General features: G+C 38.9%; 2 protein-coding genes across 2 annotated transcripts; one reads left to right on the top strand and one right to left on the bottom strand.

Moving 5' to 3' along the window:
• Positions 1 to 38,853: 38,853 nt before the first annotated feature.
• On the bottom strand, positions 38,854 to 39,453 carry LOC142167328 (uncharacterized). The gene has a single exon (XM_075227490.1). The coding sequence runs from the start codon at positions 39,451 to 39,453 to the stop codon at positions 38,854 to 38,856; it is 600 nt and encodes a 199-aa protein (XP_075083591.1).
• Positions 39,454 to 56,399: 16,946 nt separating this feature from the next.
• On the top strand, positions 56,400 to 58,755 carry LOC107823506 (WAT1-related protein At3g30340-like). Its single transcript, XM_016650160.2, has 6 exons — positions 56,400 to 56,958; positions 57,051 to 57,113; positions 57,369 to 57,485; positions 57,574 to 57,958; positions 58,153 to 58,304; positions 58,393 to 58,755. The coding sequence occupies exons 1-6, from the start codon at positions 56,777 to 56,779 to the stop codon at positions 58,538 to 58,540; spliced, it is 1,047 nt and encodes a 348-aa protein (XP_016505646.1). The 5' UTR covers positions 56,400 to 56,776; the 3' UTR covers positions 58,541 to 58,755.
• Positions 58,756 to 72,089: the final 13,334 nt, after the last annotated feature.

The following is a 72,089-nucleotide window of genomic DNA, read 5'->3' as shown; positions in this document are numbered from 1 at the left end:
ATTGGTTATTGGTGTTGGACCCGACCTATGTTCCAGCTCGTCACTGCTTTCAACCTAAGATTAGGTTTGTTACTTAGTTAGTACATGGGGTCGGTGGAATAAGGCTTGAAATAGTGAAAGTTAAATTTTTGGGAAGTTTGACCGGGGAGTTGACTTTTTGATATCGGGATCGGAATTCGACTCTGGAAATTGGAATAGGCCCGTAATGTGAAATGTGACTTGTGTACAAAATTTGAAGTCAATCGGACGTGATTTGATAGGTTCTGGCGTCGTTTGAGGAAACTTAAAATTTCAATGTTCATTAGGCTTGAATTGGGGTATGATTCGTGGTTTTAGCGTTGTTTGAGGTGATTTGAAGGTTCGACTAAGTTTGTATGATGTTTTAGGACTTGTTGGTGTGTTCGGTTGAGTCCCGGGGGCCTCGGGTGAGTTTCAAATAGTTAACAGATCAAAATCGGACTTAAACCACTACTGGAATTTTTGCTTCTGGTATTTTCGCACCTGCGGAGGTCTGATCACAGGTGCGAAGCCGCATGTGCGCGTAATCAGTCGCAGAAGCGGCCAGGAGGGAAACTGGGCAGTGCTCGCTGGTGCGCAAGTTTATCCGCAGATGCGGAGTCGCATCTGCGCTTGGCTTTCCGCAGAAGCGTCCTGGTCGCAAATGCGCCCATTTTGCCGCAGACGCGGGGGTCGCAGGTGCGACCTCTTGTCCTTAGGTGCAGATTGACTGGGTAGAACCCTTTAGGTTCGAGGGTTCATGATTTTTCACCATTTTTGGATTTTGGAGCTCAGTTTGGGCAATTTTGGAGAGGAAGTTTTCCACACAACTTGGGGTAAGTGTTCTTGACCCCCTTGTGATTATATTCCATGAATCTATCTTCATTTTTTAGCAATTGGTTGATGAATTTAAAGAGGAAATTGGGGGGTATTGTCCTAAAGTTCATAATACGAATTTTTGAGTTTTGAATATCGAGTTGGAGTTGGAATTGAGTGAAATTAGTATGGTTGAACTTGAGATTGGATGGGTTGTCGGATTTTGTGAGTTTCGTTGGATTCCGAGATGTGGACCCCACATAGAATTTTTGGAGTGTAATTTCGGATTTTATTGGAAAATATTAGAATTTTGATACGGAATTAATTCCTATAAATTGTTTGGACTGAATCAAATTTATTGTGGCTAGACTCGAGCCGTTCAGGAGTTGATACGTGCAGAATGGGATTTCTGGAGCTTTATTTAGCTTGCTCGGCATTGGATTCGTCTTGTTCGAGGTAAGTAACTCTTCTAATCTTGGAGCTCAGGGTATGAACCCTGATTATACGTGTTATGTATTTGGTGTTGAGGTGACACACATGCTAGGTGACAGGTGTGTGGGCGTGCACCGTGTGAACTCTGTAGTTATTTGAACTTGTCTGAAATCATGAAATCTTTACGTACTAGAGTTATCAAAATGTGATTCATGCTATAAACTATGTTTAGACTATATGTCTATCCTGTTGGGACCCACCGAGGTCATTTCTACTATTAAGTTATCTGTTTTCATTGCATTACATACTTAGTCATATGCATTCATATGCATATCATATCTCAGTCCCTGCTGTTATTTAATGACACATTATATCATCATTTTCGAGCTATTTTCATGACATTGTGATCCCATGAAAGAGAGACTAGAAAGATTGATGACTGAGTGAGGCCGATGGCCTGATTGATTCTGATATTGATACTGATTTATGATAGCGCTTAGGCTGAAGGAGCCTCTCCGGAGTCTGTACACACCCCTAGTGAGCGCGGATAATATTATTGAGGGATGGATTTCCCCGGACATGGATTTGTCCGAAGTACTTGATACCTGGAGATGGATTTCTCCACGGGGTTGGATTGCCCTTTTTCCTCGGTACTGGGTTACTATTAGTCAGTGTTGTATATGTTTTGGGATGGATTTCCCTGGGCTGTATGGGCCATATACAGTACCGGGTGGTTGAGCATGATGAGTGAAAAGTGCGAAGCAGTGAGACTGAGTATTCTGAGAGTATGAGTACATGATTCATCTCTGAGATACATGGCATTGGCATGCACACATGACATACATGCATAGAGATGCATTTTCCTCATGTTGTACGGTATCACGTCATTCATGAATTTTTACACACATTGATATGTGGGCATAGAGAGGTATTTCACACTTTCTATGTGTAAAGAAAACGAAACATGTAATTTATTGTGGAAAGGTTTTTTGGAAAAATTTACGATTTTCAAATTATCTCATATTTTACGACAATTTCGGTAAAGGATTTAAGTTTTCACTGGTATTCTTGAAAAGTGGAACTATGTTCGGAAAACTGTGAAAAGGTTGGGCATTTTTATCACTGAGTTACTTTCTTATTTATATGCTCTATGTTGTTATGAACTGCTATTGGTTATTGGTGTTGGACCCGACCTATGTTCCAGCTCGTCACTGCTTTCAACCTAAGGTTAGGTTTGTTACTTACTCAGTACATGGGGTCGGTTGTACTGATACTACACTTCTGCATATTACGTGCAGATGTTGGCTACTGTTGTTGCTGTGTTCAATGGTTGCCGGATTTGAAGATGTACCTGCTTCCTATTGTAGCCGCCTCTTGTTCATGGTAGACTTAGATTTATAAAAACTCTATTTAAAGAAAACATATTTTTCGAAATAGCATCCCTTGTTTTAGCCACCATTATCACACCGCATGACTTCTAGTAGTTTCCCTACTAGCCACGCGTATCAATCCACCCTTATCTCACTATATGCGTTTCAACACCCTGACCTTATACCACCGCATACGTATCAATATCACAATTTGCACCTCAAGTGCCCAAATATTTCAACTTGCCAAAAATAAATCAACAACAAGAGTGGCTTGATAAGTGTGGCTAGTAGGGAAAATACTATAAGGAGCTCACGGCTCAATCACAATGAGTACAAAGTCTCACAAAATATTCATCAAAATAATATCCATTATTTTCATAATACGGAGCTTACGACTCAATCACAATGAATACAAAATCTTCACAAAATATTCAGCAAAAATAATATTTCACAAATTTAACATCTTGACTTAATATCAAAATTTTAAATGTAAGATACTTCATTTTTAATAATATTTAAATTATGAAATCCAACCTTCAAATAATGCACGGAAAAAAAAGGAATAAAGTTTCAACTAAAAAGGTAAAACACTTAGCAAGAACAAGTCAGGCAAATTTAAAATACGAAAATATATTAATAATAATGAATATAACAAAATAAAATAATTTAATTAATATGCAACAGTGCCTTACACAATTTAAAGACATAATCTTTCACATTTGGCCCGTGTACACACTCTGTACCTCATGTACACAACTTTCTACACATCAACATTTTCATATCAATACCAATCCTAAGGGAAATTTGCCCCACACAAGGTTAGACAAGTCACTTACCTCAAACCACGCCCAATCAATCAAGTCGTATGCCTTTTCCATGATTTTCCGACTCTGATCGGCTCGAATCTAATCATAATTAATTCGATTCAATCAATACAAATTATAGGAATAAATTCCATAAGAAAATATAATCTTTCTAACAAAATCCGAAATTTAACCCAAAAATCGGTCATGGGGCCCACATCTCGAAATTCAACGAAACTCATAAAGTCCGATAACTCATTCAATTACGAGTCCAACCATCCTAGTTTCACTCAAATCCGACTCCGAATCGACATCGAAATCTCAAAAGAAAAAAATATGAAATTTCTACAATCTTCCCCAAATTTCCATCTCAAAACATTAATTAAATGATGAAAACAATGATATATCCGTGCATATTGACCAAATCCGAGTTAGAATAACTTACTGTTACAACCCGAAATTCTCACCTTCGGGACCGTGATGACGCCTAACATTTCACTTGCTAGGCAAGCCAACGTTAGATTTTAATTAGCCATTTTAACAAAATTTTAAATTAATTAATAACAAGAAAACAAATGCAGAAATGAAGTCTGAAATAAAGTGAATAATCTATAATAATAATCGCGATATCTAAATACCATTCCAGAACTAGAGTCATAAGTGCACGACCTTCTAGAATAATACAAATAAAGGTCTGAATAAAATTTGAGTTGTTTGAAATATAATACATAGTTGAGATAAGATAGAAGGGAACTTCAGAACTGTGAACGCTGTGCAGTTATACCTCAAGTCTCCACTGGTAGCTGTATCTGGGCAAATCTACAGTACGTTGCTGGGACCAACTCCGAAATCTGCAAAAGAAGTGCAGAGTATAGTATCAGTACAACCGACCCTCTGTACTGGTAAATGCCGAACCTAACCGCAACGAAGTAGTGACGAGGCTAAGGCAGGTCGATTATATTAACATGTACGCAATAATAATAATAATAATAATAATAATAATATTAACCTGTACGCAATAATAATAATAGTAATGGGAATAGTAGTAAGACCAGTAAATAATATTAATAATTGAAGTCAATTCAGCAGTCACAATCCCTCAACTTGTTTCCATTGCAGCGTGCAACCCGTTTTCCCAATATAAACTTTAAACAAATCTGTTGCGGCGTGCAACCCGATCCCCCATATAAACTTTAAATAAATCTGTTGCGGCGTGCAACCCGATCCCCCATACATACCTTAAATAAATATGTTGCGGCGTGCATCCCGATCCCCCATATATATTTATACAACTCTTAAATGTAATAGAAATACTCCAATAAATACCACGTTCAATGAGAAACTATTAAGCAACAAGACATACAATAATTATAATTTAATTATGAAACAAACAATGACAAGTAAAAATTAATTATGAAAATCAGGAAAAAAATAGGAAGTTTAATATTTAATATGCTAAATGTCAAGTAGCAATTAAGACACATAAATTAAATACACATGTAACAATTATTGCAGGAATTCAAGAATTAATATTTGACAAGAAATAGGAGAGAAACAATTACTATAATAATAAATTTGTGTCGTAAAACAATTTAAGGTGTTTAAATAATTAAGCACACAATTAATTTGACAAAGTATAGGCACTCATCACCTTGCCTATACATCGTTACACATGAAATTCACATAGCAAATAATTCAAGGATTCTATTCCCTCAAGTCAAGGTTAACCACGACACTTATCTTGCTTTGCAACCAAATTCAAGAATCCAATAAACCTTTACCTCGCGAATTTGTGTCCGAAATCCTCAAATCTAATCATAAATAATTCAATATACTCAATACAAATCGTAGAATTAATTTTATATGAATTTACTAATTTTCCGAATTAAAATCCGAAATTTATTTTAAAATATCAACAGTGGGACCCACGTCTCGAATCCCGGAAAAAATTCACAAAATCTGAACACCCGTTCCGATACGAGTTCAACCATATAAAATTTATCGAATTCCGACGTCAAATGGACCTACAAATCTTAAATTTTCGTTTTTGGAAAGTTTATAAAAATTCTAATTTCTTCCATCTAAATCCGAGTTAAATGATGAATATAGACATGGATTCATGAAATATAATCACTTTTGGTTATAGAACACTTACCCAATTCATAGTCATGAAAATCTCCCGTGAAATCGCCAAAATTCGAGACTTAAAGCTAAAAAATGAGTAAAAATGGCGACTTCCGAATTTATGGGCTCTGCCTAGTCTTTTTCGCATCTGCGGATACAAGTTCCGCATTTGCGGACTCGTATTTGCGAAACAAAGCTTGCATTTGTGATGCCAGGCTGCCAGGTGAAGTTTCGCAACTGCGAACATTCCTGTCGCATTTACGACTGCGCATAAGCGCTGATGAAGCCGCAGAAGCGAGAGGTTTCGCATTTGCGGTCCTCCGTTCGCAGAAGCGGTCGCGCACCTGCGCGATTCATCTTCATATAAGCGAAGTCACAGGACAAGGCCAAAGTCGCAGAAGCGACCAGCTTTCCGCGGGAGCGGCTGCGCACCTGCGGTCACCATTTCGCAGGTGCGATTACACCAGGTTCTGCTAAGAAACTGCTGCTTTCAACATTCTCTAAACGATCCGAATTTCGTTCGATCACCCGAGCCCCACGGGACCATATCCAAATATCCCAACAAGACCCGTAACATAATACATACTTACTCGGGGTCTCAAATCATATCAAATAATATCGAAAGTACAATTCACACCTCAATTCACACTTAAGAGTTTTAACTTTTCCAATTTCAAAACTTGTGCCGAAACATGTTTAATGAATCCGGAATGAATTCAAATTTTGTACACAAGTCATAAATGACATAACGGACTTATGAAAATTTGCAGGACTCGAATCCGACCCCGATATCAATAAAAGTCAAATTCGTGGCCAAACTTTGGAAATCTTTAGCTTTTAAATTACTAGTTTCCGTTAAATGGCCATAACTTGATCTAGGGACCTCCAAATTGAATTACGGGCATAAGCCCAAATACCAAATACCAAATCATGATACAGACCTATTGAAACTGTAAAACACTGATCCGGATCCGTTTTCTAAAAATGTTGACCAAAGTCAACTTAGTTGAGTTTTAAGGCTCTATTTCCCATTTTAATCTATTTTTCACATAAAAACTTTTCGGAAAATTATACGGACTGTGCATGCAAGTCGAAAAATGATAAATAGTACTTTTCAAGGTCTTAGAACATAGAATTAATTATTAATTTAAAGATGACCTTTTGGGTCATTACATTCTCCACCTCTAAAACAAACGTTCGTCCTCTCCATTGCACCGCATGTCCGACTCGGACTCCCAGGTAGATGCTCTACCGGCTGACCTCTCCATTGCACCCGAACTGAAGGATAACTCTCAGACCTCAACTGTCGGACCTGCCGGACTAGAATAACTACCGGCTCCTCCTCATAAGTCAAATCCTTGTCCAATTGGACTGAGCTGAAATCTAACATATGGGACGGATCACCATGATATTTCCGGAGCATAGACACATGGAACACCAGATGAACTGCTGAGAAACTAGGTGGTAATGCAAGCGCGTAGGCTACTTCCCCCCACCCTTTCAAGAATTTTGAAGGGTCCTATATACCTAGGGCTCAACTTGCCCTTCTTTTCGAACCTCATTACACCTTTCTTAGGTGAAACTCGAAGCAATACTCTTTCTCCAACTATGAATGAAATATCTTGAACTTTACGGTCGGCGTAACCCTTTTGCCTAGACTAAGCTGTGCGAAGTCGATCCCGAATAAGCTTGACCTTATCCAAGGCATCCTGTACCAAATCGATACCCAAAAACCGAGCCTCTCCCGGTTCAAACCATCCAACTGGCAAACGACATTGTCTTCCATATAATGCCTCATATGGAGCCATCTTAATGCTCGACTGGTAGCTATTATTATAAGCAAACTCTGCAAATGGCAAGAAATTATCCCAAGAAACTCCAAAGTCTATAACACAAGCACGAAGCATATCTTCCAATATCTGAATGGTGCGCTCTGACTGTCCGTCTGTTTGTGGATGAAATACTGTACTGAACTCAACCCGCGTGCCTAACTCATGTTGTACAGCCATCCAGAAGTGTGAGGTAAACTACATACCTCGATCTGAAATAATAGACATGGGTACACCGTGAATGCGGACAATCTCACGAATGTAAATTTCAGCTAACCTCTCTGAAGAATAGGTAACTGCCACTGGAATAAAATGTGCTGACTTAGTCAACCTGTCCACAATGACCCAAACTGCGTCAAATGTACTCTGAGTCCAACAGGAATATCTAACTTCCACTCAGGAATTTCTAACTTCTGAAGCAAACCACCAGGTCTCTGATGCTCGTACTTGACTTGCTGACAATTTAGACACCGAGCTACATATGCAACTATATCCTTCTTCATTCTCCTCCACCAATAATGTTGCCACAAATCTTGATACATTTTGGCGGCACCTGGATGAATAGAATACCTGGAACTATGGTCCTCTTCTAGAATTAATTCACGAAGCCCATCCATATTAGGCACAAAAATACGACCCCGCATTTGCAGAACTCCATCTTCCCCCCACAACAACCTGTTTGGCATCACCATGTCGCACCGTGTCTTTAAGGACAAGTAAATGAGGATCATTATATTGTCGCTCTCTGATGCGCTCATATAAAGAAGACCGAGCGACTTTGCAAGCTAGAACCCGACTGGGTTTTGAAATATCTAACCTTATGATCTGATTAGCCAAAGTTTGAACATCTGCAGCTAACGAACTCTCACCAACCGGAATATACGCAAGACTGCCCATACTCACAGCCTTTCTACTCAAAGCATCGGCCACCACATTGGCCTTTCCGGGGTGATACAAAATAATGATATCATAGTCCTTCAATAGCTCCAACCATATTCTCTGCCTCAAATTGAGATCCTTTTGTTTGAACAGATATTGTAAGTTACGATGATCAGTAAATACCTCACACGAGACACCGTAAAGGTAATGCCTCCAAATCTTCAGCGCATGAACAATGGCTGCTAATTCTAAGTCATGAACAGGACAATTCTTCTCGTGAACTATCAATTTCCGCGACGCATATGAAATCACCCTACCATCTTACATTAACGATGCACCAAGCCTAATATGAGATGCATCATAATATACCATATAAGATCCTGAACCTGTGGGTAATACCAACACTGGCGCCGTAGTCAAAGCAGTCTTAAGCTTCTGAAAGCTCAACTCACACTCGTCTGACCATCTAAATGGGGCACCTTTCTGGGTCAGTCTGGTCAATGGGCTTGTTATAGATGAAAACCCTTCCATGAACCGACGATAATAACCTACCATACCCAGGAAACTACGGATCTCTATAACTGAAGTAGGTTTAGGCCAATTATGAACAACCTCAATCTTCTTAGGATCCACTTTTATGCCTTCTGCCGATACAATATGCCCCAAAAAGGCAACTGAGTTTAACCAAAACTCGTATTTTGAAAATTTACCATATAACTGATTATTCTTCAAAGTCTGAAGCACACTCCGAATATGCTGCTCATACTCCTCTCGACTGCTGGAGTAAATCAAGATATCATCAATGAATACAACCACAAAAGAATCCAAATAGGGCTTGAACACCCGATACATCATATCCATAAATGTTGCTGGGGCATTTGTCAACCTAAGTGACATCACTAGGAATCCGTAATGCCCATACCGAGTCCAAAAAGCTATCTTAGGGATATCATGTCACGACCCTGAATTCTCTCCGTAGGATGTCGTGATGGCACCTAGTCTCTAAGACTAGGTAAGCCTATCAATGCGGAATAATAATAAATATCTGAAATAAATAAAATACAATTCAAACAATTTCAACTCCCAAAACTCGATAAAAATAAGTCACAAGCTTCTAAGAATTTTATCGCCAATGTCTCTATATCAAGATCTAAAGAAAATTAAGGAAGCAACATAATAATGATAGAAGGGGACTCCGGAGTCTGCGGACGCTGGCAGATATACCTCGAAGTCTCCTTGTACCACTAGTTTACTGATGCATGGTCTGATAAGAAGTACCTGGATCTGCACAAAAAGATGTGCAAAAGTGTAGTATGAGTATACCACATCGGTACCCAGTAAGTGCCAAGTCTAACCACGGTAAAGTAGTGACGAGGTCAGGACAGGTCCTACTGGAAAATAATAAATGGCATGGTAAAATGTTTCACAATATAATAAAAATAAAATGACAATGGAATTGAATCAAGTAACATATCACCATTTATTTATATAAAATAATGGCAAATAATATCTCGTGGAAACAAAACAAAATTTTCTTTCAACTTCAAGAAAAATCACAACAAATAATCAAAGGCAACCGCGGCCATAAATCAATATCAACAAGGGCACTCCCGAGGTACCGCCTCGTATTCCCAAATCATAAATAAATCCACAATATCTCATTTTCTTATCTCACCGCGGGAGCGTTCACAATTTATTTTAAAGAAAATATTTTTTCTGAAATAGGATCCCGCGTTTTAGCCATCTTATCACACCGCATGACTTCTAGTAGATTCCCCTACTAGCCACGCGTATCAAGCCACCCTTATCTCACCGCATGTGTTTCAATACCCAGACCTTATACTGCCACATGCGTATCAATATCACAATATATCACAATTTGCACCTCAAGTGCTCAAATAATATATCTTGCCAAAATAATTCAACAACAATATTTTTCCACAATAAAGAGCTCACGACTCATGCCAAAATAAATCATCAATAATATTTTTCACAATAAAGAGCTCGCGGCTCCATCACATTGAGTACAAAAATCTTACAAAAATATTCAAGAATAAATAATTCAGGAAAATAATATTTCAAAATCTTTAATACGTTGCTTCAATATCAAATTTACAAATGTCAAATATTTCATATTAATAATGTTTAATTTAAAGAAAATCACCCTTCAAATAATACACAGAATAAAAGAAACCAAGTTTCAACTAAACAGGTGTAATAATTAGCAGGAAAAGGTCAGACAAATTTAAAGTATATATCTCAGATCAATGATGAAGAATATAACAAGATAAAATAATTTAATAAATGCGCAACAGTTATCTACACAATTTAAAAATATAATCTTTCATATTTAGCCCGTGTACACACTCGTCACCTCGTGTACACGACTTTCAACATATTTTAATAATCACATCAATATCAATTCTAGTGGAAATTTCCTCCACACAAGGTTAGACAAGTCACTTAACTCGACTTGCTCCAATTTAACCAAGTATTATGCTTTTTCCTCGATTTTTCGACTCCGATCGACTCGTATCTAGTCATAATTAATTCGATACAGTCAACAAAAATTATAGGAATCAATTTCTTAAGAAAATATTACCCTTTTCAATAAAATCCGAAATTAGCTCAAAAATGCACGTGGGACCCACATCTCGGAATCCGGAGAAGATTACTAAATCCGATAACCCATTCAATTACGAGTCCAACCATACCAGTTTCACTCAAATCCGACTCCGGATCGACACCAAAATCTCAAAAATTCGTTTCTATGAGATTTCTAAAATTTTCCCAAATTTCTATCTCAAAACACTAATTAAATGGTGAAAATAATGATATATTCGCGTATATTGACCAAATCCGAGTTAGAATCACTTACACCAATGTTTTTTCTTGAAAAATATATCAAAATTGCCTCTCCTTAAGCTCCAATTCGTCATAAATGGCAAATGGGACGAAGTCCCTTGTTTTTATAACTTACAGATCTGTCAGGGAGCCCAATTTGCCAGGGAGCAAGATTTGTCAAGGAGTCCGATTTTGTCAAGGAGCCCGATTGTCAGGGAGCCCGATTTGTCAGGGAGCTCAATTTGTCAGGGAGCTCGATTTGTCAGGGAGCCCGATTTGTCAGGGAGCCCGATTTGTCAGTGAGCTCGATTTGTCAGGGAGCCCGATTTGTCAGGGAGCTCGATTTGTCAGGGAGTCGATTTGTTAGTGAGCCCGATTTGTCAGGGAGCTCGATTTGTCAGCATTTCCAGCAGAAAAATTACAGCAGCTTTTGCAGCAGTTAAGTCCCATTTTTTATCCATTAACCATCTGAAACTCATCCGAGGCCCTCGGGACCTCAACCCAATACACCAATAAGTCCTAAAACATCATACAAACTTATTTGAAACATCAAATCACATCAAACAATGCTAAATTCACAATTCACACCCCAATTCAAGCTTAATGAAACTTAAGAATTTCCAACTTCTCCATTCGATGTCGAAACCTATCAAATCAAGTCCGATTGACCTCAAATTTTTCACACAAGTCATAAATGACATAACAGAGCTATGAAAATTTTCAGAACTGTATTCCGACCCCGATATCAAAAAGTCAACTCCCCGATCAAACTTCCAAACTTAAATTCCTATTTTAGCCATTTCAAGTCTAATTTCACTACGGACTTTTAAATAAAAATTTGATCACGTGCCTAAGTCAAAAATCACTATACGGAGCTGTTAGAATCATCAAAATTCTATTCTGGGGTCGTTTGCACATAATTCGACATCCGGTCACTATTTGACTTAAGCTTTTAAAACCTTTAATCTTTCATCAAAATTCCATATCTCGGGCTAGGGATCTCGGAATTTTATTCCGGGCATATCCCAAATCACGATACGGACCTACTGAAACTGTCAAAACACTGATCCGAGTCCGTTTACTCAAAATGTTGACCAAAGTCAGCTCAGTTGAGTTTTAAAGCTCTAATTCACATTTTAATCCATTTTTCACATAAAAAATTTTCGAAATTTTTTACGGACTGAGCACGCAAGTCGAGTAATGATAAATAGTGCTTTTCGAGGTCTTAGAACACAGAATTAATTATTAAATTTAAAGATGACATTTTGGGTCATCACATTCTCCACCTTTAAAACAAACGTTCATCCTCGAACGGAGTTAGAAAAAATACCTGAGCTTGTGAATAAGTGTGGATAAAAGCTGCGCATATCATGATCGGTCTCCCAAGTCGCCTCCTCGACCGGATGACCCCTCCACTGAACCTTCGGAAGCAATGTTCTTTGACTTCAGCTTTCGAACCTACCTATCTTAAATAGCCACCGGTTCCTCAACATAAGATAGATCCTTTTCCAACTGAACCGAACTGAAGTCTATCACATGAGACGGATCGCCGTGATATTTCCGAAGCATGGAAACATGGAATACCGGATGAACCGCAGAGAGACTAGGTGGTATGCAAGTTTGTAAGCCACCTTTCCAACTTTCTCAAGAATCTCAAAAAGCCCAATATACCTAGGGCTAACTTGCCCTTCTTCCCGAACCTCATCACACCTTTCATAGGAGAATCCCGGAGCAATACCCGCTCACCAACCATGAATGCAACATCAAGAACCTTCCAATCCGAATAACTCTTCTGTCTAGATTGGGCCGTACGAAGTCGATCCTGAATCAATTTAACCTTTTCCAAGGCATCCTGAACCAAGTTTGTACCCAATAGTCTAACCTCGCCCGGTTCGAACCAACCCACTAGAGACCGGCACAGCCTACCATACAGGGTCTCATACGGATCCATCTGAATGCTTGACTGGTAACTGTAGTTGTAAGAAAACTCCACAAGTTATAAGAACTGATCCCAAGAACCCCCAAAGTCTATGACACACGCACGAAGCGTATCCTCAAATATCTGAATAGTGCGTTCAGACTGCCCGTCTGTCTGAGGGTGAAATGCTGTACTTAACTCTACCCGAGTACCCAACTCATGTTGTACTGCCCTCCAGAACCGTGATGTAAACTGCAGAACCCGGTCAGAGATGATAGAAACCGGTACGCAGTGAAGTCTGAAAATATCGCGAATATAGATTCGAGCCAACTACTCGAAAGAGTAGGTAGTCATCAAAAGAATGAAATGAGCTGACTTGGTCAATCTATCCACAATCACCCAAACTGCATCAAACTTCCTCTGAGTCTATGGGAGCTCAACAACGAAATCCATAGTGATCTGCTCCCATTTCCATTATGGAATTTCCAACTTCTAAAACAATCCACCTTGTCGTTGATGCTCATACTTCACTTGCTGGAAATTTAGGCACCGAGCTACATAGTCCACTATGTCATTCTTCATCCTCATCCACCAGTAATGTTGCCTCAAGTCCTGATATATCTTCGCAGCACCCGGATGTATGGAGTACCGCAAACTGTGAGCTTATTGGAGAATCAATGCACGTAAACCATCTACATTAGGCACACATAGCCTACTCTGCCTCCGTAATACACCGTCATCTCCAATTGCGACTTCCTTAGAATCACCGTGCTAAACTGTGTCCTTAAGGACAAGCAGATGGGGGTCATCATACTGACGCTCTCTGAAACCATCATAAAGAGAAGACTGAGAAACCACACAAGCCAAAACTCTACTCGGCTCGGAAACATCCAATCTGACAAACTGATTGGCTAAGGCCTGAACATCCAAGGCTAAAGGCCTCTCTGCTACCGGTAAATATGATAAGTTGCCCCAAACTTTCTGCCTTACGACTCAAGGCATCGGCCACTACATTGGCCTTCCCAGGATGATAGATAATGGTGATATCATAATCCTTAAGCAACTCCAACCATCTCCGCTGCCGCAATTAAGATCCTTTTGTTTAAACAAATATTGTAGACTCTGGTGATCGGTATAGACCTCACAATAGACACCGTATAAATAATGCCGCCAAATCTTCAAGGCATGAACAATAGCTTCTAACTTAAGGTCGTGGACCAGATAATTCTTCTCATGTACCTTTAACTGTCTAGACGCATAGACAATCACCCTACCGTCTTGTATCAACATCGCGATGCGTCACAATACACAGTATAAGACCCTGAACATGTAAGTAATACCAATACTGGTGTCGTAGTCATAGTGATCTTGAGCTTTTGAAAGCTCAACTCACACTTGTCTGACCCTGTAAGCGGGGCACCCTCTTGGGTCAATCTGGTCTTAATAGTTGTTCATAATCAATTACAGAATCGTCAATTAACCTCATGTTAACAAAAATCTCATTGCAAACCTTCACAATACTGATAACGAGATACGAGGTATGGATACCTCCTAATTATTTACCCGAATTAATGAGTCACATTTAATGCCACCTGGGCGGGCACTTACCTCGTAGGTTAAAATTTAATAATTACAATCACGAATTTGACAAGTATGCACATAGAATTTCATATAAGAATTTTCAAATAAGCCTAACAGGCATGACTCCCTATTAATACTATAGTACAAATTTAATTTCACAAGGGAGAACTTAAACAGAAGAATTTTCCTCATAAGGATCTCGTCCTTATATAACTTCCACCGCAGCTCGTAGACCGGTTTAAACATATCACTTTATATTAAAATGCGAGGATCTCGTCCTCAGTTCTGAATCACAAGTAATTTTCACATCATGCCAATCGAAGTTTTCCATTTTCTTCTTTTAAATAATTTTCGTTAAATGAAATCACAACACATAATGAACCCCCACACCGGTAGGGCATATAATTCACAATTTGCAATTAATTATTCGGAATTTACATCAAAACTTACCGAAATGAGTAACAAAAAACCACATTTAGCCTCGCAGCTCTTATTAGTGACCAACACGAAATGATAGGCGTAGTTATCTCCATAAGATCTCCCATCAGGGGTAAACACATAAGTAGATTATAGAATTATGAAGCTCACTCATAAGTGGAGCACAATAAGAGGACTCGTCTCGATACTCAGAACTGAATCAAGTTAAGGAAATTATTCCTTTATATTATATCAAGGTCGTACCTGTAACGTCACCAACTGATGTAGCGACCTCCGCCATACCATAAAACAAATATATCAATGGCTGAGTCTCCACCTCTAGGACGCCTTCTACCCGCCTGTCCTCCACCCCTAACTGGTCATGTGGGTGGTGTAGTAACTACAATGGGGCACGTAGCCTGAGTGATTTGATAAAATATGTCTCTCCCAAGTTTGGGACAATTTTCTCATGATGTGCCTAGTATCACCATATTCATAACAACCTCTTTGCGGGTTAGGCTGCTCATATTGAGTCTGTGCCAGATAACTGAAATAACCATTGTAGGAAACTCATGTCGGTGGTGCATTAAAAGAACTTACTGGAGCACCCCGAGTAATTTGATGTGCGGACTGGGCTAGCCAATTGCCCGAGCCCCCGCCATAATGATTTATAATTGCAGAGTAGAATCCACTGAATCCCCCAGAACCTCGAGATGTCTTGGTCTCCTTAGTTTCCTTTTTTCCTCACCCCGAACATGTTCTAATATCTTGGCAATTTGTAAAACTAGCAGAAATGAAGTATCAACTTGTAGCTCCCGAGTCGTACAAAATTTTACGATCATAATTAAGTCCTTTAATGAGTCTGTGAACTCTCCCTCTGGCTGTAAGAAAAAAAGTAGGAGTATGACGGGCTAACTTATTGAACTTTATGGCATATTCTGACACCGTCAATGGTGACCTGACGCAACCGTTCAAACCCTATGTGCCATGCATTACAGAGAGTTCGGGAAACAAACTCTTTCAAAAGAATTTATGATAACCGAGCCAAGTGGGCGGTGTTGCATTGGCTGGTCTACCCTCTTCATAGGCTTGCCACGAACACCGGTGGAGAATTATCTCTCCCAAGGCAAATTTCTTCTTTTGTTATGCTAACTCAACACTTTTGAGTTGACCCATTTCTTAACACACTCTTCGATTCTTCTTTGGAGTAACCCTTACCCCTATTTATACACAACGATCACAAAAGTAGAGCTCCATACAGACAAATCTTAGCACGAACCACATAGTCCAGAATCTCGTCAACAAGTGTACGTCCTCCGAAGCACCCCCAAAATCCACAACCGTGACGTCCACGCTGAGTAGACCTTCTGCAAATTTAGAGTAGTTTCTATAACTCCTTTGGTACTGAAGTATATGATTATTAAGGAGGCGGACATAGCACAAGTCCCAACCTTATCCTCTACGAAATCTCAGGCCTTAAACATGTGTAAATTTTAGGGAACCTTTCAGTACCACATATATACATTTCAGGCCAAAACTGACACATGACGCCGCAATTCACCAATTGATAGTGGACTCACCCCACTCGGCGCGAAGTCATAGGTCATAGTCCAATGATCCACAATAATAACCTTCACAGCTCGTATAAATCAACCAGATGCCAACATCTGTTTCACCTCCCACATGATTCACTAGGTGATCTCTCAATATGTCTGCGTCTTCAGTCGGAACCACACGCTAAGTCAATGCTTGAGAATCTCTAGCTCCTTCGTAGTCCATCTGCGACATCGCTAACCGTTGATGCACAACTTATACTGAGTGCACAATGTCATACACGAGTGGATACAAAGGAATATGATATATATGTTTCGAGCTAATTCAATGTCGCATGATAAGGAATCAAAGAAGTGAATATTTTCCTAACAGTTCTATAGCCTCCCAAAGATAAGTACAGATGTCTCTGTACCGATCCGAATGACTCTACTAAACCTTCTTGTGACTCATAACACCTATGAACCTATAGTTCTGCTACCAACTTGTCACGACCCCAAATTCCCTCCGTAGGATGTACTGATGGAACGTAGTCTCTAAGACTAGGTAAGCCTATCAATGCGAAATAATAATAAATATCTGAAATAAATAAACTACAATTCAAACAATTTCAACTCCCAAAACCCGATAGAAATAAGTCACAAGCTTCTAAGAATTTTATCGCCAATGTCTCTATATCAAGGTCTAAAGAAAAATAAGGAAGAACCATAATAATGATAGAAGGGGACTCCGGAGTCTGCGGACGCTGGAAGATATACCTCGAAGTCTCCTTGTACAACTAGTTTACTGATGCATGGTCTGATAAGAAGTACCTGGATCTGCACAAAAAGATGTGCAGAAGCGTAGTATGAGTACACCACAGCGGTACCCAGTAAGTGTCAAGTCTAACCACGGTAGAGTAGTGACGAGGTCAGTTCAATTCCTACTGAAAAATAGTAAATGGCATGGTAAAATGTTTCACAATATAATAAAATAAAATGATAATGGAATTGAATCAAATAGCATATGACCATCTAATTATACAAAATAATGGCAAATAATATCTCGTGTAAACAAAATAAAATTTCCTTTTAACTTCAAGAAAAATCACAACAAATAATAAAAGATAACTGCGGCCATAAATCAATATCAACAAGGGCACTCCCGAGGTACCGCCTCGTAGTCCCAAATCATAAATAAATTCACAATATCTCATTTCCTTATCTCACCGCGGGAGCGTTCACAATTTATTTTAAAGAAAATATTTTTCCCGAAATAGGATCCCGCGTTTTAGCCATCCTTATCACACTGCATGACTTCTAATAGTTTGTCCTACTAGCCACGCATATCAAGCCACCCTTATCTTACCGCATGCGTTTCAATACCCAGACCTTATACTACCACATGCGTATCAATATCACAATATATCACAATTTGCACCTCAAGTGCTCAAATAATTTATCTTGCCAAAATAATTCAACAACAATATTTTTCCACAATAAAGAGCTCACGACTCATGCCAAAATAAATCATCAATAATATTTTTCCACAATAAAGAGCTCAGAGCTCCATCACAATGAGTACAAAAATATTCAAGAATAAATAATTCAGAAAAATAATATTTTAAAATTTTTAATACATTGCTTCAATATCAAATTTAAAAATATCAAATACTTCATATTAATAATGTTTAATTTAAAGAAAATCACCCTTCAAATAATGCACAGAATAAAAGAAATCAAGTTTCAACTAAACATGTATAACAATTAGCAGGAAAAAGGTCAAACAAATTTAAAGTAGATATCTCAAATCAATGATGAAGAATATAACAAGATAAAGTAATTTAATAAATGCGCAACACTGATCTACAAAATTTAAAAATATAATCTTTCATATTTAGCCCGTGTACACACTCGTCACCTCGTGTACACGACTTTTAACACATTTTAATAATCACATCAATATCAATTCTAGTGGAAATTTTCCCCACACAAGGTTAGATAAGTCACTTACCTCGACTTGCTCCAATTTAACCAAGTATTATTCTTTTTCCTCAATTTTTCGACTCCGATAGACTCGTATCTAGTCATAATTAATTTGATACAGTCAACAAAAATTATAGGAATCAATTTCATAAGAAAATATTATACTTTTCAATAAAATCTGAAATTAGCTCAAAAATGCCCGTGGGGCCCACGTATCGGAATCCGGCGAAACTTACTAAATCCTATAACCCATTCAATTACGAGTCCAACCATACCAGTTTCACTCGAATCCGACTGCTGATCGACACCGAAATCTCAAAAATTTGTTTCTATGAGATTTCTAAATTTTTTCCAAATTTCTATCTCAAAACACTAATTAAATGGTGAAAACAATGATATATTCGTGTATATTGACCAAATCCGAGTTCGAATCACTGACCCCAATATTTTTTCTTGAAAAATATATCAAAAGCGCCTCTCCTCAAACTCCAATTCGTCAAAAAATGGCAAATGGGACGAAGTCCCCTGTTTTTACAACTTACAGATCTGTCAGGGAGCCCGTTTTGCCAGGGAGCCAGATTTGTGAGGGAGCCCGATTGTTAGGGGGCCCGATTTGTCGGGGAGTCCTATTTGTCAGGAAGTCCGATTTGGTCTGGGAGCCCGATTGTCAGGGAGCCCTAATTGCCAGGGAGCTCGATTTGTCAGGGAGCCCGATTTGTCAGGGAGCTCGATTTATCAGGGAGCCCGATTTGTCAAGGAGCTCGATTGTCAGGGAGCCCGATTTGTCAGTGAGTCCGATTGTCAGGGAGCCCGATTTGTTAGGGAGCTCGATTTGTCAGGGAGCTCTATTTGTCAGGGAGCTCGATTTGTTAGGGAGTCCGATTTGTCAGGGAGTCCGATTTGTCAGTGAGCCCGATTGTCAGGGAGCCCGATTTGTCAGGGAGCTCGATTAGTCAGGGAGCTCGATTTGTCAGCATTTCTAGCAGAAACATTGCAGCAACTAAGTCCCACTTTTGATCCGTTAACCATCCTAAACTCACCCGAGGCCCTCGGGACCTCATCCCAATATACCAACAAGTAAACATCGTATGAACTTATTTGAAACCTCAAATCACATCAAACAATGCTAAAATCACAATTCACACCCCAATTCAAGCTTAATGAAACTTAAGAATTTCCAACTTCTATATTCGATGTCGAAACCTATCAAATCAAGTCTGATTGACCTCAGATTTTGCACACAAGTAAATGACATAACGGAGCTATGAAAACTTTCGGAACTGTATTCTGACCCCGATATCCAAAAGTCAACTCCCCGGTCAAACTTCCAAACTTAAATTCCTGTTTTAGCCATTTCAAGTCTAATTTCACTACGAACTTTCAAATAAAATTTCAATCACGCTCCTAAGTCAAAAATCACCATACGGAGCTGTTGGAATCTTCAAAATTCTATTTCGGGGTCGTTTGTACATAATTCGACATCCGGTCACTATTTGACTTAAGCTTTTAAAACCTTTAATTTTTTTTTATCAAAATTCAATATTTCGGGCTAGGGACCTCAAAATATGATTATGGGCATACGCCCAAGTCCCATATCACGATACGGACCTACCGAAACTATCAAAATACTGATCCGAGTCTGTTTGCTGAAAATGTTGACCAAAGTCAACTTTCCGGAATACATAATTAATTATTAAATTTAAAGATGACATTTTGGGTCATCACACATCAGATGTCCTAATCTTCAACTGATGATAACCAGACCTCAAATCGATCTTCGAAAATACCTTGGCACCCTGAAGCTGATCAAATAAGTCATCAATTCTTGGCGACACATATTTGTTTTTGCTAGTGGCCTTGTTCAACTGCCGATAATCTATACGCATCGGCATATAGCCATCTTTCTTCTTTACAAATAGTACTGGTGCACCCTAGGGCGAGACACCGGGTCTAATGAATCCCTGATCAAGCAAGTCTTGTAATTGCTCCTTCAATTCTTTCAACTCCGGCGAGGCCATACGGTATGGTGGGATAGAAATGGGTTGAGTGCCCGAAACTAAATCAATACAGAAGTCAATATCTCTGTCGGGTGGCATCCCCGGCATATCTGCAGGAAATACTTCTGGAAATTCACGAACAACTGGTATTGAGTCCATAGAAGGAACATCCGCACTGAGATCTCGAATATAAGCCAAATAGGCTAGACATCCTTTCTCGACCATACACTGAGCCTTCATATAAGAAATATCCCTGCTGGTAGAATGACCAAGAGTTCCTTTCCACTATAACCTAGGTAACCCCGGCATGGCTAGGGTCACCGTCTTGGCATGACAATCCAATATAGCATGATAAGGTGACAGCCAATCCATACCCAAGATGATATTAAAATCTACCATATCAAGAAGTAGAAGATCCACACTAGTCTCAAGACTATAAATAGTAACCACACACGAACGATAGACATTGTCTACTATAACAGAGTCTCCCACTGGTGTAGATACACACACAGAAGCACTCAGAGAATCACGAGGCACAACCAAATATGAAGCAAAATAGGAGGACTCATAGGATTAAGTAGATCCTGGATCAAATAGAACTGAAGCATCTCTATAGAAAACTGGAATAATACTTGTGATCACGACATCAGATGATTCGGCCTCAGGCCTAGCTGGAAAAACAAAAAATCAGAGTTGGGCCCCACCACTTTGAACTGCGTCTCTGAGACGACCTCTAACTGGCTGGCCTCCACCTCTAACGGCCTGACCTCCACCTCTAATGGCCTGACCTCCACCTCTAGCTGCCTGATCCCTAACTCCAGCTGGCTGAGCAGGCGGTGAAGCAACCGGTGCTGGTATGATGGCACGAGAATCCTGCCGAGATCTGTTACTTGAAAACCTAGGGCAATACCTCCTGGTGTGACCAATGTTCCCACACTCATAACACCCATCCTGATGTCGTGGCTGCTGAAGCTGAAGTTAACCCGAACGGGCCGGATAACCACTGTAGTGACTCTAGAGTGGTGGTGCATAGATAGGAGCTGAATGTGCACTAAATGTTCGCTGCCCAGAGTAAGGCATAATAGGACCGTGACTCCCTGAAGCACCGGGAGATGCCTGAAGTGCTGAATGAAACGGTATAGGAGGATGACCCCTACCAAAATTACCCCTGCCTCCATACGAGGCACCACTGAAACCACCGAAATGACGAGGCCTCTTATCAGACCTCTGCTCTCTCTCTTGTGCAAGAACCATCTCGATCCTCCTCGCGACATTAGCAGCCGCCTTAAAGGAAATCTCACTTCCGATCTCCTTGGCCATCTAAAGCCTGATAGGGTGAGTGAGTCCCTCAATAAACCTCTTCACTCTCTCTCCCTCAGTAGGTAGTAAAAGGAGAGCATGATGGGCTAAATTCACAAAACGGGACTCATACTGAGTAACAGTCATACTGCCCTATTGTAGATGCTCAAATTGCCTACTGTAATCCTCTCTCAATGTGATAGGGAGGAACTTCTCTAGAAATAGCCGTGAAAACTTCTCCCAGGTCAATGCCGGCGATCCAACTTGTCTGGTCAATGTATAATCTCTCCACCACCTTTTGGCGGAACCCGTCATCTGAAATACAGCAAAATCGACCCCATTGGTCTCAACTATACCCATGTTCCGCAACACCTCATGGCGGCGGTCAAGATAATCCTGTGGATCCTCAGAAGGTGTACCACTGAAGTGAACTGAAAAGAGCTTAATAAACTTATCCAGTCTCATTAAGGCTTCAGAAGACATGGCGGGCCTATCAGCGACCTGTGCTCGTACTTGGGTCATCACACTTAAATAGTGCTTTTTAAGGTCTCAGAACACAGAATTAATTATTAATTTAAAGATGACCTTTTGGGTCATCACACTTACCCCGATGTTTTTCCTTGAAAATCTCTCAAATATTGCCTCTCCACAAGCTCCAATTTGTCAAAAAAGGAAAATGGGACGAAGTCCCTTGTTTATAACTTAAAGTTTCTGTCCAGGCGCTGCTCTTGATTTACTGCCCTCGATTTCTTGCCCCTGATTTCCAGCCCCCGATTTCCATCCTCGATTTCCAACCTTGATTTCGAACCCCGATTTCCAGCAAAAAAATTCCAGCAGCTGTTTTAGTCCAAAGTTTGATCTGTTAACCATCCGCAACTCACCCGAGGACCTCGGGACCTCAACCAAATATACCAACAAGTCCTAAAACATCATACGAACTTAGTTGAAACTTCAAATCAAATAAAACAATGCTAAAACCACGAATCATACCCCAATTCAAGCTTAATGAACTTAAGAATTTCCAACTTCTACATTCGATGCCGAAACCTATCAAATCAAGTCTGATTGATCTCAAATTTTGCACATAAGTCATAAATGACATAACAAAGCTATTCCAATGTTCAGAATCGGATTCCGACCCCGATATCAAAAAGTCAACTCCCCAGTCAAACTTTCCAAAAATTCAACTTTCGCCATTTCAAGCCTAATTCCACTACGGACCTCCAAATAATTTTCTAGACACGCTACTAAGTCCAAAATCACCATACGGAGATATTGGAATCATCAAAACTCTATTCCGGGGTAGTTTATATATAAGTTGACATCCGGCCACTATTTCAACTTAAACTTTAAACTTTGGAACTACATGCTCCACTTCATTCCTAAAACCTCACCGGACCTAACTAATCACCTCGGCAAGTCACATAACAACTGTAAAGCACAAATTGAGAAGTAAATGGGGGAATGAATGGGGATACAACTCTCAAAATAACTAGTCGGGTCGTTACATCCTCCCCCTCTTATACAAACGTTCATCCTCGAACGAGTTCAGAAATATACCTGGAGTTATGAAATGATGAGGATAACAACTACTCATATCATGCTCGGTCTCCCAAGTTGTCTCCTCAACCAGATGACCCCTCCACTATACTTTTAATGAAGCAATGCTCTTTGATCTTAGCTTTCTAACATGTCTGTCCAAAATGGCCACTAGCTCCTCAACGTAAGATATATCCTTATCCAACTGGGCTGAGCTGAAGTCTAACACATGAGACGGATCGTCGTGATACTTTCGGAGCATGGAAACATGGAACACTGGATGAACTACAGAGAGATTAGGTGGTAGTGCAAGTCTATAAGCCACTTCTCTAATTCTTTCAAGAATCTCAAAAAGCCCAATATTCTTAGGGCTCAATTTTTCCTTCTTCCCAAATACCATAACACCCTTCATGGGCGAAATCCGGAGCAAGACCCGCTCACCAACCATGAATGCAACATCACAAACCTTCCGATCCGCATAACTCTTTTGTCTAGATTGGGCTTTACGAAGCTGATCCTGAATCAATTTAACCTTTTTCAAAGCATCTTGAACCAAGTCCGTACCCAATAGTCTAGCTTCGCCCCGCTCTAACCAACCCACTGTAGATCGGCACCGCCTACCATATAAGACCTCATACAACGCCATCTGAATTCTTGACTGATAACTGTTATTGTAAGCAAACTCCGCAAGTGGCAAGAACTGATCCCAGGCACCCCCAAAATCTATCACACAAGCACGAAGCATATCCTCCAGTATCTGAATAGTGCACTCAGACCGCCCGCCCGCCTGAGGGTGAAATATTATACTCAACTCTACCCGAGTACCTAACTCTAGTTGTACGGCTCTCTAGAACCGTGATGTTAACTACGTACCTCAATTAGAGATGATAGACACCGGTACGCCATGAAGCCTAACAATCTCACGAATGTAAACCTGAGCCAGCTGCTCCGAAGAGTAAGTAGTAACCACAGGAATGAAATGAGCTGACTTGGTCAATCTATCCACAATCACCCAAACTGCATCGAACTTCCTTTGAGTCCGTGGGATCCCAACAACGAAATCCATAGTGATCCGCTCCCATTTCCATTCTGGAATCTCTAACCTCTAAAGCAATCCACCCGGTCGTTGATGCTCATATTTCACCTGTTGACATTTTGGCACCGGGAGACATACTCCACTATGTCTTTCTTCATCCGCCTCCACCAATAGTGCTACCTCAAATCCTGATACATCTTTGTGGCACCTGTATGAATGGAGTACCACGAACTGTGAGCCTCATGGAGAATCAACTAACGCAAACCATCTGCATTAAGCACACATAGCCTGCACTACATCCGCAATACACCGTTATCTCCAATAATGACTCCTTTGGCATCACCGTGCTGAACTACGTCCTTAAGGACAAGCAGATGGGGGTCATCATACTGACGCTTCCTGATACGATCATACAGAGAATACTGAGAAACCACACAAGCCAAAACTTGGCTCGACTCAGAAACATCCAATCTAACAAACTGGTTGGCCAATGCCTGAACATCCAAGGCTAAAGGCCTCTCTGCTACCGGTAAATATGCTAAGATGCCCAAATTCTCCGCCTTATGACTAAAGGCATCGACCCCATATTGGCCTTTCCGGGATGATAGAGAATGGTGATATCATAATCCTTAAGCAACTCCAACCACCTACGATGCCGCAAGTTAAGATCCTTCTATTTAAACAAATGCTGTAGACTTTGATGATCGGTATAAACCTCACAATGGACACCGTACAAATAATGTCGCCAAATCTTCAAGGCATGAACAATAGTTGTTAACTCAAGGTCGTAGATTGGATAATTTTCCCATGTACCTTTAACTGTCTGGACACATAGGCAATCACCCTACCATCTTGCATCAACACTGTGCCGAGACCAATACGCGACGTATCATAATACACAGTATAAGACCCTGAACATGTAGGCAATACCAATACTGGGTTGTAGTCAAAGCTATCTTGAGATTTTGAAAGCTCTCCTCACATTCCTAGGTCCACCTGAATGGAGCACCCTTCTGAGTCAATTTGGTCATAGGTGCAGCAATAGAAGAGAAACCCTATACAAATCGGTGATAATACCCTGCCAAGCCAAGAAAACTTCGAATCTCAGTAGCTGATGACGGTCTAGGCCAACTCTACACTGCTTCAATTTTCTTCCGATCTACCTGGATCCCCTTGTTTGTTACCACGTGACCCAAAAATCCTACTGAATCAAGTCAAAATTCACACTTTAAATTTTTGCATACATCTTCTTTTCTCTTAAGGTCGGAAGCATAGTCCTTAGGTGTTGTTCATGATCCTCCCAGCTCCGGGAATACACCAGAATGTTGTCAATAAACACAATGATGAAAGAATCAAGATAGGGCTAAAATACACTGTTCATTAAGTGCATAAATGCTGCTGGGGTGTTGGTTAGCCCAAATGACATTACAAGGAACTCATAATGACCATACTTAGTCCTGAAGGCAGTCTTTGGGATATCTAGTTCCTGAATCTTCAATTGATGATAGCCTGAACGCAAGTCGATCTTAGAGAACATTCTAGCACCCTGAACCTGATCAAATAGGTCATCAATACGTGGCAATGGATACCAGTTCTTCACTGTAACCTTTTTCAGCTGGCGGTAATCAATACACATCCGCATAGAGCCATCCTTCTTCTTCACAAATAAGATAGGAGCACCCCAAGGCGATACACTAGGCCGAACAAAAACCTTATCAAGCAGCTCATGTAACTGCTCCTTTAATTCCTTCAATTCTGATGGGGCCATACGATATGGTAGAATAGAAAATGGGCTGAGTGCCCGGTAATAAATCAATGCCAAAGTCAATATCCCTGTCGGGTGGCATACTTGGAAGATCCGCTGGAAATACATTAGGAAAATACCTTACTATAGAAACTGACTCCACGGTAGGAGTATCAACACTAATATCTCTCACATAGGCAATATACGCATCGCACCCCTTCTCAACCATTCGTTGAGCCTTAAGAAATGAAACAACCATGCTAGGAACATGATCCAAGGTACCTCTCCACTTTAGCTGCGCTAGACCTGGCATAGCCAATGTCACCGTCTCGGCATGACAATCAAGGATAGCGTGATAGGGCGACAACCAGTTCATGCCTAAAATAATATCGAAATTCACCATACTAAGTAATAATAAAGTAGCTCTAGTCTCAAAACCACTGATAACAATCAAACATGACCGATATACGGTCAACAATAATAGATTTACCCACAGGTGTAGATACATAAACAGAAGAACTCAAAGAATCACGGGATACGCCTAAATACGGGGCAAAATAAGATGACACATACGAATAAGTGGAGCCTGGATCAAATAAGACCGATGCATCTTTATGACAGACCAGAACAATACCTGTGATAATAGAATCGGATGCAACTGCCTCCATCGTAGCTGGAAAGGCATAATATCTGGCGTGGCCTCCCCTTCTAGGGCAACCTCTACCTGTCCGACCTCCACCTCTAAGTGGCTGTGCATGTGGAGTAGCAATTGGTGTAGTGCTCATGGCCTGAGAACTCCGAGGGCTCTGTGGGATGGGTGGGGCCTGAGAAATATGTGGAGGTGCACCCTTCCTAAGTCTAAGGCAATCCCTCATTATATGACGAGTGTCACCACACTCAAAAGAATCTCTCGTCAGACGTGCCTGCTGAGACTGGCTCGAGCCTGGTCGGCTGGACTGACCGCTGAAAGCACCCCGTACAGGAGATACAGTAGACACTGGCGGTGCATAATATAGAACCTGAGGTCTAGGAGTAGCCGTAATACCGCTGGAAGCTGGAAGTGCTGAATGAATAGGATGACTCATATAGCATCTCCCGAGTCCGCATACCTTCCAATCTCCTAGCAATTGACACCACGTGTTGGTATATGATGTCCATCTCCAGTTCTTGGGCCATACTGAATCTGATACTAGGGTGGAGCCCCTCAATAAATCGGCGAACCCGCTCTCGAACAGTAGCAACCAAGGCTGGTGCATGCCTAGCCAAATCACTGAATCAGACCGTATACTTTGACACGGTCATAGAACCCTGACGCAACTGCTCAAACTCTGCGTGCCATGCATCTCTAAGACTCTGAGGAACATACTCCCTCTAGAACATATCTGAAAATTGAGTCCAAGTGAGTGAAGCTGCCTTAGTCGGACTATCCAACTCATATGCCCGCCACCACTGGTAGGCCTGGAATGCCATGAAAGAAACCCCACTGGAATCCACAATACCCATAGTACGGAGGATACAATGACAGTTTGGCAGTTGAAGTTGGCTACAAAAACTTATGGTTGATACACTACATGCTATTTCGGATGAGTTTTGGAAGAGTTTGGTATTTTGAGCATAAGCATGTAATGATCCAAATGTCCATTTTTAGTTCTAGAGATCGAAATTCGATTTTGAGACTTTCGGGAGTTTGATAATGAATTATAGAAATTATCTGAAATGTTTGGTCTAATTTCATCAAGTCGCGATTGGGTTTTTAGTGCGAAACATGAGTTAATTGTTTAACGAGCGAAATTGGTATTGTGATACGCTCAAATGACAACTTAATAATTAGTGTAAAGCGGTCGATGTCAAATATAATGACCCAACTAGGTTGAGGTCGAATCTCACATGGAATATGTGTGAAAAGGTTACTTGAGTAGTGTGAAACTTGACTTAATTTGTAATTCTATTATGTTAGTTGAAAAGAATGTTGCAATTGAGTGAAATGAAGACAAGTAGAATATTGTGAGGTTGTGATTAATTTGATTAAGGAAACCAAGGCTGTGTCCCCATGATGTAATGTAATGCTATCGGTGTTAATATGATATATTTCTAATGGAAAGTCTTTTGATATGCAAATAGTTTCTAAGTGACTACCCACTATTTCTCAATAGTTGAGTAATATTGTCACGACCCAATTTCACCTATAGGTCGTGATGACGCCCAATACTACAGCTAGGCAAGCCAACTAATAAGTCAATCGTACATTGGTTAAATTTTTATTCCAAGAAAATAATAAAATACTAACTTCTACCAATGTGTGTGCCAAAACCCAGTGTCACAAGTGCATGAGCATCTAGTAGATTATAAAAAACTCCAAATATTGTCTGAAATGAAATAGACAGAATATAAATATCAGAAAAGACACTGGTAGCTGCAGAACGGCTCAGAAAGGCAGCTCACCACTATGCCTCGGGATGACGTGGGTATGTGATGATAGGTCCTCCACTAGTACCTGTCTCAGATCCTACACAAAAAGTACAGCAAGTGTAGTATGAGTACGTAAACAACGTGTACCCAGTAAGTATCAAGCCTAATCTCGAAGTGGTAGAGACGAGATGGCCGACCTTGACACTCACTATGGGTCAATAATAATTGAAATAAAACTAGGATATTTAAATCAGCATGATTTACAGAATTTACAATAATTTATTTAATCAGCGGAAATAATCAAATTTCTTCAAATGTAACAATTCTCAATATATTAATTAAATTCCTTCAATTCAAATAAATTCTAATTTATCAATTAAATCTCATTTACATGAGTAACAATTAATTCCCAAACAAGCAAGAATAATAATTCATTAAATTCCAAGGATTTTCCAATTTATTAATTAGCTTCACAAGCTGAAATAAATTATTAAAATATCGTGTAATTATTATTATTAAGCACGATTTCTGCCGAGGACGTACGGCCCGATCCAGAGTGTCGTGTACACTGCCGAGGGACGTGCGACGCGATCCATAGATGCATCTATCCTGCCGAGGCGTTCGGCCCGCTCCACAAGAAAGGAGTACATTTTCTTACGTGCCTCCGGAAGGAGAGTATATTTATTATAAGGTAAATTCGGGAGGAGAACAATTTCTTTTAACAATTAATTGATTTAAACAGACAATCAAGCCTATGAGATTTCCATCCTTTAATATCTTTATCTAACAATTCACAATATATTCATATAGATATCAATTAATATAAATAAATCAAAGAATACAATTTACATAAGTAAGGCATGCTTTGAGTCCTAAACTACCCGGACTTTAGCATTAATAGTAGCTATGCATGGACTCTCGTCACCTCGTGCGTACGTAGCCCCCGCAATTAGCGATAATTATTTAATTTTAATCACCTATGAGGTAATTTTTCCCTCACAAGATTAGACAAGAGACTTACCTCGTCTTGCTCCAATTTAATCCACTATAAGGCCTTTTCCACGATTATCCAACTCGGTCTGGCTCGAATCTAGCAAAAATAATTCGATAAAATCACTAAATATTGTAGAAATCAATTCTATAAGAAAATACTACATTTTTAAGAAAAGATCCCAAAATTAATTAAAAATTCGCCTGCGGGGCCCACATCTCGGAATCCGGTGAAAGTTATGAAATCCGACAACCCATTCAATTACGAGTCCAACCATACCAGTTTCACTCAAATCCGACTGCGAATCGATACCGAAATCTCAAAATTTCGTTTCTATGAGATTTCTAAACTTTTCCAAATTTCAATTTCAAAACACTAATTAAATTGTGAAAACAATGATATACTTGTATATGTAGACCAAATCCGAGTTAGAATCACTTACTCCAATATTTTTCCCTTGAAAATCTGCCAAAAGTCGTCTCTGCTCAAGCTCAAGTTCGTCAAAAATGGCAAATGGGACGACTGCCCTCTTTTTATAAAACTGCACAGCAGCCTTCGGAACTAGTCCTCGAACTGGGCCTCGATCGCGGCTTCGATCACAGGCTCGAGCCTGGACCTCGGTCATAGCCTCAATCAGGGCATCGAGGTTGGGACTTCGATCATAGCCTCAATCATGGCATCGAGCTTGAGCCTTCGATTGTGACCCTCGATCTTGGGTCTCGATCCTGGCCCTCGAGCCTTGCCTTCGATCATGGCCCTCGAGCTGGACCTTCGATCATGGCCCTCGAGCTGGACCTTCGATCATGGCTTCGATACACTAGCTCGAGCCCGTACCTCGTCAACTCTGGGCTCGATACCTGGGCTCGATATCTGGGCTCGATCACAGCCCAGACTGTCCAACAGAAGAGAAAAAATTGCAGCAGTTTTTTAACTCAAATTTGATCCGTTAACCATCCGAAACTCACCCGAGGCCCTCGGGACCTCAACCAAATATACCAACAAGTTCTAAAACATCATACAAACTTAGTCAAACCTCTAAATCACATCAAACAACGCTAAAACCATGAATCATACCCCAATTCAAGCTTAATGAAACTAAGAGTTTTCAACTTCTACATTCAATGTCGGAACCTATCAAATCAACTCCGATTGACCTCAAATTTTACACACAAGTCATAAATTACATAACGGAGCTATAAAAATTTTGGAATTAGATTTCGACTCCGGTATCAAAAAGTCAACTCATCGGTCAAACTTCCAAACTTAAATTCTTATTTTTAGCCATTTCATGCCTAATTTAACTACGGACTTCCAAATAAAATTCCGAACACGCTCCTATGTCCAAAATCACCATACGGAGTTGTTGGAATCATCAAAATTCTATTCCGGGGTTATTTTCTAAAAATATTGACCGAAGTCAAACTTAGCACTTTAAGGCCAACTTAAGGAACCAAATATTCCGATTTCACCCCAAACACTTCCAAATCCCCAACCAACTATCCCCGCAAGTCATAAATCATTACAAGTACCTACGGGAAGTTTTATTTTAGAGAACGGGGTTCTAAAAGTTAAAATGACCTGTTGGGTCATTACATTCTCCACCTCTTAAACAAACGCTCGTCCTCGAACGGGTTTAGAATTATACCTGAAGTGCTGAATAAGTCTGGATATCTGCTCGGCCTCCCAAGTTGCTTCCTCGACTGGTTGGCCCCTCCACTGGACTTTTACTGCAGAAATCCTCTTGGACCTCAACTGGCGAACCTGTTTATCAACAATGGCAATTGGTTCCTCTTCATAACCCAAGCTATTATCTAGCTGAACTGTGCTGTAGTCTAACACATGTGATAGGTCGGCATGATACTTCCGGAGCATAGATACGTGAAAAATCGGATGAACTCCCGATAGGCTGGGAGACAATGCAAGCTCATAAGCAACCTCCCCAATTCGTTTCAACACCTCAAATGGGCCTATAAACCTTGGGCTCAACTTGCCCTTCTTCCCGAATCTCAAAATTCCCTTCATCGGCGAAATCTTCAAGAGAACTTTTTCACCTACCATAAATGATATATCACGCGCTTTCTGATCAGCGTAACTCTTTTGTCTAGACTGTGCTGTACGAAGTCGCTCCTGAATTAACTTTACCTTTTCCAAGGCATCCCTCACCAAATCAGTACCATATAACTTAGCCTCACCTGGCTTAAACCATCCGATAGGTGAACGCCATCGCCGACCATATAAAGCCTCAAATGGAGCCATCTCGATGCTGGATTGGTAACTGTTATTATAAGCAAACTCGGCCAAAGGCAGGAAACGATCCCACTGACCTCTAAAGTCAATTACACATGCCCTGAGCATATCCTCCAAAATCTGAATTGTCCTCTCTGACTGTCCATCGGTCTGCGGATGAAAGGCTGTGCTGAGCTCTACACGGGTCCCCAACTCACTTTGTATTGCTCTCCAGAAATGTGAAGTAAACTGAGGACCTCTATCTGATATGATGGAAATTGGCACACCGTGCAACCGAACTATCTCCTGAATATAAATCTGGGCCAACCTCTCTGAAGTATACGTAGTCACAATAGGAATAAAATGTGCCGACTTAGTTAACCTGTCAACAATCACCCAAACTGCATCAAATTTCTTCAAGGTCCGCGGCAACCCAACTACAAAATCCATAGTAATTCGTTCCCATTTCCACTCGGGTATGGTCATCTGCTGAAGTAGGCCACCTGGCCTCTGGTGCTCATATTTAACTTGCTGGCAATTTAGACACCGAGCTACATACACAACTATGTCCTTTTTCATTCGTCTCCACCAATAGTGCTGTCTCAAGTCACGATACATCTTCGTAGCACCTGGATGAATAGAATATCGAAAACTGTGTGCCTCCTCCGGGATCTTTTTCCTCAGTTCATCCACATTAGGAACACACAGACGATCCTGGAGTCATAGAACACCATTTGCACCAATAGTGACTTCCTTGGCACCACCTTGTAGTACCGTTTCACGAAGAACCACCAGGTGTGGGTCATCATACTGCCGAGCCTTGATATGTTCAAATAGTGAAGACCGGGCCACAACATATGCAAGAACTCGTCTGGGCTCTGAAATATCCAGCCTCACAAGTCTGTTAGCCAAGGATTGAATAGCTGAGGCTAATGGTCTTTCCTCTGCTGAAATGAAAGCCAAACTACCCATACTCTCCGCCTTTCTGCTCAAGGCATCTGCAACCACATTTGCTTTGCCCGGATGATACAAGATAGTAATATCATAATCTTTTAGTAACTCCAGCCATTTGCGCTGTCTCAAATTTAGGTCCCTCTGCTTGAACAAATGCTGCAAACTGCGATGATCAGTGTAAACTTCACAAGACACCCCATAAAGATAATGCCTCCAAATCTTAAGAGCGTGAACAATCGCAGCTAACTCTAAATCATGTACCGGATAATTCTTTTCGTGGGGCTTCAGCTGACGTGAAGCATATGCAATAACTTGCCTTTCCTGCATCAATACACAACCCAAGCCAACGCGCGAAGCGTCGCAATACACTGTATACATCCCCGAACCGGAAGGCAACACTAACACTGGTGTTGTAGTCAATGATGTCTTGAGCTTCTGAAAGCTCACCTCACAATCATCAGACCATCGGAATGGAGCACCCTTCTGGGTTAATTTGGTCAAAGGTGCTGCAATAGATGAAAAACCTTCCACGAACCGACGATAATAACCTGCCAAACCTAGAAAACTCCCGATCTCCGTCGCTGAAGTGGGACGATGCCAATTCTGAACTGCCTCAATCTTTTTGGGATCAACTTTAATACCTTCGCCGGATACGATATGTCCCAAAAATGCTACAGACTCTAGCCAAAACTCACATTTAGAGAACTTAGCATATAACTTTTGTTCCCGCAATGTCTGAAGCACTACTCTCATATGCTGCTCATGCTCCTCCTTACTACGTGAGTAGATCAAAATGTCATCAATAAAGACAATGACAAATGAGTCAATATATGGCCTGAATACCCTGTTCATCAGATCCATAAACGCTGACGGGGCATTAGTTAAACCAAAAGACATTACCAGAAACTCATAATGACCATATATAGTATGGAAAGCAGTCTTCGGAACATCCGAATCCCGAATCTTCAACTGCTGGTACCCCGACCTCAAGTCGATCTTAGAGAATACCCTAGCACCCTGCAACTGGTCAAAGAGATCATCAATACGCGGCAACGGGTACTTTTTCTTAATAGTGACTTTGTTCAATTGGCGATAATCAATACACATCCGCATTGTTCCATCATTCTTTTTCACAAATAATACTGGTGCACCCCAAGGCGATACATTCGGTCTGACAAACCCTTTGGCTAGTAACTTTTCAAGCTGTTCTTTCAATTCTTTCAATTCTTTCGGAGCCATGCGATACGATGGGATAGATATAGGCTGGGTATCTAAAGCCAAGTCAATACAGAAATAAATATCACGATCAGGTGGCATACCTGGAAGATCTTACAGGAATACATCGGGGAACTCCCGAACTACAGGCACTGAATCAATAGCAGGAGTCTCTACAGTAGTATCCCGAACATAGGCTAGATAAGCTAAACAACCCTTCTCAACCATGTGCTGAGCCTTTATAAAAGAAATAACTCGATTAAATGAACTAACAGGCAAACCCTTCTACTCTAGCTTAGGCAATGCTGGAATAGCCAAGGTAACAGTCTTGGCATGACAATCTAGAATAGCATGATATGGAGATAACCAGTCCATACCCTGAATAATTTCAAAATAGGTCATCTCAAGCAATAGGAGATCTTCTCTAGTTTCATAACCACAGAATGTAATAATACAGGACCGGTAGATCCGATTTACAATAACAGAATCGCCCACAAGAGTGGACACATAAACAGGAGTACTCAAGGACTCACGAGAAACGCCCAAGAATGAAGCAAATAGAGATGACACATATGAATACGTAGATCCTGGATCAAATAATACTGAGGCATCTTTGCCACAAACAGAAATAATACCTGTAATCACGGCATCTGAGGCCTCTGCATCTGGTCTAGCCGGAAAAGCATAGAACCGAGCTGGAGCGCCAACTGTCTGGCCTCCGCCTGGCTGACCTCCACCTCTAGGACGGTCCCTACCTACCTGTCCTCCACCTCTTGGTGGTCGGACTATTGGTGGAGCAACTGATCAGGTAAGCATAGGCTGATGACCTTGTTATACTGGTCTACCTCGAAGCCTGGGGCAAATGAGATGCGGCAGGAGCAAGTGTAATTAACCCTATCTGAGCTAGAGTGCTAAACATGCTCAAAAACACGGCGTCTCAGGTGCATGTTCTCCAACTGGAGCTACTGGTGGTTCCTCTGCAACAGCTCGTGATGGTGCTCTGGTTGCACCACGTGGTCTTCCTCGGCCTATGCCCTGGCCTCGGCCTCTTGCGGCTCCAACAGGGGGCGCAAGTGTCTGATCATCGAATCCAGTTGTGCGTGTCCTCACTATCTGTGAGAGAATAGAAAGCCAATGGTTTAGAACTTCGAAGTTAACAAATGCGCACGATAAAGAATCAAAGAAGTGAACATTTTCCTAACTGTTACATAGCCTCATGAAGATAAGTACAAACGTCTCTGTACCGATCCACGAGAATCTACTAAACCTACTTGTGACTCATGACACTTATGAACCTAGAGCTCTGATACCAACTTGTCGCGACCCAAAATTTACTCCGTAGGATGTCGTGATGGCACCTAGTCTCTAAGACTAGGTAAGCTCATCAATGCGGAATATAAGTGAATATAAATTGAAATTTAATCCTTAACAGTCGAATAAATAAGAACTGCAATTTAACAATTTCAACTCCCAAAATCCGGTAGGAATAAATAACAAGCTTCTAAGAATTTATCCTCAGTGTCTCTATACATCAGAGTCCCGGGGTCTGCGGACGCTGGCAGATGTACCTTGAAGTCTCTCTGTACAGTCTAATTCACTGATGCCTGGTTTGATAGGAAGTACCTGGATCTGCAGAAAAATATGTGCAGAAGTGTAGTATGAGTATACCACAGCGGTACTCAATAAGTGCCAAGCCTAAGCTCTATAGAGTAGTGACGAGGTCAGGTCAAGGCCCTACTGGAAATATTAAAAGACAGGGTGAGCAATTTAACAATATAATAATAATATTGACAATGGAGATGAATCAAGTAAGTAGTATGTCATAATTTAACTACATATAATAAGGGCAAACAATACCTCGCGGAAGAAAAAATAGAAATTTACAACTTTAAGAAAAATTACCAAAATAACCGAAGGCATATGCAACCATAAAGAATTATCAACAAGGGTACTCCCGAGGTACCACCTCGTAGTCCCAAATCATAAGTAAATTCACAATATCTCATTTTCTTATATCACCTCAGGAGCCTTCACATTTAATTTTAAAGAAAATATTTTTTCCGAAATAGCATCCCGTGTTTTAGCCACCCTTATCACACCGCATGACATCTAGTAGTTCCCCTACTAGCCAGGCGTATCAAGCTACCCTTATCTCACCGCATGCGTTTCAACACCCAGACCTTATACCACCGCATGCGTATCAATATCACAATATATCTCAATTTGTACCTCAAGTGCCCAAATATTTTAACTTTCCAAAAATAAATCAACAACAAGAATATCTTCCACAATAAGGAGCTCACGGCTCAATCACAATGAGTACAAAGTCTCACAAAATATTCAGAAAAATAATATCCATTGATTTTGCAATACGGAGCTCACGTCTCAATCACAATGAATACAAAAACCTTCACAAAATATTCAGCAAAAATAATATTTTACAAATTTACATTTACTTCATTTTTAATAATATTTAAATTAAGAAATCCAACCTTCAAATAATGCACGGAATAAAAGGAACATAGTTTCAACTAAATAGGTAAAACACTTAGCAGTAACAAGTCACACAAATTTAAAATACGAAAATATATTAATGATGATGAATATAATAGAATAAAATAATTTAATTAATATGCAACAGTGCTCTACACAATTTAAAGACATAATCTTCCACATTTAGCCTGTGAACACACTCGTCACCTCCTATACACAACTTTCAACACATCAACATTTTCATATCAATACCAATCCTAAGGGAAATTTCCCTCACACAAGGTTAGACAAGTCACTTACTCAAACCACACTCAATCAGTCAAGTAGCATGCCTTTTCCTCGATTTTCCATCTCTGATTGGCTCGAATCTAATCATAATTAATTCGATTCAATCAATATAAATTATAGAAATAAATTCCATAAGAAAATATAATATTTCTAACAAAATCCGAAATTTAACCCAAATATCACATGTGGGGCCCACATCTAGGAATCTAATGAAACTCACAAAATCTAATAACCCATTTAATTACGAGTCCAACCATACCAGTTTCACTCAAATCTGACTCCGAATCGACATCGAAATCTCAAAAATTCGTTTTATGAAATTTCTACAATCTTCCCCAAATTTTCATCTCAAAACACTAATTAAATGATGAAAATAATAATATATTCGTGTATATTGACCAAATCCAAGTTAGAATCACTTACCCCGATATTTTTCCTTGAACATCTCTCAAAAATAGCCTCTCCCCAAGGTCCAAATTGTCAAAAATGAAAAATGGGACGAAGTCCCCTGTTTATAACTAAAGGTTTCTGTCCAGGCGTTGCCCTCGATTTCATGCCCCCAATTTCCTGCCCTGATTTCCAGCCCCCGATTTTCAGCCCCAATTTCCAGCCGCTGATATCCAGCCCCCATTTCCTGCTTCGATTTCCAGCCCCGATTTCCAGCCGAAAAATTCCTGCTGCTGTTTAAGTCCAAATTTTAATCCGTTAATCATCCGAAACTCACCTGAGGCCCTCGGGACCTCAACCAAATACACCAACAAGTCCTAAAACATCATACGAACTTAGTTGAAACCTCAAATCACATAAAACAACGCTAAAACCACAATTCAAGCTTAAGGAACTTAAGAATTTTCAACTTCTACATTCGATGCCGAAACATATCAAATCAAGTCCGATTGACCTCAAATTTTGCACACAACTCATAAAATGACATAAAAGGAGCTATAAAAAATTTTAGAATTGGATTTCGACCTCGATATCAAAAAGTCAACTCTCCGGTCAAACTTCTCAAAAATTCAACTTTCGCCATTTCAAGCCAAATTCCACTACGGACTTCAAAATAATTTTTCGGACACGCTCCTAAGTTCAAAATCACCATACAGAGCTATTGGAATTATCAAAACTCTATTCCGGGGTTGTTTACATATAAGTCGACATCCGGTCACTAATTCAACTTAAAACTTTAAACCTTGGAACTAAGCGTTCTAATTCATTCCTAAAAACTCATCGGACCCAACTAATTACCCCGGCAAGTCATATAACAAATTTAAAGTATATATTGAGCAGTAAATAGGAGAATAGGGCTACAACTCTCAAAACGACTGACCGGGTCGTTATAAAATTGACTCGTCAAACAAACATTCTTTAAAAAGAAAAAAATAACTTTTTTTGAATATTGACTAATTGTTATGATGTTTCTTTCTCCAGCATGTAGGTTTACTTCATTATATATGTAAGTAAGCTTTTATTTAATTTTTAAACTCTTTTTTTTTATCTGGATAAACATAGACGTGTACAATATACATTATATTTCTTTTAAAAGAAATTCCCTTTATTCAAATCTAGATATAGTATTTTAAAAAGCTTTAATTATATGGCTTTAGATGTGAAAGAGTTTTATAGTTATATGGAGTAGTTTTATTATTATTATTTCTTTTGCCAGAGACGGAGTAGTATTTAAGTAATTTAAAAAGATAACAAATGTTTCTAACATGATTGCATATGATCATTAACTGAATTAAGTATGATACCAAAAGATAAATTTAATTTATATTTTAACTTGACTAACACAGCCAAATATAGAATAAAGTTACCATATATTATTGGCATTTATTAGCTTGCCACTTGGCTTAACCAAAATAACAATTATATATGGTAACTTTTATTTTTTGGTAACTAAGAATTTTATTAATCACCAATGTGTAACTTTACAAAGACACAGTTTAGCTACAACACAGCTAACTGTCCAAAAGAAAACTAACAAGGCTAAATACCAAAACTTCTAGTAGAGGAGGATTGCTCTTAGTGTTGTATATTAGACTATCTTTCTACACTTTCTGCCTACTTCTCTGTTAGTGTATCACTGGTAACTTAATTCTAACTATCAGGTCTAATTCCTCAAATACCAACGGAAAAATCAGAAAATACAAAGTTGGAGAAGTTTTCTTGTGTCTTCCGAGGCTCTAATATTGCAGATATAGGCAATTTCTCTCGCTAACCTTTCTCCTTCTTTGGATTCCTTTTCGAATATCCTCTGGTTCCTTTCCAACCAAATAGCATGAATAGTTTCCGCATATACGAGTTTGAACATCTTAGCTTCTTGTGACCTACCTTTGCCATTCTGGATAGACCACTTTAAATGTTTATCCCAACTTATAGCCGTGTATCTCTGTCTTTGAAGCCAACTCATTACTCTGCACCATATGTTCCTCGCAAAATCACATTCACAGAAGAGGTGGCTTCTAGATTCAACTCGTTCTTGACAGAAAGCACACCCTGCATCAACTAGTATTCCCCATTTGGATAGTCTTTCACCAATGAGAAGTCTATCTTGCAAGTGGAGCCACATTGTGAATGTGGCTTTGGGTCTCGCTTCATTTCTGAACATAAGACACTTCCAGTTCACCCTAGTAGGATTATCAATAAGCTGCAAATAGATTCTTCTTATCACACTTTGCCCTTTTCTAGTGATATTCATGCCATCCTCTATTATGCTCCTTGCTTCAATGATTTTCATTAACATCCAATTCCTTGTTATGGCACTTTAAAGCTGGCCATTTGCTGTACTTTTATGTAGTAAGCACGCACCCATTTTATCCAAAGCTTATCTACTTTATGAGCCAAGTCCAAAAGTCTTTTGCAAGTGCTGCTTTGTTTCGCATTTTTAAATTGATGAGATTGAATCCCCATGTACATTTAGGGATACAAACCCTCTACCAAGAAACCAAAGCCCTTTTTGTGATATTGTTAGTACCTGACCAAATATAACTTCTGCAGTAGGCTTCAATAGTTTTACTCACTTTCGCCGGCAGTAGGAACATTTGAGCCCAATAGGATTGTATGCCAAATAGCATTGATTTTACTAGCGGAACCCTTCCTGTATATGACAGCTTCTTAGCGGTCCAAGATGAAATTTTTGCCACCATTTTGTTGATTAATGGTTTCCACTGAATTAGAGAAAGCTTTCTTGTGGAGAGGGGGATTCCCAGATACTTAAAAGGAAGTTCGCTTGACACATAACCAAGGTTTTGTAGTATCAGATCTCTAGAGGTTTGAGAGACACCTCCAAAATAAACTAAACTTTTGTCCAGGTTAGCTTGTAATCCAGAAGCATTAGAGAAATCCATGAAGGATTTATGAATTTTAGATACCGATGATACTTCCCCTTTGGCAAACATGAGCAAGTCATCTGCAAAGCATAGATGAGTAACTCTTAGTTTAGCACATCTGGGATGGTATCTAAAAGCTCTATCTTCTTTTAACCTATTGAGATTTCTGCTTAAGTACTCCATAACTATGGCAAATAATAATGGTGATATTGGGTCACCTTTTCTTAAGCCTCTTGCAGCATCAAAGGGATCAATAGGTTCTCCATTAATCAAGATAGAATAGTTTACTGTTCTAACACATTCTAGCACCCAGAGAATGAATCTTCTAGGAAATTTTGGCTCCTCCATTACCTGCTCCAGGAATATTCATTCTACTGAATTGTAGGATTTTTTCTAGTTTATTTTTATCATACACCTAGGAGATATGTTCTTCATAGTGTAAGATCTGACGAGTTCATATGCCATTAGGATGCTATTTGCTACTTTCCTTCCAGGGATGAACCCAGATTGGGCATCACAGATAATGTCCCCTATGATCTGCTTGATCCTTGCTGCCAGGATCTTTGTTGTAAAGCACGCTACAATATGCAATAGGTCAAAAATCTTTCACTGAATTTGGACATGTTGTCTTAGAGATAAGGGTAATGGTTGTGCAATTTATGCCCCTGTATAGTCTCCCCGTAGTAAAGAAGTTCTTGACTGCCTCACAAACATCTGTTCTGACTATATTCCATGTCTTTTTGAAGAAATACGTATTATACCCATCTACACCAGGGGATTTATCATCACCTATGGAAGATAAGCACTCATAAATCTCCTTGTCAGTAACCTCTTTACAAAGAAATATCTGTTGAGCATGACATAGCACAAGGCCAGTCTTCATGACCTGCTTGTTGATAACAAGCATTGTATGTGCTGTGGTGCCCATTAATCCTTTATAGAAATTAATAATCTTATCCTTTATCTTAGTAGTATCTGTTAATTTGTTTCCCGCAATGGAGTTGAGTTCCACAATCTATTTTCTTTGGATTCTTTCCTTCATGACAACTGAGAAATACTTTGTATTAGAATTTCCAAGTTGTATTCATTTAACTCTGGACTTTTATTTCATGACACTCTCTTCAATTAAAGACCACTTCTCAAATTTCAGTATAGTATTTTTTTCCACCTCTAATAGGTCATCTGAATACTGCTTTGTCAGCTTCTCTTGAATCATCCTAAGTTCCTTTCTGATATTCTCTATTTGTTGAGAGATCCCTTTGAATTCCTCAGCATTGATTTTCTTGAGCACAAGTCTAAGTTTTTTCAGCTTCAGCCAAATATTTATCAACCATCCTCAGCTAGCTTGTGGCTCCAGACTCTTGCAACAGTAGCTCCAAACTCAATGTGATCAGCCCAAACATTGAAGAATCTAAAAGGGATTTTTCCATTCTAGTGAGACATCTTAATGGTAAACAACATGAGGGAATGATCACATACATAAGACAGGTCATACTCAGTGTAGATGTGCCCCCATTTCATCATCCAGGCATCATTTCCAAACACTCTATCTATTTTGCTATAGATTCTATCCACCCCTTGCTGCTTATTGGACCATGTGTAGTATTCCCCCTTCCAAGGTAGCTCATTAAGAAATAAGCTATGGATGCAATCAGAGAAGTCTTTCACTTCAACACTGGTTATGGGATTACCAAACAACCTACCCTAGGGGTATAAAGGTGCATTAAAATCACCACATACCATCCAAGGAGTAGTTACCTTCTGAGACATTTCGGTCAGTTAATACCACAAGACCCTTCGTTTCTCCATAGTATTATATCCATATATTATGGTCAAGCTACAGTCAATACTATCAATTTTTCCCTTCACCATACAATGAATCAGCTGGCCCTCTTTTCTGATAATGTCAATATCATATATAGAAGCATCCCATAAGATCGAAATTCTACAATTTGTTTCCTTCTGATAATTACCCTGCATCATTCATCCTGGGACAATGTTCCTACTAATTAGTCTAGCTTTGGTTCTAGCACACGAGTTTTAATTAAACATGCTAGTTTAATGTGTTTCAGCTTTAAAAAACTCCTCAGTCCCTTTTGTTTATACCTCTTGTTAATACGCCTAACATTCCATATCAACCAAGTCATTGAATGGTTAATGTTTTACTCCACTAACATAGGCTAATGGATTTCCTGTCCTATGTCCCTCGGATATCCAAAGATCACCTCATTTCCGAGTGGTTACTGACTTTAACTCAGGGAACTCTATTGTGCTCCCTAGTTCAGGACTCTTTGTGAAATTTATGCTCCTTATGTTCGTCAAGATACTCATCTGTAGTGTTGCTTGCTCATCCTGCTATTTCTGCTGGGGTTTTAAGCAATATCCTCCCTCTAACCTCTCAGGTAAGGACAAGATACTAGCTTGATTGTTGATAGTATTCAGAGGATGTGCTTTAGATGTTCTTTGTAGGGGAATCTGATAGCTAGTTTGTTCACCCATATCACATTGAGGAGTAGATTTAGTTGCATCAGTGTTCTGCTGAGAAACAAAGGCATTACCCCCTTGGGGTCCATCTCTAACCTTCCACACTTGTACAGGGGCTGGCCTTTGTTGGTGAGGATAAGGGTTTTCTATTTCTCCTTCTTCTTGGTCTTTCAAATTGCTGCTCAACCCCTTCTGGCCGTGGGAGACAAATGTGTCATATTATTAGGCATTTATCACAGAACTCAGTTTTCCAATCATAAATAATAGCTTGCTGAAATTGTCGACCACTTTGGTCACAAACAATCACCATACTAAGTAAGGCTTTAGTGACATTTACTTCGATCAGCATTCACGCAAAAAAAATCCTAGTTTGTTTAGTGGTCCATTCGTTCGCAAAGAGAGGGGTTCCAATAGCACTAGCAATCTGACTAAGAGAGTTGAATCCCCAACAATACATAGGGAGTTTAGGGAATCTAACCCATAAGAGGATCTCAGTGAGGAATTCCTCATTCAAATTGAAATCCGGTGACCTGGGTTTGAGGATGATAGGCTTGTTATTGATAGTATATGGTCCGACATGGAAGATTGATTTCATATCCTCCTTTGATTTAAACCGAACCACATAGTAACCCTCTTCATGCAAGAAAATCTATGTAACCTCCACATTTTTCTAGGTTTGATTGACATATCGACTCATAGCATTATACCCTGGGGCTTCACCAATCACATAGACAATCAGTGCACTACGCCATTTTTTAGCCTCTTTTTCAACTTCAGTTGTATCTAATTGGACTACAATTTTCCCATCTACGATTATAGGAGGAATATAAGCTAGATTCATACCATTTTCAGTCCATCGATTGCCGAAGAACAGAGTGACCCATGTCTTCTTTGGCATCACATTTTCCTCACCAGCTTTTAGATCTGGGTTCTCTTGTTTAGGTTCAATTTTCACAATTTGTTCCTCCTCCCTTAAAGACTCATTAGATTTGTCCAGAGAATAGATAGCCTCTAGATTTGTGACAATTGGAGCTTATGGTGTTTGACCTCCTGATTGTTCTCCGTTGAGGTTCAACACTTTAGAAACTCTTGAGTTGCTCAAAGAGACTCCAGACTCCCCATTCAATTGGGTCATTTTTTATATTTTTATTTCATTACTCCGCAAATATTAGGTTTACCGAGTCATAGAGACTAGGTGTCGTCACGGCGTCATACGGAAGGGAAATTGGGTCGTGATAGTAACCTAGTTCCCACCGAGCTTCCAAAGGTAGCGATGGGCAGTTTTTTTGGTCGGCCCGTCCTCTTCCTCGTCCTTTGGCGTTGGAACCACCGGAGGCGCAGGTTTAACTAACGTGCACCAAGAGCATGGCTTAGAGAGAGAGAGAGATAGAGAAAAGGCAAAAAATATGACAAAGTAGGGATAGTTATTTACTCAATTCAAATAAGTAATTAATAATTAGGAAGTTACCATTAGAGATAAAACTTCTCGTGGTTGCGTGAGAACCTAAAATTAAGGAGCACATCCCACGAACTCCCAACCCCAAAAATTTTATCTTATAATAGTTGGAGCTACCATTTTTAAGATTAATTAACTTAATATTCTAAAAATAATGTGCGGGTGTGCAATCTACACCGTACTATGTCATAAAATCTTGTCTGACTACTGTCTGCTTTTTCTTCCTTAATTAATGGTCTTAATTTATTATTTATTTTAACAATATTTAAGTATTTAAAATGGATGTGCCGTCCTTTCAAAATTCAGTAATCACATGAGTGGAAGAAAATATTCTCCATAGAAATGAAAGAATGGTGAGGCCATTGTTCTACAACTAGACTAATTCGTCTTTAATATTGATTCATCACACAAAAATTACTTTTTTTTTGTGGGGTGGGGGTTGGGTGGGGAGTTGTCTTCTCCAAATATCTTTATATTTTTTAAAGAATTGCAGATAAAACAGGAAGTAGTAAACAAGAAAAGCAAAAGATGCAATTAACTATTGAAAAATATATCTTATGAGTTCTCTAATTCAAAAGATACGTGTTAGAAGAAATAAACCTAATAGAAGAAAAACTTTTCTGTTATTCAATTATTTGACTAGGCAAAGTAACTTTGTCTTTGCATGAATTTCTTTAATTAGATGTTCAAATCACTTTTTGGGTGGCAATTAAAAAAATTGGTCTTATGTTTTATCCTACGTTGGACGAACATGGTCTCTTAATTAGTGATGCTGAACAACGTAGTTTTATTCTTTCTATATACTACTATGAATTAAAGAAAAAATTAAATTAGGCAAGAGAAGCAGAAACAAATGAAGTGACATACGAGCGTCAAGAATATATGCATACTATAAGAAATTAAATTATTTAAATACAATTTTGATTGGTACCAAGTACTCAAAGTACATATGAAATGTTAAAACAAGTACAAAAATAACATGTACAGATTTAAGGTGGTGTACAACAAGTTCATAGCAATCAAAATGAAGTGTGTATGTAATCACAATGTTCTATATTGGCTATTAGCCTGTGATGTCTTGTTCTGTCTATAGGTAAGGTTCGCATATAGCTTTTTCTAGTTTGTCATGACCAAAATTAGATGGTTGTGATAGGCACTTACTGAGCATTTTATTCGTCAAGTGAACCCTAAACATACATATAATTGTTATTCTAACTAAAATTAATCAAGTTTTTCATGACGACTAACATTGGATGGTTGTGACGGACAATTAGCGAGTATTCTACCCGCCAATCGAACCCTGAACGTACATATATATATGTTTTTCTTAACTAAAGTAATTAAGTTTGTCATGACCAAGATTGGACAGTTGTAACGGACACTAAGTGTGCATTCTACTCCCTAGCGAGCCTTGAACATACACTGTCACGACCCAAAATACCACCTCATGCGTATGATGGCACCTAGTCTCTAATACTAGGTAAGCCGATTTCAATTACATTTCAAGCCATTTTTTTTAATTAAATAGATAATTGAAAGCAAACAGCGAAAACAAGTATGAATACAACAACCACCCAAGACTGATAATATGGAGTCACGAACTCTAACTGAATACATGGAATGATCACGAGGACCGAATATACAATACTGTTTGATTAAAAATTAACAGTACAATGAAATGAAAAGACTCCAAGGGACTGCGACGACCAAGCAACTATACCTTAAATCCTTACGATCCCGCTTTAACTCTGTCCAAGTTCGATATCTCCAATACCTGGCTCTGCACAAAAATATGCAGAAGTGTAGTATGAGTACACCACGGTACCCAGTAAGTATCAAGACTAACCTCAGTGGAGTAGAGACGAGGTACAGTCAAGACACTCACTAGTCTATTAACCTGTGCAATATAGTATACAAAATAATAGGAAACATATAATAATAAAGGCAACACAAATCAACTATTAATATTGCTCAATTGATAAATACAAGTACACCCAATTAAATCAAGTTCTTCAAATAAACATATTTCACATATAATTCTTCCAAATAACTCTCTTTCAAATATAATTTCCTCAAATAAATATCTTTCAAATATAATTCTTTCAATAAATCGTTTTCAAATATAATTTCCTCAAATAAATATCTTTCAAATATAATTCTTTCAATAAATCTTCTTCAAATATAATTCCTTCAAATACTACTCTTTGAATAAGAATCCTTCCAAGAAATACTTTGAATATAATTCTTTAAATTAAAAGTCACCATGTGACACCTCATTTCATAATCATAAAAATACGGGTCTCAACCCTTTTCATGTTTTCACGCATATTTCCCTCGCACCTCGTGCCCATTTTTCATATCACATCTGCACGGACAGTTTACGTGCTAATAATAAAAGCATAATATTTTCCCCGGCACTTCGTGCCCACGTTTCATATCTCAACTGCACGGACAATTCACGTGCCAATATCATCATTATTTACTCACAGCACCTCGTGCCCACATTTCTTTTCATAATCCGCAAGGCAATAGCCACGAACTCCCAATTTCAACATAAATCAGACTATTATCAATTTACCAACAACAAGACAAATTGCAGAAGGTATAAAAATAAACACAAAGAAAATCACAACATCACATAAAACCACCAATGCAACCACTCCACATCGTCACATATCATCCCTGACAATAGCCACCCTTATTTCTCCTATAGCCACCCTTATAACTCCTATAATATCCTCCCTTATCCCTCCGCCCTGACAATATCAATAGCCACCCTTATCTCTCCTATAACCACCCTTATCACTCCTATAATAGCCTCCATTATCCTTCCGTCCTATCTCTCATATAGCCACCCTTATCACTCCTATAATAGCCTCCATTATCCCTCCGCCCTGACAATATCAATAGCCATCCTTATTGCTCTTATTGCCACCCTTATCGCTCCTATCGCCACCCTTATTGCTCCTATTGCCACCCTTATCGCTCCGCCCAGACAATATTCCAACAAACACAACAACAATGAAATGCCACTCTTATACCCACATAATACCAACAGTGGAATGCCACCCTTATATCCTCAAAATAACAACTCACATAACACAACAATTTACACGAAAATTTTTTACGGCAACACAACAAAATCAATTCATATCACAATTTGCCCAATGGCCACAACCAAATTCCAAAGATACAACCAAATCAATTAATTTCACAACAAATAGCCGAAGGCTCCACACAATGTGTATAACATCCCAAAAATAATCAACAGAGATAGAATTTCTCAACATAAAGCAAAGCCTTCATTTATCCAAATTCTCAATAATTATATAAACACCTCATCTTAAGCTCATTTAATTAATTATTTGCAGAGGGAAAATCCATAATGAAAATAAATTCCAAGAATTATCAAACCAACAAACTCACGGAATTACAAAAATAATCAAGTAACAATCACATCAAATTGTCATATAACAATAAATTCAACAACAAGGATTTAGGCATGACAAAATAGATGATTAATTATATGCCAACAATTATCTAATTTACTACACAATATGCCCAAGACTTTAACTCAATAAATTTTGTACATATAAGCGCGAGTACGTACTCGTCACCTCGCGTACACGGCTTTTCACATTTCACAAATGGCACATAAGACTCAATGCCTAAGGGGTAATTCCCTCACTCGAGGTTAAGCAAGACACTTACTCTTTTGAAGTTATGCCGATATTCCAAAATTGGCTTCTTGTTTGAATCAACCTCCGGACAACTCATATCTATTCAAATCAGTTGTATAGCTTCATTAAAATTCATCGAAAACAATTGCGGATAAAAAAACATCGACTTAAAAATTTATTCCAAAAAGTTAACAAAAGTCAACGCGGGACACGCCTCTCAGAACCCGACATAATATTTATTTAATTCGAACACCCATTCCGATACGAGTTCAACCATACCAATTTTTATTTTTGGAAGATTTTACAAATATCTTGATTTTCTCCATTTAAATCCAAATTAAATGATGAATATAATCATAGATTCATGAAATATAATCACTTTAAGATATATAACACTTGCCCCAAACACCCACGCAAGAATCTCTCTAAAAATCGCCTTCTACCGAGTTCCCAATTTGATTTTGTGTTATGAACTCAAAACCCCCATTTTTGGACTTTTAATTCTGCCCAGATATGCCTTCATCGCGAACACGGAAGTATCCTCGCGTTCGCGAAGCACAAACTCGACTGCCCAGAATTAACCCTTCGCGAGCGCAACACAGGCCTCGCGAACGAGAAGCTTTGCTGTCTTCTTATGTCGTGAACGCGGCACACCACATGCGAATGCGAAGGCCAAATGCACGGGGTCCCCAACTGCCTTCTCTTCTTCACGAATGCGAGCCAATCTTCGCGAACGCGTAGCTTTAACACTAGCTCCTCTTCGTGAACGCGAGACCTCCCTCGCGAACACGAAGGGAAAATCTTGCCTGTATCAAATTCCCCTCCGCGAACGCGAGGGCCCACTTGTGAACGCAAAGAAGGAAACCAGAAGAAGCATACCAGCAGTCTTCAACCAATATGCCAACTCCAAAATAATCCGTTAACCTTCCGAAACTCACCCGAGGCCCCCGGGACCTCAACCAAACATACCGTCAAGTCCCATAACATCATACGAACTTAGTCAAACCCATAAATCACCTCAAACAACGCTAAAACCACAAATCATACCCCGATTCAAGCCTAATGAACTTTAAAGTTTTAAGTTTCCACAAACGATGTCGGGAACTATCAAATCAATTCGGAATAACTTCAAATTTTGTACACAAGTCATAAATGACATAACAAAGCTATTCAAATTTACATAATCGGATTTCGACCTCGATATCAAAAAGTCAACCCCCGGTCAAACTTCTCAAAAATTCATCTTTCGCCATTTCAAACCAAATTCCTCTACATACCTCCAAATATTTTTTCGGACACACTCCTAAGTCTATAATCACCATACGGAGCTATTGAGATCATCAAAATTTCATTCCAGAGTCGTTTGCTCAAAAGTCAGCTCTCCGGTCAACTCTTTCCATTTAATCTTCTAAATAAGGATTGTTCTTTTAATTTAATTTCGAATCTTCAGTAAATGAAACTCGACCACACCCGCGGGTCATAATACATATTGCAAAGCTGCTCGTGACCTTAAGTCACTGAACGGGGCATAAATTCTTAAAACGACAAGTCGGGTCATTACATTCTCCACCTCTTAAATAAACGTCTGTCCTCGAACGTGCTAAGAATTATTCTAAGGACACTAAATTACTTAGTGTATTCTTACACACATACTCGCGTGCGATTCTATGTTCCTCAATTTAACACGGGTTCGACAACACCATCTCAAATGAGATTATTTCTTTTCTCCGTTCTTATAATATTTAAAACAAATTTCCTAGCTCTCCAATCATTTCTAAAAGGCCCGATTTTCACTTCGACGCACGATATTAGTATCAACTGGCTATAGCAATTGGTACCTATGCACACATCAACTTTCTTGATAGTGTTGAAGTGCTTCAAAATTTTTCCGACTTCAAAAATTTTCTGGGGTGTTACATTCTTCCCCTCTTAGGATCATTCGTCCTCAAACACATAACATAAGTTTTCTCTTCTTTCGCACATATCAATCTCTCAAATTTTTCTAACTCCCAAATTTTTCAGAAATTTTGGCAGAGTCACCCCTGTAAATGTGCCTATCCACCTGCCAGAGTAACACTAAAACAACTCCTAACAGCACATCCACAACCCAGCAAAACACCACAATGTATATATCAATAATACTAATCTCATCGTTACAAGCACTGCGTTATCATAATGATATCAAGACATGAAGCACATCATGTGTATGCCCATCACCACATCTTTGGTCTTAATAGTTGTTCATAATCGATTACAATATCACCAATTAACCTCATATTAATCAAAACCTAGTTTCGAATTTTCATAACACTGACAGCAAAATGTGAGGCATGAAGACCTCATAACTATTTACCCGACTTAACGAGTCACATTTAACGCCACCTGGGCACTCACCTCGTAGGCTAAAACTCAATAATTATAGCACAATTATGGCACAGAAACACATAAAAGAATTATCACATAAGCCTATGAGGCATAACTTCCTATTAGTACTATAGTACAATTAAACTTCACAAAGGGAGAATTTAAACTCATAAATATTTCACCACAAGGACCTCGTCCTTAAATAACTTCCACTGCGGCTCCTAGCCCACTTTAAATATTTCACATCATATAAAAATGCGAGGATCTCGTCCTCAACTCCGAATCACAAGTATTTTGCACATTGTACCAACTAAAATTTTCAATTTCCTTTCTTTTTTCTTTTTAATAAATTTCGTAAACAATATTTCACAACACATAATGAACCCTCATACCGGTAGGGCATATAATTCATAAAACTGAATTCAATTATTCCGAAATACATCAAACCCATTGTAATGAATATAAAAATTACTTTTGGACTTATAGCCCTCAATGGTGCCCAAAAATAAAAATGAAAGACACGGGCTCACATCTTCAAATCTCCTAACAGGGATAAACATATAATTGGGTCACAAAATTACGAAGCTCACCCATAAGCGGAGCATAATAGGAGGACTCACTTCAATTTTCAGATCCGAATCAAATTAAGGGAAAATATTCTTTTATAACAAATCGGGATCGTACCTGTAACGACACCCTCTAGTGTATCAGCCTCAGCCAAATCATAGCGATTATATCAACGGGTCTGTCCTCCACCTCTTAGGTGCCCTCTACCCGTCTGTCCTCCACCCATAACTGGCTGTGCACGTGGGGTAGTAATTGCATTGGGGCCCATAGCCTGATTGTTCTGATAAAATAAACCCTCCCAAGTCTGGGACAATTTCTCTTGATGTGTCTAGTATCACCACACTCATAACAACCCCTCTGCGGCTTCGGCTGCTCACACTGAGTCTGTGCTGGATAACTGGAATAACCATTATAGGGATCCTATGCCGGTGGTGCATTAAAAGAACTTACTAGAACAACCCAAGTATTCTGAAATTGTTTCCATGACCCCGTTGATACTTAAATATAGAATTATTAAGGACGGGGGAATACCGCAAGTCCCAGCATCATCCCATACAAATCTCAGCTCTTAATCATATATAAGTTTTGAAGAACCTTTCAATACCACATAAATACATCTCAGGCCAAAACACATATAACACATGACCCCACAATCTGATCTTTGATAGTGGACTCCCTTCACTTGGTGTGAAGCCATAGGACACAGTCCGATGATCCACATACTAACCTTCAACGCTCGTACGACACTAGTCATAAGACACCTCAAGCTATTTATTTGGCGCATGTCATCCTCGTGACAGTTAAACTCGCTTCCTCCAGTGCCTTGACTGGTAGTATGTACCCTTCACTAAATGGAAATCTCATAGAACCACATAGTCTTTAATACCACCAACTTTCTTCAGAACTACATCCCCCTCGTGACCCTACCATGATTGTGATGATTAGGCAACTAATTAAACCTTCTTAAGATCGTACTTATCAACCAGATATCAGAACCTGCTGCACCCCCATGTGCACATCTGAATGATCTCTCAATACTTCCGCATCCTCGATCTGGACAACACGTTGTAACAATGGTTGAGCAACCCTGGCTCCCTTATAACCCCTTTATAGTATCACGAACCGTTGGCGCATAGTTGATACCGAGTGCGCAATTTCATACACGAGTGTATGCAAACGAACATAAGATATATGCTTCAAGATGAATAAATACCGCACGATAAGGAATGAAAGAAGTGAAATTTATTTTTTCCTACTAGCTCTATTGCCTCTCGAAGATAAGTACAGACGTCTCCGTACCGATCCGCAAGACTCTACTAAACTCGTTCGTGACTCGTAAAACCTATGAACCTAGAGCTCTGATACCAACTTGTCACGACCCAAAATCCCACCTCAGACGTCGTGATGGAACCTAGTCTCTAAGACTAGGTAAACCGATTTCAGTTACATTTCAAGCCATTTTCTTTTTGAATTAAATAGATAATCGAAACCAAACGGCGGAAACAAGTATGAATACAACAACCACCCAAGACTGGTAATACGAAAACACGAACTCTAACTGAATATATGGAATGATGACGATGACCAAATATACAATACTGTTTTATTAAAAATTAACAGTACAATGAAATGAAAAGACTCCAAGGGATTGCGACGACCAAGCGGCTCTACCTTGAATCCTTACTATCCCGCTTTAACTATGTCCAAGTCTGATATCTCCAATTCCTGGCTCTGCACAAAAATATGCGGAAGTGTAGTATGAGTACACTACGATCGGTACCCAGTAAGTATCAAGACTAATCTCAGTGGAGTAGAGACGAGGTACAGTCAAGACACTCACTAGTCTATTAACCTGTGCAATATAGTATACAAAATAATAGGAAACAAATAACAATAAGGGCAACACAAATCAACCATTAACATTACTCAACAATTGATAAATACAAGTACACCCAATTAAATTAAGTTTTCAAATAAATATATTTCACATATAATTCTTCCAAATAACTCTCTTTCAAATATAATATCCTCAAATAAATATCTTTCAAATATAATTCTTTCAATAAATCTTTTTCAAATATAATTTCCTCAAATAACTATCTTTCAAATATAATTATTTCAATAAATATTTTTCAAATATAATATATATATATATATATATATATATATATATATATATATATATATATATATATATATATATATATACACACACACACACATCCTTCAAATACTACTTTATGAATAAAAATCCTTCCAATCATGTTTTTACGGCACTTCGTGCCCATAATTAAATCATCATATTTCCCTCGCACCTCGTGCCCATTTTTCATATCACATATGCATGGACAGTTCACGTGCCAATAATAAAACCCTCATATTTTCCTCGGCACTTCGTGCCCACGTTTCATATCTCAACTGCATGGACAATTCACGTGCCAATATCATCATTATTTACTCACGGCACCTCGTGCCCACAATTCTTTTCATAATTCGCATGGCAATAGCCACGGGCTCCCAATTTGAACATAAATCAGACTATTATCAATTTACCAACAACAAGATAAATTGCAGAAAGTATAAAAATAAACACAAAGAAAATCACATCACATAAAATCACCAATGCAACCACTCTATATCATCACATATCATCCCTGACAATAGCCACCCTTATTTCTCTTATAGCCACCCTTATCACTCCTATAATATCCTCCCTTATCCCTCCGCCCTGACAATATCAATAGCCACCCTTATCTCTCCTATAACCACCCTTATCACTCCTATAATAGCCTGCCTTATCCCTCCGCCCTGACAATATCAATAGCCACCCTTATCGCTCATATTGCCACCCTTATCGCTCCACCTAGATAATATTCCAACAAACACAACAACAGTGAAATGCCACCCTTATACCCACATAATACCAACAGTGGAATACCACCCTTATATCCTCAAAATAATAACTCACCCAACACAACAATTTACACAGAAAATTTTTACGACAACACTACAAAATCAATTTATATCAGAATATGCCCAATGGCCACAACCAAATCAATTAATTTCACAACAAATAGCCGAAGGCTCCACACAATGTGTATAACACCCCCAAAACAATCAACAGAGATAGAAATTTCTCAACATAAAGCAAAGCCTTCATTAATCCAAATTCTCAATAATTATATAAACACCTCTTCTTAAGCTCATTTAATTAATTATTTGCAGAAGAAAAATCCATAATGAAAATAAATTCCACGAATTATCAAACCAAGAAACTCACAGAATTACATAAATAATCAAGTAACAATCACATCAAATTGTCATATAACAACAAATTCAACAACAAAGATTTACGCATGATAGATAGATGATTAATTATATGCCAACAATTATCCAATTTACTACACAATATGCCCAAGACTTTAACTCAATAAATTTTGCACATATAAGCCCGAGTACGTTCTCGTCACCTCACGTACACGGCTTTTTACATTTCACAAATGGCACATAAGACTCAATGCCTAAGGGAAAATTCCCCCACTCGAGGTTAAGCAAGACACTTACCTTTTTGAAGTTATGCCGATATTTCAAAATTGCCTTCTTGCTTGAATCAACCTCTGGACAGCTCAAATCTATTCAAATCACTTGTATAACTTCATTAAAATTCATCGAAAATAATTTCGGATAAAAAAATATCAACTTAAAAATTTATTTCAAAAAGTCAACAAAAGTCAATGCGGGACTCGCCTCTCGGAACCTGACATAATTTTTACGAAATTCGAATACCCATTCCAATACGAATTCAACCATACCAATATTATCGAATTTCAATAACAACTAGACCTCCAAATCTTAAATTTTTATTTTTGGAAGATTTTACAAAAATCTTGATTTCCTCCATTTAAATCTGAATTAAACGATGAATGTAATCATAGATTCATGAAATATAATCACTTTAGGATATAGAACACTTACCCCAGATACCCACGCAAGAATCTCTCAAAAAATCGGCTTCTACCGAGTTTCCAATTTAATTTTGTGTTATGAACTCAAAACCCCCATTTTGGGACTTTTAATTCTGCCCAGATATGCCTTCATCGCGAACGCGGAAGTATCCCCGCGTTCACGAAGCACAAGCTTGACTGCCCAGAATTAACCCTTCGCGAACGCGAAGCTTTGCTGTCCTCTTACTTCGCGAACGCGGCACACCACTCGCGAATGCGAAGGCCAAACGCACGGGGTCCCCAACTAACTTCTCTTCTTCACGAACGCGAGCCAATCTTCGCAAACGCATAGCTTTAACACCAGCTCCTCTTCGTGAATGCGAGACTTCCCTCGCGAATGCGAAGGGCAAATCTTTCATGTCTTAAATTTTCCTTCGCGAACGCGAGGGCCCACTCACGGACGCGAAGAAGGAAACCATAAGAAGCACACCAGCAGTCTTCAGCCAACATGCCAAGTCCAAAATAATCCGTTAACCTTCCGAAACTCACCCGAGGCCCCAGGACCTCAACCAAACATACCGTCAAGTCCCATAACATCATACGAACTTAGACGAACCCTCAAATGACCTCAAACAATACTAAAACCACGAATCATACCCCAATTCAAGCCTAATGAACTTTATAATTTCAAGTTTTCACAAACGACATCGGGACCTATCAAATCAATCCAGAATGACTTCAAATTTTGCACACAAGTCATAAATGACATAACAAAGCTATTCAAATTTCCAGAATCGAATTTCGACCCCGATATCAAAAAGTCAATCCCCCGATCAATCTTTTCAAAAATTAATCTTTCGTCATTTCAAGCCAAATTCCTCTACATACCTCCAAATAATTTTTCGGACACGCTCCTACATTGCGTAAACATCCGCAGGGACCACACCCTAAGTCTATAATCACCATAGAGTCGTTTGCTTAAAAGTCAACTCTCCGGTCAACTCTTTCCATTTAAGCTTCTAAATAAGGATTGTTCTTTTAATTTAATTCCGAATCTTCAGTAAATCAAACTCGACCACACCCGCGGGTCATAATACATATTGCGAAGCTGCTCGAGACCTTAAGTCACTGAACGGGGCGTAAATTCTTAAAACGACAAGTCGGGTCGACATACTATTCTAACTAAAGTAGACAAGTTTGCGATGACCAACATTGGACGGTTGTAACGGGCACTTAATTAGCGAGCATTCTACCCGCCAAGCAAACCCTGAACGTACACATATATGCTGTTTAACTAAAGTAAACAAGTTTGCCATGACCAACATTGGACGGTTGTGACAGGCACTTAACGAGCATTACCCATCAAGCGAACCCTGAACATACATACATACATATGTTGTTCTAACTAAAGTAAATTATGGGACTCCAGATGATCCTGTACCAAACAACATGCAAATTTCAAAATGAATAATCTTGATCTTGTAAAGCTGTGTTGGTAGTTATCCATGCCCTTTAAAGAAGGAAAAAGCATACTTGTATTGTGGCCTCGCACAAGCTACACTGTTCATTACTAACCCAAAATATCAAAGGTTTAGAGTAATACAGAAGTTCCACTGCAAGTCTCTAGCAGCTTCAAACCAATAGAATTAGCTTTAGAAGATTAGACAGATTGTTCTTCTCCCACTTTCCAAATATATTAACACATAAAAACAAGAGAAACCGGTCCTTATTTCCGAAAGGAGAAGGATAAGATGCTAAAAGTAATGCTTAATTGTATCTGCATCCACTTTCTGATATGCTCATAATTTTTATTAGTAAATTATAATGCTTTTGTGGTGGGAAATTAAGAGTGGTTCTAGTCTTCAAGAGTCAAACTCATTACTCAAAAGTGAGAAATGGAAAACATGAAACTTGCATATAATTTCTGAGGTCATGAACTGATGACATATAGAATATTAACAAACAAAGCGATTCAAACAATCTCCAATATGAATGATTCAATTAAAAAGTTGAAAAAAGTAGCCTCAAGAACATTATAAACATGGACATATTTGCAAAAAAAAACAATGATGTGATGTAAGGAGAATCAATCTCATATTCACTTTGCTTCCTGATGTTTTACTATATATTCTGGAGCTCACAATATATTCACCAAATGTGGCTTACAAAGCAAGGGAAGCTAAAAACTTAAAGGATAGGAGTTTTATAGTAATACAAAGATCATCAGATTGCAGCAATGAGTTTCTTTGACAAATGGAAGCCAGTAGCTGCAATGATATTTGTTGAATTTGCTCTGGCTGTTGTAAACGCACTCTTCAAAAAAGTACTCAGTGGAGGAGTGAGTTTATTGGTGATAGCTACATACAGGTTCTCAATCGCCACGATTTTCTTAACCCCAATAGCATGTTTACTAGAAAGGTATGGTTTTTTATACATTTGTGTACTGATTAGAAGAGTTCAATAATTCTGCTACTATATGACAGTAAGATCTTATTCCTATTCCTTTGCAGGAATTTCATATCAAATTTAACAGGTCGCGTTGTTTGTTCTCTGTTCTTCAGTGCACTTCTCGGGTCAGTTTTCTGCTCATTGTATATGCTTAAGTATATCTTCATCACATTTGGTCTCATTAAAAGATTATGGTATTCACTTTCCTTCTATCGGGAACAACTTCTCTACCTTCACAAAAGTAGGGGTAAAGTCAACGTACATTCCACCTCCCTGACCCTAATTTGTGGATTACACTGAGTGTTGTTGTTGTTGTTGTTGTTGGTGGTGTTATTCACTTTCCTGTAACAACAAATTCTGAGAAAGCTTGTTGTTTTCAGGGGTACACTCACTCAATATTTCTTCCTAATTGGGCTTAAGTACACCTCAACAACATTTAGCTGCGCTTTCATCAATATGGTTCCCATCAACACATTCGTTATGGCATTGCTACTCCGGTAAGCACAAACAACTACTTCTCGATTGGTTCTTTAAGCAATCATCATATCGATATGCATGAACGATTAACCTGTAAAATTGTTGCAGGCAAGAGAAAATAACAATTAAATGCAAAAGCGGGAGAGCTAAGGCGTTAGGAACCTTATGTTGTCTCGGCGGAGCCTTAATACTTACTCTATACAAAGGAATGCCACTGATAAGCAAGCCGGCATCAGAAGTACTTGAAGTGAACCACAGCACAAAGAATTGGATTGTTGGTTCGTCGTTTCTATTTGGAGGAAGCCTCGTTTGGTCGTCGTGGTTCCTAATACAAGCTAGGATAGGGAAGGAATATCCTTATCAGTATTCTAGCACAGCAATAATGTCATTACATGGAGCCATTCAATCTGCTATATTGAGCCTTGTCATTGATAGAAACACATCAACTTGGTTTCTGAAAGGAAGTTTAGAGATCTCAAGTGTCATATACGCCGTGAGTAATCTCCTCTTTTCATTCAAGATATTATTTTAGAAGAATTAAAAGAAACAACCGCCCACCTAATCTCTTGAACTAAAAATAGTTGATGGATGTATAATATATGTATAATATGTGTATAACTGTGTATAATTAATGTATACTGGCTAGAAAATATAAATAATGAATCTGTCCGGCTATTTGTGTAACAGGGAATAGTGGGATCAGGGTTATGCTGTGTGGTAATGTCATGGTGTGTAAAGCAAAAGGGTGCCGTTTTCACTTCTGCATTTAGTCCCTTTATTCAGATATTTGCTGCTGTTATTGACATCTCCATACTTCATGAACAAATTCATCTTGGAAGGTTGGAACTTCTTTTCTACAACAATTTCTTGACTTCAAAAAGAATTGTTGGATATTACTATTACTGAACAGTTTTTTTTCTTTAACAGCATATTGGGGTCAATTTTGGTTATTATTGGATTGTATATTCTTCTATGGGGTAAAAGAAAAGAAGCAGAAATTTTGAAGGATTCTCCAGCAACAGAAAAGAATGGACAAGCTACACTACCAGTTACGTCCAGTCCGGCTCGTACTTGAGAAGAATACATGCAATGGAATTCCTCCTTGAAACACTAAGTAGTGCAATTTCCAGTAGCTAAACAACAAAGAATCAATATTGTAATGGCCAAAAGTGTATATTCCAGTTTGATGTTGCTGAATGCGCTGGTGCAATGTGTTTTTCCTAACATGTCGATGATATTCATCTTCTTTCTGTAGGATTTTTGTCAAATATACAACACTTTGCATGAAAATTACACCAGAACTCAATTCCTAGTTCAATAAACTTAAGATCTTTTAGTTCAAACTTTTAACTTTAATAGTAGCTAGCTCCAACCAAATTTGTATGATTTAATTTCCACCAGATATATAAAGCATGTGTTTTGCGAAAGCCATATGCACATAATACGTGACTTGAAGTAAGCATGAAGGATCACCTATAACAGGCTACATCTTTGTCTCTAACTGTTGTTTCAATGTAATCAATAAGGCATGACTTTCCCTTAAATTGTACAGTATCGAACTTTTGGACTTGTTTTATGTTTGTACTTCCAAGTACACTCGAGGATTCAAGAATAATATTCTGTTTATTAACAGGTTTTAATTTGTAAGGGAGCACCTTTACATTATCAACATTAATTTCTTAAACTTATTCATCATATTTCTTGGAGAATTTATATTCGATCCGAACACAAACTTTTTAGGGCAAATTTAATCATATCATATATGCATATAACTTGATCATAGTATTAATAAGTACAATTGATAAGGATAACCATTCGTAGAGTATCCAGTTTTGAACTCTACTCCAAATACACCTTTTATCTGATGTAACACACTCCTATTAATGTGTATAACTCCTCTCCTATATAACTCTGTTGATATCAATAATATGAAATAGTTCCTCTCTGCAATTCCTCTCCTTTACCGGGGGCGGCCCGACTGTGACGACCCGATAGGTCATTTATAGTTTTACCTTTTATTTCTGTGTTTCGAGACCTCGAATAGCTCCGTTTAACCTTTCTCGATTTGCGTGCACAATCCGTGTCCTTTTTCCGGAAGGTTTTTATGAGAAAATTGATAAAGATGTGAAATCGTGCCTTAAAACTCATTTGGGTTGACTACGGTCAACAATTTTGTGTAAACGGACCCGAATCAGTATTTTGATAGTCTCGGTGGGTCCGCATCGTGATTTGGGACTTGGGTATATGCGTGGAATCGAATTCGGAAGTCCCTAACTTGATTTATTGTAATTTTTTGAAAACTAGAAGTTAAAAATATTAAAGAATTTATAAGTTTGACCGTAGTTTGACGTTGTTGCTATCGGGTTAGGATTTTTGTTTCGGTACTTGGTATAAGTTTATTTCAGTATTTATAACTTGTCTGCAAAATTTGGTGGAAAACGAAGTTGATTTGACGTGATTCAGACGTCCGGTTGAAAAATTGAAAGTTCTTAAGTTTCTTTGAAAATTTTATTTGTTTTGGTGTTCGATTCATAGTTCTAGGTGTTATTTTGATGTTTTGATCGCGCGAGCAAGTTCGTATGATGTTATTACACTTTTGTGCATGTTTAGTTTGGAGCCCGAGGGGCTCGAGTTAGTTTCGGATAGGCTACGGAGTGATTTTTGAACATAGAAGAGTGTTGGTGCATCAGGTTTGCAGATCTCGCATTTGCGAGGACTTGATCCCAAATGCGAGCCTAGCAAATGCGAGGTCAGGTTCGCACATGCAAAGATGGTGGGGGGCTGGGTCAGGTTTGCTTTTGCGAAGTGAAGTCTGCAGATGTGAAGGGGGCAGATTCACATTTGCGATCATGAATGTTGCATTCATGTTGCATTCATCGTAGACTTGAAGTACAACTGGTCGACTTTCGCAGTCTTGAAATCCCCTTCTACTTTATCCTAGCTGTTTATTTCTTTTCAGTCAGTTTTACTTTCATTCAGACCCTTATCTGTATTATTCTAGTCGCTCGTGCACTTGTGACACCGGTTCTGGGTTGTATTTAGATATTTCGGTTGTTATGACTTTTGGTAGTTTATTTCATTTCTATTATCGTTATTTCAGTTTAATTGGCATCGGTTAATTTGATTTGTTAAAAATGACTTAAAACTATTCTAACGTTGGCTTGCCTAGTAAGTGAAATGTTAGGCACCATCACGATCCCGAGGGTAGAAATTTCGAGTCTTGACACTGACGATGTTTGTGGCCTAAAGCCAAACTTTAATGAGGCCTTAACTCTTTTTTTTTTTTTTAAATTCTTTTTATTTGAAATCTATTTTTCAGATTTTTAGATGCAAAGTTATTAATAATTTTCTTATTATCAATTTCTCCTAATAAGTCTTTCTCAATTGACAAATATAGCTAATCCATTTATTTTTGAAAAACTTATTTTCGCTGAACCAACGGTAACAAGAGTTGTTAACATTATTCTATAAGCAATATAGGCACTTGGAAAAAGAATCAAGTCTTCATATTTGATTGAGTATATCAATTAAACTGTTATCTTCTACTTGTACTATTTCCCTTAACACTTTCAATTCAGACAATAAATCTAAACCATCTATATCTTATTGATTATTATTCTTTAAGAAACATTCAAGATTAAGACAATATTTTTTTTTGTAAATTTTCAACATCTTGTGATTTTAGTTTTTTACCGCTAAATAGAAAACTAAAAATATTTTCATATGCTTCGAATTATTCAAATCTATTTTGAAGTAAAATAAAAAATAGCTTTATCTACTGTATATGAAAAGTAATCATATGTAAAGGACTCTTCGAGAGACTTTGAGATTTCATTATCAACATTCCCATCAAATTGTTTCTTCCTATTTATCACACATTTTGTATGCAATTCGGGTTTAATATTTATTTCAAATATAATTTCCTTGACAGAAATCATAGAGGTTGAAAATCTTTCTTCTCTATATTTGTTAAACAAAGAAATCAAGTCTTTTAATTTATCTATGGTAACATCAATATGCATGTCTTTGACTGCAAACTTATACTAATTGAATTAACATCAAATAATATAGGAAAAAAGTTCAAAATTGCCCCCTTACTATGGTATATTGTTTACTTCTGTCACTCGTTATACTTTTCGTCCAAAAATATCTTTACCGTTAACAAAGTTTACATAATTGCCCCTAACCCTAACAGATCTACACTGTGGCAGTTGACCCCCTCAATTTTCTCCATGTCAGCTGTTGTAACGACCCGACCAGTCATTTTGATTGTATTATCCCCGATCCCTTATTTAATATTTTCTCCGTATCTGTTTTTGCTTAAGTGACTTGCCGGTAGGTCTTGTTTTTGGTTTCGGAGTATTTTGGGATACTTAGTCCCTAAAACGGAAGCTTAAGTCTTAGAATTTTGACCGTAGTCGGAAGTGTGTGAAGACGACTCCGGAATAGAGTTCTGTTAGCTCCGTTGGGTGATTTTGGACTTAGGAGCGTGTCCGGACTGTGAATTTGAGGTCTGTAGCTAATTTAGGATTGAAATGACGAAAGTTGAATTTTTGAGAAGTTTGACCGGGGGTTGACTTTTTGATATTGGGGTCTGATTCTGATTCCGAAAGTTGGAGTAGGTTCGTTATATTGAATATGACTTGTGTGCGAAATTTGAGGTCAATCGGATGTGGTTTGGTAGGTTTCGGCGTCGTTTGTGAAATTTGAAAGTTTAGAAGTTCTTTAGGCTTGAATTCAGGTGTAATTGGTGTTTTGATATTGTTTTGAGTGATTCGAAGGTTCGACTAAGTACGCATGGGGTTATATGACTTGTTGGTTTGTTTGGTTGAGGTCCCGGGGGCCTCGGGGTGTTTCGGATGCCCATCAGAAGGAAATTTGGACTTAGGCATTGCTGGTTTCTTGTGGTGTTTTAGTGTTTCGCACGTGCGGTGGAAGCCCGCAGGTTCGGCCCCGCAGAAGCGAAGAGGAGGACGCAGATGCGGGCAAGGCTGGGTTGGACTGGAAGCGCAGGTGCGAGGTTAGGAGCGCATCTGCGAAATCGCAGATACGGAAGGGGAGGCGCAGATGCGGAAAAAGGCCTAAGTGGCAAGGATCGCAGAAGTGGGCAGAGCCCGCAGGCGCGAATATGTGACCGTAGATGCAGAATCTGGGAACTTAAGTGGGATTCGCACCTGCAATGGAATTTCCGCAGGTGCGGCGTCGCAGATGCGACAGAATGTCTGCAGGTGCGGAAGAACTGGGCAGAAAATGGAACTTCGAGGGTTTGATTCCTATTTTGATTTTGGGACTTTGAGAGCTCGGTGTGAGGCGATATTTCGAGGTTTATTCAAGAAGATTGTTGGGGTAAGTGATTCTAACTCGGATTGGACTATATTTCATGAATCTATTGCTATTTTCATCATCTAATTAGGGATTTGAGTTGTAAATTTGGGGGGAAATGGTAGAAACTTCATAGGCTAAAATTTCGAGTTTTGGAAGGTGATTTGAGGTTGGATTCGAGTAATTCTTGTATGGTTGGACTCGTGAGTGGATGAGTGTTCATATTTTGTGACTTTTGTAGGATTTCGAGACGTGGGCCCGGGGGCCGGTTTGAGTCTATTTCGGATTTTGGCTTATAATTTCGTATTTTTCTTGTGGAATCGATTCTTTTAACTTATATTAATTATATCGTACTGCTTGTGGCTAGATTCGGGGCGTTTGGATATTGCTTCGAAGGGCAAGGGCATTGCGGAGTAGGATTTTGCGCAGTTTGAGGTAAGTAACAGTTCTAAATTTAGTCCTGAGGGTATGAAACCCCAAATTATGTGTTATGTGATCGGTTTTTGGGTGACGCACATGCTTGGTGACGGGTGTGGGCGTGCACTGTAGGAATTATGACTTGGTCATTCCATGGAAATGTGTAGTTGAATAATCTGTTATTATCTGTACCTCCATGTAGTAGAGCAATCGAACCACAAATCATGTTTAGATTATGTGTTGGCGCTATAGGGACCCACATAGGTCGTGTACATGTTGAACTATCTGCTAAATTATTATTTTGTACTCAGTCACAGTTTACTTGTTTATTTTATCTCAGTGTCTATTGTTCATTATTGATGCATCATATCATTGCTGTTTGGGCTGATTTTCATGATTATTGAGAGCCCGAGAGACTGGAGAGATTTATGACTGAGTGAGGCCGAGGGCCTGATTGTGAGATATTATACTATAGCATGTGAGTTGTCCGTGCAGCACGTGAGTTGTCCGTGAGGATCCAGATATTTATACTATGGCACGCGAGTTGTCTGTGCAACATGCGAGTTGTCCGTATTTATGGCGCTTGTGCTGTTGGAGCCCCTCCGGAGTTTGTGCGGATCCAGATATTGATACTATAGCACGTGAGTTGTCCTTGCGGATTATAGCGCTTGGGTTGAAAGGAGCCCCTCCGGAGTCTACACACCCTCAGTGAGCGCAGGTACCTATTGAGTGTGAGTAGTGAGGGTTGAGAGCCGAGTGATTGAGCTATTATGACGAGTTGAGTGTCTGTTGCCCTGGGAGGCTGTACTTGTTTTTCATTTGTTGATACACTTAGTTTCTATTTGTCATTGTTGTGAAATTTCTGAAAGATTCTATATCTGGATTACCTGCACTGTAACTGTATAAACTGATTTGACTTGAACTGTCGGATTTGAAAGCATGTCTATTCTTTGCTGGAATTATTGAAAATGAACTGTATTTGTATAGCTCGTCACTACCTTCTCAGTTCTTTATTTATTTCTGTTACTTGCTGAGTTAGTTGTACTCATGCTATACCCTGCACTTCATGTGCAGATCCAGGTGTGTTTGATCACGGTTGGGTTGAAAGGAGCCCCTCCGGAGTCTACACACCCTCAGTGAGCGCAGGTACCTATTGAGTGTGAGTAGTGAGGGTTGAGAGCCGAGTGATTGAGCTATTATGACGAGTTGAGTGTCTGTTGCCCTGGGAGGCTGTACTTGTTTTTCATTTGTTGATACACTTAGTTTCTATTTGTCATTGTTGTGAAATTTCTGAAAGATTCTATATCTGGATTACCTGCACTGTAACTGTATAAACTGATTTGACTTGAACTGTCGGATTTGAAAGCATGTCTATTCTTTGCTGGAATTATTGAAAATGAACTGTATTTGTATAGCTCGTCACTACCTTCTCAGTTCTTTATTTATTTCTGTTACTTGCTGAGTTAGTTGTACTCATGCTATACCCTGCACTTCATGTGCAGATCCAGGTGTGTTTGATCACGGAGATCGTTGAGTTCATGCGTGATCGAGTACCAGGGACTACGAGGTAGCTGCCGACGTCCGCAGACCTTGTCTCTCATTCTATGTTTTCTTTCTTTCCAGTATTGATACTAAGACACTGTTTGTATTAGACTGGACATTTAGATGCTCATGATTCAGTGACACCCCAATGTGGGGCTATTTTTTCGCACTTATGCTTTGGGTTTTACCCCGTTTTCATGAAAGACGCCGGTTATTTTAAATATATTAATTCATTTGTGTTAAATGTTGAAAGTGTTCAGTCGATGTCGGCTTGCCTAGTATCACGATAGGCCCCATTACGACTGATTAGGTTTTGGGTCGCGACAGCTGCCAAGTCAGCATGTCCCACCCAACCCCTCTAATATTCTGCATTTGAATAGTTGACCAAAAAAAGTTTCCATTTCCCCGTACATTCTCCTTACCCCACCCCCTAAAAATGAAATCCTTTCCCAACACTTTTTTATTTTTTTTCATTCTTTTCCTTTACCTTTTTTATGGCAGAGATTATACCTCCACCAAAATAAAATCTAGTCTTCTTCTCCAATTAACAAATTATCATTGCTGAAAATTTAGGGTTCATCAAAGGAATCACAATTGAAGACCTTCAATATGTCAACAATGGTGTACTCCAATAATGGCTCTTGAAATCCACTACGGTATATTCTTTGGGTATCTAAAATTTTCGAATTCCACTTAGATTAGTTGATTATTTATGAAGGAGATCGACTGGGTGTTGTCGTTTTGAGCTTAATGTCGTGAATGAAATATTGATTTCGTGGATTTGAGTAAAAGAATACTTGAATCATATTTTTTTGGTCGTCGAAATTCAAAGCTAGAAAAAGGCTCAAGATCCTGAAATTTCTTGCTTCTTTTATACTGAAATCCTGCGGAGAAAATAAATTTTGGATCTTAAAAAGGAAAGAATAACACTGGTGTTCAAAATCTTTAAAAAAAAATAGAAATCACCATTGAAGGAATTGTAAAAGAGCTCGAAAACATAAGATAGGTATTCTGAATAGCTCCGTTTAACCTTTCTCGATTTGCGTGCACAATCCGTGTCCTTTTTCCGGAAGGTTTTTATGAGAAAATTGATAAAGATGTGAAATCGTGCCTTAAAACTCATTTGGGTTGACTATGGTCAACAATTTTATGTAAACGGACCCGAATCAGTATTTTGACAGTCTCGGTGGGTCCGCATCGTGATTTGGGACTTGGGTATATGCGTGGAATCGAATTCGGAAGTTCCTAACTTGATTTATTGTAATTTTTTGAAAACAAGAAGTTAAAAATATTAAAGAATTTATAAGTTTGACCGTAGTTTGACGTTGTTGCTATCGGGTTAGGATTTTTGTTTCGGTACTTGGTCTAAGTTTATTTCAGTATTTATAACTTGTCTGCAAAATTTGGTGAAAAACGAAGTTGATTTGACGTGATTCAGACGTCCGGTTGAAAAATTGAAAGTTCTTAAGTTTCTTTGAAAATTTTATTTGTTTTAGTGTCCGATTCATAGTTCTAGGTGTTATTTTGATGTTTTGATCACGCGAGCAAGTTCGTATGATGTTATTACACTTTTGTGCATGTTTAGTTTGGAGCTCGAGGGGCTCGAGTTAGTTTCGGATAGGCTACGGAGTGATTTTTGAACTTAGAAGAGTGTTGGTGCATCAGGTTTGCAGATCTCGCATTTGCGAGGACTTGATCCTAAATGCGAGCCTAGCAAATGCGAGGTCAGGTTCGCACATGCAAAGATGGTGGGGGGCTGGGTCAGGTTTGCTTTTGCGAAGTGAAGTCTGCAGATGTGAAGGGGGCAGATTCACATTTGCGATCATGAATGTTGCATTCATGTTGCATTCATCGTAGACTTGAAGTACAACTGGTCGACTTTCGCAGTCTTGAAATCCCCTTCTACTTTATCCTAGCTGTTTATTTCTTTTCAGTCAGTTTTACTTTCATTCAGACCCTTATCTGTATTATTCTAGTCGCTCGTGCACTTGTGACACCGGTTCTGGGTTGTATTTAGATATTTCGGTTGTTATGACTTTTGGTAGCTTATTTCATTTCTATTATTGTTATTTCAGTTTAATTGGCATCGGTTAATTTGATTTGTTAAAAATGACTTAAAACTATTCTAACGTTGGCTTGCCTAGTAAGTGAAATATTAGGCACCATCACGATCCCGAGGGTAGAAATTTCGAGTCTTGACACTGACGATGTTTGTGGCCTAAAGCCAAACTTTAATGAGGGCCTTAACTCTTTTTTTTTTTTTAAATTCTTTTTATTTGAAATCTATTTTTCAGATTTTTAGATGCAAAGTTATTAATAATTTTCTTATTATCAATTTCTCCTAATAAGTCTTTCTCAATTGACAAATATAGCTAATCCATTTATTTTTGAAAAACTTATTTTCGCTGAACCAACGGTAACAAGAGTTGTTAACATTATTCTATAAGCAATATAGGCACTTGGAAAAAGAATCAAGTCTTCATATTTGATTGAGTATATCAATTAAACTGTTATCTTCTACTTGTACTATTTCCCTTAACACTTTCAATTCAGACAATAAATCTAAACCATCTATATCTTATTGATTATTATTCTTTAAGAAACATTCAAGATTAAGACAATATTTTTTTTTGTAAATTTTCAACATCTTGTGATTTTAGTTTTTTACCGCTAAATAGAAAACTAAAAATATTTTCATATGCTTCGAATTATTCAAATCTATTTTGAAGTAAAATAAAAAATAGCTTTATCTACTGTATATGAAAAGTAATCATATGTAAAGGACTCTTCGAGAGACTTTGAGATTTCATTATCAACATTCCCATCAAATTGTTTCTTCCTATTTATCACACATTTTGTATGCAATTCGGGTTTAATATTTATTTCAAATATAATTTCCTTGACAGAAATCATAGAGGTTGAAAATCTTTCTTCTCTATATTTGTTAAACAAAGAAATCAAGTCTTTTAATTTATCTATGGTAACATCAATATGCATGTCTTTGACTGCAAACTTATACTAATTGAATTAACATCAAATAATATAGGAAAAAAGTTCAAAATTGCCCCCCTACTATGGTATATTGTTTACTTCTGTCACTCGTTATACTTTTCGTCCAAAAATATCCCTACCGTTAACAAAGTTTACATAATTGCCCCTAACCCTAATAGATCTACACCGTGGCAGTTGACCCCCTCAATTTTCTCCATGTCAGCTGTTGTAACGACCCGACCAGTCATTTTGAGTGTATTATCCCCGATCCCTTATTTAATATTTTCTCCGTATCTGTTTTTGCTTAAGTGACTTGCCGGTAGGTCTTGTTTTTGGTTTCGGAGTATTTTGGGATACTTAGTCCCTAAAACGGAAGCTTAAGTCTTAGAATTTTGACCGTAGTCGGAAGTGTGTGAAGACGACTCCGGAATAGAGTTCTGTTAGCTCCGTTGGGTGATTTTGGACTTAGGAGCGTGTCCGGACTGTGAATTTGAGGTCTGTAGCTAATTTAGGATTGAAATGACGAAAGTTGAATTTTTGAGAAGTTTGACCGGGGGTTGACTTTATGATATTGGGGTCTGATTCCGATTCCGAAAGTTGGAGTAGGTTCGTTATATTGAATATGACTTGTGTGCGAAATTTGAGGTCAATCGGATGTGGTTTGGTAGGTTTCGGCGTCGTTTGTGAAATTTGAAAGTTTAGAAGTTCTTTAGGCTTGAATTCAGGTGTAATTGGTGTTTTGATATTGTTTTGAGTGATTCGAAGGTTCGACTAAGTACGCATGGGGTTATATGACTTGTTGGTTTGTTTGGTTGAGGTCCCGGGGGCCTCGGGGTGTTTCGGATGCCCATCAGAAGGAAATTTGGACTTAGGCATTGCTGGTTTCTTGTGGTGTTCTAGTGTTTCGCACGTGCGGTGGAAGCCCACAGGTTCGACCCCGCAGAAGCGAAGAGGAGGACGCAGATGCGGGCAAGGCTGGGTTGGACTGGAAGCGCAGGTGCGAGGTTAGGAGCGCATCTGCGAAATCGCAGATACGGAAGGGGAGGCGCAGATGCGGAAAAAGGCCTAAGTGGCAAGGATCGCAGAAGTGGGCAGAGCCCGCAGGCGCGAATATGTGACCGTAGATGCAGAATCTGGGAACTTAAGTGGGATTCGCACCTGCAATGGAATTTCCGCAGGTGCGGCGTCGCAGATGCGACAGAATGTCCGCAGGTGCGGAAGAACTGGGCAGAAAATGGAACTTCGAGGGTTTGATTCCTATTTTGATTTTGGGACTTTGAGAGCTCGGTGTGAGGCGATATTTCGAGGTTTATTCAAGAAGATTGTTGGGGTAAGTGATTCTAACTCGGATTGGACTATATTTCATGAATCTATTGCTATTTTCATCATCTAATTAGGGATTTGAGTTGTAAATTTGGGGGGAAATGGTAGAAACTTCATAGGCTAAAATTTCGAGTTTTGGAAGGTGATTTGAGGTTGGATTCGAGTAATTCTTGTATGGTTGGACTCGTGAGTGGATGAGTGTTCATATTTTGTGACTTTTGTAGGATTTCGAGACGTGGGCCCGGGGGCCGGTTTGAGACTATTTCGGATTTTGGCTTATAATTTCGTATTTTTCTTGTGGAATCGATTCTTTTAACTTATATTAATTATATCGTACTGCTTGTGGCTAGATTCGGGGCGTTTGGATATTGCTTCGAAGGGCAAGGGCATTGCGGAGTAGGATTTTGCGCAGTTTGAGGTAAGTAACAGTTCTAAATTTAGTCCTGAGGGTATGAAACCCCAAATTATGTGTTATGTGATCGGTTTTTGGGTGACGCACATGCTTGGTGACGGGTGTGGGCGTGCACTGTAGGAATTATGACTTGGTCATTCCATGGAAATGTGTAGTTGAATAATCTGTTATTATCTGTACCTCCATGTAGTAGAGCAATCGAACCACAAATCATGTTTAGATTATGTGTTGGCGCTATAGGGACCCACATAGGTCATGTACATGTTGAACTATCTGCTAAATTATTATTTTGTACTCAGTCACAGTTTACTTATTTATTTTATCTCAGTGTCTATTGTTCATTATTGATGCATCATATCATTGCTGTTTGGGCTGATTTTCATGATTATTGAGAGCCCGAGAGACTGGAGAGATTTATGACTGAGTGAGGCCGAGGGCCTGATTGTGAGATATTATACTATAGCATGTGAGTTGTCCGTGCAGCACGTGAGTTATCCATGTGGATCCATATATTATACTATAGCACGTGAGTTGTCCGTGCGGGTCCAGATATTATACTATAGCACGTGAGTTGTCCGTACAGTACGTGAATTGTCCGTGCGGATCCAGATATTGGTACTATAACACGTGAGTTGTCCTTGCGGATTATAGCGCTTGGGTTGAAAGGAGCCCCTCCGGAGTCTACACACCCTCAGTGAGCGCAGGTACCTATTGAGTGTGAGTAGTGAGGGTTGAGAGCCGAGTGATTGAGCTATTATGACGAGTTGAGTGTCTGTTGCCCTGGGAGGCTGTACTTGTTTTTCATTTGTTGATACACTTAGTTTCTATTTGTTCATTGTTGTGAAATTTCTGAAAGATTCTATATCTGGATTACCTGCACTGTAACTGTATAAACTGATTTGACTTGAACTGTCGGATTTGAAAGCATGTCTATTCTTTGCTGGAATTATTGAAAATGAACTGTATTTGTATAGCTCGTCACTACCTTCTCAGTTCTTTATTTATTTCTGTTACTTGCTGAGTTAGTTGTACTCATGCTATACCCTGCACTTCATGTGCAGATCCAGGTGTGTTTGATCACGGAGATCGTTGAGTTCATGCGTGATCGAGTACCAGGGACTACGAGGTAGCTGCCGACGTCCGCAGACCTTGTCTCTCATTCTATGTTTTCTTTCTTTCCAGTATTGATACTAAGACACTGTTTGTATTAGACTGGACATTTAGATGCTCATGATTCAGTGACACCCCAATGTGGGGCTATTTTTTCGCACTTATGCTTTGGGTTTTACCCCGTTTTCATGAAAGACGCCGGTTATTTTAAATATATTAATTCATTTGTGTTAAATGTTGAAAGTGTTCAGTCGATGTCGGCTTGCCTAGTATCACGATAGGCCCCATCACGACTGATTAGATTTTGGGTCGCGACAGCTGCCAAGTCAACAAGTCCCACCCAACCCCTCTAATATTCTGCATTTGAATAGTTGACCAAAAAAAGTTCCCATTTCCCCGTACATTCTCCTTACTCCACCCCCTAAAAATGAAATCCTTTCCCAACACTTTTTTATTTTTTTTCATTCTTTCCCTTTACCTTTTTTATGGCAGAGATTATACCTCCACCAAAATAAAATCTAGTCTTCTTCTCCAATTAACAAATTATCATTTCTGAAAATTTAGGATTCATCAAAGGAATCACAATTGAAGACCTTCAATATGTCAACAATGGTGTTCTCCAATAATGGCTCTTGAAATCCACTACGGTATATTCTTTGGGTATCTAAAATTTTCGAATTCCACTTAGATTAGTTGATTATTTATGAAGGAGATCGACTGGGTGTTGTCGTTTTGAGCTTAATGTCGTGAATGAAATATTGATTTCGTGGATTTGAGTAAAAGAATACTTGAATTATATTTTTTTGGTCGTCGAAATTCAAAGCTAGAAAAAGGCTCAAGATCCTGAAATTTCTTGCTTCTTTTATACTGAAATCCTGCGGAGAAAATAAATTTTGGATCTTAAAAAGGAAAGAATAACACTGGTGTTCAAAATCTTTAAAAAAAATAGAAATCACCATTGAAGGAATTGTAAAAGAGCTCGAAAACATAAGATAGGTATTCTGATTTGTTGAAGTTTGAGCTAAGTGTTTTGGAGTTTGTTGGGAATATTCATGTGGAGAAGTTTTGGACGATCTGAGTCTGTTTGGTTAAAAATTTTGTTTGGATCGAAATATTTGAAGCAAAGATGAAGAAGCATGGAGGAAGAAGAAAAAGCAACCTTTTTGGGATTTTTTTTAATTTGTTGTTTTAGTAAATAAGTGTAATAAATAAAATATATTTTTAAATAGTGATATGGACTCTTACGTGGCACTTTAATAAATGCAATAACTAAGATATTATTAAAAGTGGTGATATGGACTCCACCTTGGCATTTTATTTGGTGGGACCTGCTGGCATGACAGCTGACATGGAGAAAATTGAGTGGGTCAGCTACCACGGTATAGATCCGTTAGGGTTAGGGGCAATTATGCAAACCTTGTTAATGGTAGGGATATATTTGGACGAAAAGTATAACGGGTGGCAGAAGTAAACAACATACCATAGTAGAGGGGCAATTTTGGACCTT

The sequence above is a fragment of the Nicotiana tabacum genome, chromosome 12 (assembly GCF_000715075.1).
Source record: "Nicotiana tabacum cultivar K326 chromosome 12, ASM71507v2, whole genome shotgun sequence".
Taxonomy (NCBI): domain Eukaryota; kingdom Viridiplantae; phylum Streptophyta; class Magnoliopsida; order Solanales; family Solanaceae; genus Nicotiana; species Nicotiana tabacum.
The sequence above is the reverse complement of the archived record's forward strand: the minus strand, read 5'-3'. Positions and strand labels throughout refer to the sequence as shown.

Coding starts and splice junctions, on each gene's coding strand:
- LOC142167328 (XM_075227490.1), bottom strand. CDS start 39,453: ATGAAAATCATTGAAGCAAGGAGCATAATAGAGGATGGCATGAATATC.
- LOC107823506 (XM_016650160.2), top strand. CDS start 56,777: ATGAGTTTCTTTGACAAATGGAAGCCAGTAGCTGCAATGATATTTGTT. Junction 56,959..57,050: donor ATAGCATGTTTACTAGAAAG/GTATGGTTTTTT, acceptor ATTCCTTTGCAG/GAATTTCATATCAAATTTAA. Junction 57,114..57,368: donor TTCTTCAGTGCACTTCTCGG/GTCAGTTTTCTG, acceptor TGTTGTTTTCAG/GGGTACACTCACTCAATATT.